At 34.7% G+C, this 62,808-nt stretch overlaps 1 protein-coding gene and 2 long non-coding RNA genes across 3 annotated transcripts; 2 read left to right on the top strand and 1 right to left on the bottom strand.

The window, feature by feature from the left end:
• Positions 1-31,845: 31,845 nt before the first annotated feature.
• On the bottom strand, positions 31,846-32,746 carry LOC113235504. Its single transcript, XR_003310873.1, has 3 exons — positions 32,605-32,746; positions 32,436-32,517; positions 31,846-32,256 (listed from the first exon to the last, which is right to left on the bottom strand). It is a non-coding gene; the product is annotated as an uncharacterized LOC113235504 (long non-coding RNA).
• A 12,963-nt stretch (positions 32,747-45,709) lies between these two features.
• Positions 45,710-54,926, top strand: LOC113235077. The gene is made up of 3 exons (XR_003310843.1): positions 45,710-45,795; positions 53,046-53,166; positions 54,874-54,926. It is a non-coding gene; the product is annotated as an uncharacterized LOC113235077 (long non-coding RNA).
• Positions 54,927-55,057: 131 nt separating this feature from the next.
• LOC113235367 lies at positions 55,058-57,315 on the top strand. The gene is made up of 2 exons (XM_026471047.1): positions 55,058-55,078; positions 56,671-57,315. The coding sequence occupies exons 1-2, from the start codon at positions 55,058-55,060 to the stop codon at positions 57,313-57,315; spliced, it is 666 nt and encodes a 221-aa protein (XP_026326832.1).
• The last annotated feature ends 5,493 nt before the right edge of the window (positions 57,316-62,808 follow it).

Raw genomic sequence — 62,808 nt, 5'->3', positions numbered from 1 at the left:
TTTTTGGATATCGTTACGAGCTAGTTTATAAGGAATAGATATAAGATGAAAGCGCTCGTAGCAATGACTCCCGCTCAATAATATAAGGGAGTAGGCAGAGGCTGAAAAACCGCCGTTCCAGCATAAGCTGAGCCTATGCCTTTTGTCTCAATTTACTGTTACTGTTTTGACTATTTTGTTTTTTAATTTGTTTGACTTCTTTGCTATGTATAAATTAAAAAAAAAATGTTATTCTGAGACAATAAATGATTTATTTATTTATTTTCGTCATAAGACATTGACGCATCATTTACGCGCGATCCTGTCCCCACATCGCATGGCGACTCTGGCAGGATTCGAATCTGGAATCTTCTGATTTTATCAATTACGCGCGATTGTAACATCACATCGCACATGAAAGTTGTAAGAATAATACGAACTACATGAAACAAATTATGTATATGTATGTCAAATTTTATCACTCTCCTATTTAAGCATAAAAAGTTATCGACTAATTTTATCGTACGTAGAATCTTTAAACCTCTCTCCCGAAAAGTTGTCATTTTGCAGATGTAGCATTATTACACCATGGATGCGAAATAAATTAAGACATTACAAAAAATGGAAACGGTTTTAGTGATGTTGTAAAAATCGTAACGGTATTATGCTCTGATATACATTAATTTATAACCTATAAACAATGAAATAACCTATAAACAACTGTAAATTAAGCACTGAAAAGTTAATCACTCAATAGACGAGGCAATTACTAAGGCGAGTGGCTATCGTCATACCACGAAGCCAGAGCTAGTATAAAAACGGTCGATCGTGTGATACTGGACGTTAATCGCCCGTTAGCGACGCATTATTCACGGGCACGCGTTGCATCGAATCCACCACCCTGTATCACCCCGAGCACTCTCTTACTATCACGTCACATATGCACCGACAAAACAAGATACGACTCTCATTTCAAACACGTTGCAAATAGAGCTCATATTAGTTTGTGTTTTAATTAAGTTGTGATAAAATTCTATGTTGTCAATCGTTTAACTAATCCATGCCAATATATCCTCTATTCGCGATGAATAAAATTAATTCGTTTTTAAATTCGCTCTTTACGACCATTCGGTTTTGCACATTTTGGAAGTATGAATCCTGGTGCATTGAAAAATTATGTGTATTTGAGTTTGAGTCGTATTAATTGGGTTTTTAAAGTATGGTTTGGATTGAATATTTTGGTTTGGGTATTTATTAATATGGATACAATATGGCGTAGCATTTATTATGCCAATTTGAACGGCCACAGTTGCATTCGACAAATAATTAATTGTAAACAGACCGAGTACCGATTTGCGTGTTGATATCGGGATTCAGGAGGTCGTGCGTGATCATAAATAGGCTGGTAGCATTTGATACTTCCTATTTGATACAATATTGATGCCTTGTCAATTAATCAGGGGTCTGTTGGCCGACTAATGTAATACAGCTATGATTATTGTTTTCCAGTTTATATACTTGTAAAGGTACTCTTAAGCACTTTTTTTTGTAAACAGTATTTTCACTAAGCAAAAGGATTGCAATAAATGCATGAAATTTACTATTCGAAGTTATTACGCATGACTATCTTGAATTATAAGTCGTGTTCCAATAAAAGTAAATATCTTGAGAAATATAAGTAACTAGCTACTATTTTATTTGATAACACAGAAAAGAAAAATAAAAGTTAGAAGGAATTCTTTATATCATCAGAATCATTAATACGTTTGTATTAATGGGGTAATAACCTAAAATTGATTTGTAATTTTCTTATATATATATATATATATATATATCTAATCCATGCCCGTATTGAAACACTGTAAGTGTAAAAGAGTATGTAGAGTGACGAAAAAAAATAAGACGCTGGTAACGTAACCTAACTGTCAACATACTTTTGGTAACAGTAGAGCTTCCTGTGAAAGAATTCATCCAAGAAGTACAAGTAGTAGCTACTTTACCTGTTTCTGCTGCTAAGCAGCAACGTGAGCAATACTACGTTTCTGTTTTGAAGGTTAAGGGTGCGGGTGAAATTACAGGCACATGGGACTTGTCAACTTATAATCCAGGTTACGGGCGCAGTGCCAGTGCCCTTCAGATCTTTATGTTTATATAGTTCTGAGTGGCACTGCAATTGTTACAGGTAGCCGTGTCGCTTACCCCCAGGTACACGACTTCTTCGTTCCGTCACATGGTATCATGAAAAAAAGATATAATTGAGGATAGGGGTATTGTCGAAATATTGTCTAGTCTGGAATTTAATTTTTGAGTTAAAACTTGAACGCAGAAACTCAAACCGTTGAATAGTTTGTCAGTTTAAAAAACGCAAGTGCGTGGACGTCTGATGGAGCAGAAGGATTCTGCTCGACCGAGCGTAAAGATACCGCGATAGTGCGCTCCACTAACTCGCCTCGATAGTATTCAGCCATTCGCTTACTCAGTACACGCACTGAATGTTGATAGAATTGATAGTTAATTTGCAGGAATTCTGACTATTGAATCACGCTGTTAGGTGTTGTAATCTTTCATTTGGTAAAGAGCCACAAGTGAGATAACCTGTATATCCGAGTTTATTCAAATTTTGCGATGATTTCTGAAGTCTTCGATAGCTTAACGTTTTATTTTTTTCTCAGTCTTGTGAACTAGATATTCTATCCTCGTGTAATAAAGCCTCAAGTTCATAAAAATAATACGAACTATATGAAACAAGTTATTTATATGTGAAATGTTATAACTCTTCTACTTAGGGACTCACCATATATGTTGACACTAAATTGCATTGAGTCAGATAGACCGTTATGTCCATGCAATAAGACCGAAAAATGTAGTTCATTTTCGTCTTTATCATATAGACATAAATTTTTTTTTATAATATTAAGTGACGGGACGAATAAGTCATGCGCCTGATGGTAAGCTACACACCTGTCCATAACAGTTATAGCGCCACTCAGAGCTTTAAATCGCAAAGATCTGAGGGGCAATGCCACTGCGCCCGTCACCCTGAGATATAAGTTGACAAGTCCCATGTGCCTGTAATTTCACCAGCACTCTCTTACCCTTTAAAACCGGAACACAGTAATGCTGCCATTACTGCTTCGCGGCAGAAATAGGTAAGGTAGCAGTGCTACCCTGGATGAACTCTTTCACAAGCAGCTCTACTGTTACTAGATTTTTCTGACCGGCTTAATACGATTCAATGTCGATAAGTGTGGAGACTGCCTTAAGCATTTTTTTTATAATATCAAGTGACGGGACAAACCAGTCGTGCACTTGATGGTGAGCTACACGCCTGTCCATAACAGTTGCAGTGCCACTCAGAGCTTTAAATTGCAAAGATCTGAGGGACACTGCCACTGCGCCCGTCACCCTGAGACGTAAGTTGACAAGTCCCATGTGCCAGTAATTTCACCTGCACCCTTACCCTTTCAAACCGGAACACAGTAATGCTGACATTACTGCTTGGCGGCAGAAATAGGTAAGGTGGCAGTACTTCCCTGGACTATAAATCCACTTCTGAAAAGTTGTAATTGTGCTGATATTGCAGTCTTATTAAGAAGCCCCATCAAGAAAGTTTTAGAGTATTCCCTATCTCAAACTCATTTTCATTACGTATTCGAAATTGGGCTTATCGACCTTTGTGAAGTCGCATCTGTCGCACAAACAAAACGCAAGGCGGGCTCTCGAATTAATGCTCGAAATGAATATTTATAAAGGTGTCAACTCATCAACTGTTAATCCGGCATTGTTACAGTTTTACGCTTCGTGACTGATGACGTCAAGACAATACCCTGTATACTTAAGATCCTTGTATACTGCTTCCTACTTATATCAGTTTAGCAATAATATTGGAAGTTGTCACTTAATACTTATAGCAATAGATTTTGATTTATTTGTAAGCCTTAGATGATAAAAATGGAAGTATAGTAAGTTGCTACTTCTCGAACCCTGTGAAATCAAAAGAAAAATGAGAAAAGACAACATCTTATTAACCACTTCTACAAATCATCACTTTTTCAATTACCATTTCTTTAAGCATGATTTAACCTTCACTAGGTACAGATTGGCAGATTAACTAGTAGCAAATTAATTTACTTCCATTTTTAATATGGGTTTCCGCAAAGTAACGCCTGAATCTATTAATTAGTCTTGGATGAATTATATCTATGGTTGATTTTGTTACATTAATAAAAAAGTTACATTAAAGTACCTATTATGTTACATTATAGTTAATGTCTATATTTCTTTCGTTGCTTGTAATAGCAGGTCAAAAAAAGGGATCTTTTAAGTTGTAAGAGAATACAAACTTAAAGATGTCGTAGATATTAAAATGTTACAATTTTATTTTCATACGAAAGTTTTTACGAGGAAAAAGAACGCTGGCATTTATCGTACTACATTACTACTTGAGTAAAAAAAACGACATTTTGACATACCGCCATAAATAATTATAGAGCAGTAGCCAAAGTTGCTGCCATTAGTATAAAATACCAGTGTAAACAAACCTCTCGGCGCAATACTCATGGAATTAAGGAACAAAAGGCTTAAGTGAGCGACGCCTCTCCCGTGTTCTAGCTATTCTGAAAGGCGTCGGCTCAACAGCTGTCGAGCGTCGTTTACAGATCAAATCTGTTCTTAGCAGAGAGATTTTGTTAATATTCTCAGTGTATACTTTATTGTACGCGTGTGTACATTTGCAAATACCATTTAAGGCGTTGCATGAAGATAGGCTAAATAATTCCAGTAACTATGAATCTGTAGTCATAGATTTTATCCAAAGATATTAAAAAACAACATATAATTTGAATATAGGGCTCATATGAATAAAATGGATAAAAATAATGGTAAAAATTGGATTGCCGCGACAGGGTGTCGGAAATGATTGCAGCGTAACAATAGTTATCTATCTGTCTACAAATTTAAGTTTATATTTAAGATACCTGTATCTCTTGTTGAAGATACTTATTATGTACGTCTACGTATGTAAACATTACATAGACAACATATCTTCATAATTCTCATAATATCTCAGAACTTTGAGAACTAGTTTATTAGTGAGTGTAATTAAGTCGTGTTCAGACAGTGGGCGATGTCTCCTTAACTGCAAATGTTGCCAGATTTACGGTGTCCATTCATAACGCTAGTGCTTTATCGCACCCACTGAGTTAGTTGACTATTAATTCAAACAATAATGTGTTTAATGGGATTACTGGAACTTGTTTGTAGAGAAGTAGTAAAATATATTTGAAAACCAAAACGGCTAGATTTTGGTTTTCAAAGATATTTTTTTACGTCATATCTGTGTCATATTTGATACATTGATTTGATTCGCTTTAATTTGATTTTAAAAATCAAAATCTATTTTTTAACCGACTTCAAAAAAAGGACGAGGTTCTCAATTCGACTGTTTTTTTAGTAAGTATTAATATGTTTATAATAAGTCTTGAGATTTGTGAACCGATTTTGATGATTCTTTTTTTGTTGAAAAGAGAGTACCTCAGTATATAGTGGTCCCATTTCTATTTGAAGAAAATGTTCCACCTCTAAGGGTGGGGAACGAGTAGATGAATCTGGTTTAGCGCACTTTCCGGTAACCGATTTCAATAAAGTTTGGCGAATAGATGTAATTTCACGAACTTTTGAGATCGGTGTTTTTACTATACGTACTCCTAATCTGGCGTATCTTTTTTTACTCAAATATAAACATATGCATAAAACTGAGCACAGGAACAATAATTACAGTTCAAAGTTACTAACCTACAAGTATTGATTGATAATAATTATAACAAAAACTAGGATGCGTAACTGGTAATGAATACCGGGTCGCATACTATAAACAAAAGAATAGCACCAGTAGTCATCATAGTCACCAATTTATCCGTACAGATGGATAAATTTGATTTCAAAATAAAAATATTGTTGATGTATGTTACCGCGGAGGTAGACGAAAATAGCTCTTCAATCTCTTGGAATAATGATATTTGAATTTCGAGCATGAATTTTGAACCATATGTTATACAACTCGACTAAAAGGTTCGAAAGAAAACGTTCTTAAAAAACTTAGCTTGACGTGTTCAGAATCATCTCCTATTTATTTTCCTCATAGAGGCAAAATGAAAAGTAGAGTTAAACCCATCAGTAAGTAATTTTCTTTATCTCATTATATTGTATACTGTGTGCATTCAGGATACTAGAAACCTTCCCTTCGGTCTGAAATTTGTATCGCGCCCTTGACGTAAATTTTATATTATGTTTCTTGGTGAAACTATATTAAGACATATATTTAAATGATTATTTTAAATTTGCAAAAGCAGCGGGCAAGAAACAGTCTAACTTCTTAATGATTGATCCTCTTTCGATGAGACAAAATAAATTAAATCAATGGATATTTTAATCTGTTCTCAGCTACGGAAAAAATGTTTGATTTGTATATTGATATGACTTTTGATTGATAATTAACTTTGATAGTTTTATGTTGGGCCTCAAAACTGTAAACAAATGAGCATTAAAAATAAAATTTAAATGCTTACTTTTAAAACTAAGCAAATGTTGATTATATTTGTATATTAATATTATATTAATTATAATATAATTTAACCCAAAAACGTGTTCGGAAACGCAAGCAAATTGGCTTCTGTTTTTTGGTATATTATTATTCTAACCTAACCTATTGAATAGAGGGCGGAACCAAGCAACCAAGATTTATTATGCGATCAATATCAAAGATATCAATTGTTAAAAGAAGAGACTAATGATAAAAACAGAGGATCAAATATTATTTTTGAATATCAAATATTAATTTAGTATGCTTAAACATAATGACAGTGTTGAATGCAATTCATTTATAATTTATCCGTACATCAACTAATATAGATGGAACAATTAATACTAACTGCCTCAGTGGCCGAACGGTTACCACGCCGGACTGCCACGCAGAGGTTCCAGGTTCGATTCCCGGGCCGGGAGAAACATTTATATGGCCTACATTTATTTCTCACGTGAGTTTGGGCGTAATTTGTGGTGGTATATGTGTATGTCCATGGCACCCGCCATACAGGGTTTCCCTAGTGCGGGGTTATGTTGAGTGTGTGCGTTTAGTTGTTCTTATTAATATATACATCATACATAAAAAATATTGTTTTTTAAAAAAAATCACATTTGCGATAGAGTTACATTTCAATAGATCAATAACATCTTTAAGGATCGAATAATATTATACCCTGTTTTAATCATAAACTTTAACAACTAAAGTCAAAAAGTCTTTAAATCTACAAAAATCAAAACGAGCTTTGCTCACGTCATTTAAGCTTTTTCGGTCCCTATATCTATAATCGCCTCAACGAACACATAAAAATGTACCCTAACAACAGACACAATTGTAAGTTAGCAGTCAAGGATTATCTTTCAAAACGCTATAATCACAAGGATATTGAGTGTATTCTACAAGTCATTCAGTAAATGCGCTCTACCCTTACCAAATACATAATATTTACCTTACAATCTGCACTACGACAAACATAATACTCAGTTTCGAAATAAATGTACACACACAGACACACACACTCACACACACAGACACACACTCTCACACACACACTCACACACACACTCACACTCACACACACACACACACACACACACACACACACACACACACACACACACACACACACACAGAGAGAGAGAGAGCGAGACACGCACACACGCACAAAGGCACACACGCACACACACACACACACTCACAAACAAACACAATCGCAAAAACACTTCACACGCATAAAGGCCAATCATGTTTATTTTCTTTTTTTATACTATCTTTATAAAATTATTTACTTTAGTTTTTGGTTATTATTATCATACCTTTATTTCTTACTTTAAGTTGTACTACAATAGGAAATCTCTTGTGATTGTGCTTATCGAGAAGAATGTGACTTCCAAGATGCAGTATCATACTAGATTGGAGGTCAGAGCATCACGATTTTGTGATACTTAATTTATTTCATAAATAAAGATAATTATTATTATTATTATTAACTAACATCCCGTACCAACTGAATAAATAAGTTTGTAGCAATACGAGTATACAACAAAATTACCGGCGGCATCACGCCTGAATCCGAAACCGTTACAAATAATGTTATTATACGGTAATAATTTAATTAACGGTAGGAAATGAAAAGCTTTGTTTAACTGAGGGAAATTAATGGCGGCGTGTTAAAACATCTAAACTAATATGCCTTAAGTTTTGTATGCTGTATGAAATAAACCATTATACAAAATATCTAAATAAAGATCTTCACTTTTTTAACAATGGCATTTGCGTTGTAGCCAAATAAAATTTTGTATCTTTTTCGCAATACCTTTGTCTTTCGTTCTCAATACAAATTATAAAAAAAACTAAAACAGTGCAAAAATTTTTTTTTTGATTGCATTGAAAGGCAGATTGAGAACAGAACATTGAGAACAGGACTCCCATTTGAATGTCTCGGGTAATATTTTGTGTACCGACAGGTATTCATTCATTAAAATAAATTCAAATAAATTGCTATTTATTGGTTACATTTGTAACGCTGCGCCGTTTTTGCTATGATTATTATGATCAACAATCAAATATTGTAGTAGTCCCGTTAGAGTCCAGTCATATCGAAGGAATTTTTCTTTGTGTTTATTCGATTTATGTATCAATAAAAATTGTGGAGTATTTTCACTAAAACCATGACAGTAAAATATTCAATAAAATAAATAAATAAGTATTCTATTTTTTTATAAGCTAGTTAAGTCCCACTGGCAGGGCAAAGGTCTCCTTGATTTCTGCCGCCCCGGGTCTACTTTAAATTTGCTGCCCCCTCTATTTTCACAATTACAATAATAGTTGATTCGGTCAGTCTTGCCTCGATTCTGTTTTTATGTTCGGCTGCCATCGCCATCTTCCTGTTGTTCAGGATATCATTTTTTCAAATAATGGAGTTTATTTTCTAATGTTAAGTAAAAAATAATAATTTTGACTAGTTTTGTCTTCGACTCGGTCGCGCCCGCCACCGCCCCTGTTGCTGTGCGCCCGGGGCCTGGGTCCCCTCTGCACCCCCTACGATACGCCACTGAGGCATCTCACCTTTTTTCTCATTGCGTTCTATTAAATATAAGATCATTATAGTACGCTCTTACAAACACCACATAACGATATTGTTAGATATCTTTGTCTTGGTAAACAAACAAAAATTAAGGTTGCAATTGAAAAAAGGTTAGGTATTCGCAGAATATAAAAAAAATATTGTTATAATCACTCCTCTTTTCTCATTGTAATCTATTGAATATAAGATAATTATAGTATGAACTTACAAACACCACAGAAAGATATTGTCAGGTATTTTTTGATGAACAAATAAAAATTAAGGTTGTGATTGAAAAAACTTTAAGTATTCGCAGAATATTAAAATTGAATTGTTATGATAAACAAGTAAAATTTTTGAAATCACTATAAAATTTCATTATTTAATATGTGTAGTTTGAAAATCAACAATATTAAACAGGGCTTTTCGATCACATTTTCGAATACTTTACCGGAAACGGAAGCAGACTGGACGTAACATTAATATTGCAGCAAAATGTATTACTCATTAAATTTAACTTATTTTTAAAAGCTGTTTACGGGCACTTGTTAAAATAAGATACGAATGAAAGTTTTTATTATATCTATTTGTTTTCGTTACCTTTATAGGTTACTGCAATAGAATAAGAAAATTTGCTCTCCCTCTGCAATTAAAGCCATTCTGTTCTCTGCAAATCTTCTTTTTTATCTAATAAGTCTGTAAGCCCACCCTTTTTTTATTTCATCAAAGTAACGTTTTCTCGATCGTCCTCGTCCACGCTTGCTATTCACTTTTATTACGATAGGTTTTTAATAAAATTGTCGTTTAAGACGATACTTCCTCGTCGATTTCGAATTCTTTTCGAAATGTTTATGCTTTGTTTCACTCTTGTAGATTCCATCTCACTGGTCATTTTCCCTATCCAGCTATATGTATTTTCACTTTTCAAGCTCTAAAAGTACGTCACTATTGCCTTACGTAGCGGGAATAAAGTGCAGCATTTAAACCCTAAGAGTAAAAAGTACGTAGTCTTTTAATTTACGTAGAGTGACCTAGATAAACTCAAACAGCCAGTACTTGTTCTAGTTTGTGCCAAAAGATAAACGTTCAATAAGTAAAACAATACAATTACAACAATTAAAATTAATCACAAAAACGAAAAAAAACATTATTTAACATTATTTTAATACATCAAAGTAAATAGATCTACAGTTTCACAGAGATCGCTGCGCTGCGGAAATTCAATAAAAAAAGTGCTTGAGTGTGGACCATTTACATTACGAAAATGTTACATTCTAAGACTATACTCGGTTTTAGCTCCGTGTCTTTTCCCCATAGACGGTGGCGCCATATTGTTTTCCCGTATTAGTGAGTTTGTGTATGGACGTTTTAGTGACGCGACGTAGCACTTATTTCTTTCGAAAGACGCTCATGATTGCCAAAGACAGCTAAAAGTGGCGTTTTGTTGCGTTTGTTGTATTTGTTTGATTGGAAAAAAAATACTGTAAATAATTTTGGTTTGTGATTTTGTTGTAGAGCGTAAACGACTGAAAATTTTTTTTTTCGCAATCGAAGTGAAAAATAAAGTTTTTACCTTTCACACTGGACTTAGGGTCTTTGAAATCAGGCAGTATAATAAACGTTTTAGCTATCTCTTAAAAACAATTCTGAGACAAACGGATGTCACAACCGGATGACGGGACCGGACGTTCTAGCAAAGAGACTGCTAGGAATTCCGGTAAGTAAGAGTGCTAATAACTTCGCTATCATAACTTTATTGCGAAATTGTTTGTATTTTTCCTTTTCATGGTAGTTTTTATTCACATTAAACATTGTTCCGATTAAGTCTGCTTTTTAGCAGTCGTGGAGAAATATTTGTGTAGCTTACATTTATTTCTCTTGGGTCTTTGGATGTAATTTGTTGTTGTCTATGTATGTATCTATGGAACTCTCAATACAGGGTTTACCTAGTGTGGTGTTATAAGTCTCTGCGTTATTATGCGTATACCTACGTCAGCCGCCAAGTAATGTGAGCATTAGTTCAGGTTTTGAAGGGTAAGGGTGCTGGTGAAGTTATAGGCGCATGGGACTTGTCAACTTGTGCCTCAAGGTGACGGGATTCACTCCACTCAGATCTTTGCAATTTAAAACTCTGAGTAGCACTGCAACTGTCATGGATAGGCGTGTAGCTTACCATCAGGCGTTCGACTTGTTCGTCCCGTCACGTCTCGTCACTTGACATTATTAAAAAAATAATAATTATAATTATAAGATGCCTCACCTAGGTGTTAACACAAATGCGTTGCTCCCGAAGAGGAGCAATACTTTAACACGATTAATTTTTAGGACTAAATCGTGAAACAATCAAATATTCACTCGAATAAAATAATATGGAAGATTGCTTCCTTCAGCAAAACGTTGGTAGCGCACTTTCCTGATGAACTACAACTATCTTAGTATCTTCTCTATCTTGTTTTTATTTTATATAAATCACACGAAATCAAATACTGTCGTAATTCAAAATTGTGGTATTGAGAGGACACGATTTAAAAATTAAAAAAATTCTGAATTTTGACACTTTGGTGTACATATTGATGTAAACATATATTCTCGTTTATAAATGGGTAATTAAGTATTATGTATGAATAAAAATAATCACATTATTCGCAATAAGATCGATTTAGTATTTTTCTTTTTAATCCTTAAATTGTGTTTTCTCAGTTTCCCAATTTTGAGTTACGACTTTATTGGGTTTCGTGTGCGAAAAAGTCAACATAGACACCCGAGACCTCAGAGATGGCGACACCATGAAAACGGGTGTGCAAGCTACTTGACCACGGAGGTCGTCGGTACAATACTTACCTATGTAAGTTTCGGTGTTTTTTATATAACTATTAATTTATTATACTTCTCCCTCTTCCTCTCTTGCACCCGTACCTTTGTTCTCATTGCCTTGAGTCGGCTGCCATAAACAATATATATAAGAACAGCTGATTTTATTTCGCGATTTATGAGGGGATCGTCGTAGTAAAAGCTTCGTATTAACGGTTGGAATCATCACACTTCGGATGTCATTCAGTTAAGGTAAACTCCACTGTAATATTCGGTTAAAATACGAATACAACATAATGATTATATATTGAGTTCTGAAGTTTCACTATTGCTACACGTTTTATATGAAACTATTATTTCCGGATCCGAATCACGCATATTTGTTTTTCCAAACAAACCAACTTTTTGGGTTCGTTACAGGTCGTTTGGCCACGGCTGTCTAATTTTAGTTAAATGTAAAATATAAATAGTTTAATTTACAGTATGGTTGTACAGTAGTATAGTATGGTTGTTACAATGCTATCAGCAAGTAAGATACTATATTAGTTTAAAACGTTTAATAAGTTTTTGTAAACAACCAAACACGACAGTACGTCAGAAAAAGAACCTTACGCCTTTACAAATAACTTGTAGCTCTAACAAAGTAGCAATAAACAATATTTCTTAGTCCACAAACGCCTGTGCCTCTTGAACACACATAAGAGCCTTTGAGGGCAAACTGTTGACATAGATCGATGCGAGTGTGCCGCAAGTCGCCGCCCACGCTCACCCGTCCCACCGGTGGGACTTCTAAGTGACGGATGGCGATCTTACTTGGCTTATTTGGTATTTTATTTATTTAGGTTAGAATGAAGATGCAGCTGTTGGTATTTGTAAAATAAAAAAATAACAAAGTTACGAATTAATACAAAGTTTCAATGTCATGATAAGCTAATTAAAAGTTAAGTAAGGCACAATTAAGTCAAAATATTTATTGCTTTCATATTTTTTGGACATGTATGTACATATCTTAAAATTTAAATAGTTAACTTATATAATTAATAAAATTTTGAAAATAGTTACGTGATAGTACTAATGATCAGCATTTTAAAAAGTGTGTCTTTCAATTTGAAATAACTTTTTTGTTTTTAGACGTATATCAGTAGTGATTAGTTTACTTGACCGATATAATCCTCAAGAAAGATTATGTTGCAGTATGTTTTATTAAAAGCTATTATAATTATTACTAAAAACCCAAACTAAAATTTCTCTAAATGTCCAGTAATTAAATGAACTAACCAGTAATCGATACTCACCAATAATGAACACTCACATAAGAAACGTATTGTTATTATAGAAAATTTTGTGCTAAATGTTATTAGAAATGAATTTAAAAAAAGATGTCGAACACCAGCACCAGCTTGTCGGTCACCAGCATCGCTTGTCGGTCACCAGCACCAGCTTTTTGGTCACTGGCGCTTGCTTAAGGCGGAGAGTCATTGGATCATTTTAGCGTTACGTGACATGTTACGATGTGAGCATTCGTGTAGTTACGAGAGTACGAGCTGAACGAGTGTTACGTTACGTTGTAATTTTAGGTCAGTACAGCTCCTATTTATATGTATATTTATCTCGTGAGTTTGAGTGTAATTTGTGGTTGTCTATGTGTGTGCTAGGGTTATCTTAGTGCGGGGTTATGAGTGTGTGCGTCATTATTATTATTAATTCAACTGCAAATGCGGAGCACGGCCTAGCGCTGAGTTCGAAGCGAGCAATGATACCGGTCAATCAGCTAATGCCGTAACGTAAAATGCTCTGCTTAGCTGAAACTAAATAAACGATTTTATTGTGATAAGTTTCGTTTTACATACGTTGCCTGACTATTTTATCCGTGTCCTGACCACTTTTTTTTTCAAATCGTCATAATTCGCATTTTTTTTTTACTGTCCCTCTTAACAATAGTTACCAACATCTTTACAAACATGCAAGGCTAATTTACGAAATAAAATAGGGAAAAATAATGGGCCAGAATTTTGGCAACATACTTCTATCGTGATTAAAACTACCCATTCATATTTCAGATTAAATATCTGAAGTACCGTATAAAACAAAAACACAACAGAATTAAATTCAGCTGTAAAATCTTTTTATAGTATAACAGGTCGTAGCGTAATAGATTAACTAAAAAGGACATCCGCACAATTTGCCTTTTACCGAGCAACATCAAAGTAATATACGTACTAACCGACACTGTAATAATTTGCGCGTTGCGTTGTAAGTTGACCTTTGACCGCTTCAATCGGATGTCGCGACTTTCATATGCATACACGCTGATTTAATTACAAACCGATCGCTATGGGCGTTGGGAGCCGTTTGATTGAATATTAACAGTTTTCAACCAATATTGGCTATTACATGTTTGTTGCAGTCGGCAATTAACATTTACATTAAAATACGAGTACATTTGAATCGTCTCGACTTCAAAACAGAGGAGGTTCTCAATTCTACTGTAATTTTTGCTTTATCCAAACTAATATTATAAATGCCAAAGTAACTGTCTGTCTGTTACATTTTCACGCCTAAACTAAACTAATGTTGATGAATTTTGGTATAGAGGTAGTTGTGACCGTTCATTCCTAGTAATCCATGTACTCAGTTCCACCTAGGAGAAGGACAGAGGCTACTTTTTGTCACAAAACTAAATCTTCAAGGGAAACAGGAGATAAAAGTTTGTATGTAAACCAATAAACAATTTTTTTAAATTTATTTATTTGTTTCTCCAGCAATGAGTACAATATACATTACAATAAGATATACACAACATATAAATACAATTGTCCCATTACTTAGCGCTCAGTTAGCGCCCAGTTACACGACCCGAAAGTTTTCGTGCTGCCGCCGCGCGGTAACCGCGGCTTTCACGTACTTTAACGGCGAATCTGAGGTCTATTTACTAGGTAACAACATTTAAATTCCTCGGAACAATACAACTGAATGGTCGCCGTGGGCTGGGTACGCTCATTTAAGTTAAAACGTAAAAGGTAAATAAATAGAGTGTATTTTGCAATAACCGTTCGGTCTCTGAACACTTATCGTGTCGAATAAACGCACCTCGCAAAGGTGGGTATCCATTAGATTCGCGCATCAACTCCGCGTATCTGCAACTGCTCCATTAGTGGATACGTTCGCAGGCAACGTTGCTTGCAACGATGCACGCTCCGCGGAGAGCGCTCGGCGCGTTGACGGTAGTTGCGCGAACACGAAGCGGAGCGCAGTGTGCACACGGGCGCGAGCAAAGCAACGTTGAAAGAAACAACAAAATTGAGGAGCAATTGCAGATGCGCGAAGCGGAGTCGATGTGCGAACGGATGGAGCACTTGGTTTTTTTAGAGTGATGCGCGTAACGTCTCCATTTTAGCGGTTACAGGTGCGCGGAGCAGAGTTGGTGCGCAAACCTAATGCATACTCACCTTTAGAAGAGAGCACCGCGTGCACAATATTTTTTTTGTTTTTTTTTTTTTTACATAATGTTACATTCTATAACAAATAGTTATTAAGAGAAAAAAGAATCTATAACTATTAGTGTAATACAATTTTTTTGAAGTAAATTCACATACATATTTGACAAATCCACTGAATTGAAATATCGCATACAAAGGTTATACATCCGAGAGAAAGGACTGTGCATCTGCAATCTGAGATTAGTACGATGTTTTAGAATGCAAAATAACTTCCTATCAAAATAACTTATGCTTTCTCTGTGGTTGAATTGGAGCGCAGAACTTTACACTTAACAAATGTGGACAATTAAAAACCCGGTGAGCAATTTCTTAATTAGTACAGTATTCGAAGTACTTATCCATGACACCAGTCGCGGGCACCAGCAAATTTTTTATAATTTACACATTAAGTTGAATGGTATTGATTACATTAAATTCGACATTAGAACATGTTATTATTTGTAAGAACAATCAAAATTTATAACATGTGATGGGGAAGTCTTCATATCAAGTACCAAATAATAACAATGCAGTAAATATCCAATACTGAATTAAAACGCATTAGTGTCGCGACGTAAGTTTACTTCGTAGTTATTAGTTTAGTAGTTCCGCCATAGATTTTCATTCGGCACCGCCGGGGGAGGTAATTAATAAGACTAATATGATTAGTAGTTGTTCGCCAAGTTGCCTGTCTCTATGTTTATGTTTGGATTTGCTTGAATTAGAGGTTTATTCTCGAGCGTTATTACTTAGATGTCAAATGTAGAATATTTTTAAATCGTATTTTGAAGGCTTTCTTTATAAATCAATAGAACTGCTACAAATTAATAATTAACAAATTCGACTTTATTTTAAAAGTAACCAATATATTTCGCAAAAACTGCGTATTACATATGAAGTATTGGCAAATAAAACATGCTACAAATATCTTATTCACTATCCACCCATTTAAACGTCCCACTGCTGGGTACGGGTCATCTCTCAGACGGGGATTTAGGCCATAGTCCGCCATCCTGACCCTATGCGGGTTGGGGACATTACACGTTTTCCGAGTGCTGTGAACTTTTGCGTCGTGCAGGTTTCATCACGATGTTTTTCTTTACCGAAAAGCTCATGGTAAATTTAAAATTAAATTTCGCGAATAAATTCTGAGAAGTTTAGAGGTAAGAATCTCAAACCAAAAATATTTTATTACAAGGGACCTAATAAGGGGAATTAATATATTAATTTAAAAATCAAACGGATGATAGATTCCAATTTGATCGTGAAAGTTCAATAAAAATTTTACCCTCTGTACACGGAACTCATTGGTTATACAACGTTCAATACTCGTTACTATACGAAGTAATTATTTAGGTATTAATTTTACCCCGTCTAAATATAGAAAGTATTTGTAGTAAGCATATCAATCTGCGAGAGACAGGTGCCAGCAGAGCCCAAGTGGCGTAAATAATTGATAAATTGCGCCCGCGCCGTCCCCGAAGTGACCCTGTCCTGGGACGACCCGAGTCGGAATTTACGATCGTTTAATTGTACCTTAATTTTCCAACTAGGTTCTGCTTTTGGGTTTCATAGTAAACTTTGGGAACCTTGATTTAGATGTGCCATTGTTTTGAATTTGCTTACAGCACGTTTGAAAAATATTTTCAGAGGTAAGTAACAATTTTATTTTGTGGCCTTAGACAATAAATAAATATTAAAAAGATTGTAAAAACATGTTTAGTATATAAAATTTACCCAGGTCTTGTAACAAGTATTTTATTTTGGTTCCACAGTTAAAGTATGAAAGAAAAAATACAAAATTAACTGATCGGCACCCGCTTGGGGTACGACTCCGTCGGAAAAAGAAACGACTTGAAGTCATTTTAGTCATAACACCGTAAAGTAGTAACGTAGTTGCAAAGAAATCATGCAAACTATATTTGAACCACAATAATCAAAAATGAAGGCGAAAAAAGAAATATAAGAGTGAACAGAAAAAATATGATTACGTGTGTGTAATTTCTAAATATCGTTGGACCAAAGTGGTTTGTAAAATGAAGAATTCCTATTTTAAATACAGTTAGTTCAGACTGAAATTATTTCGAGAATAATCATCAAAGTACGTGTTGTGTGTAGAATTGTTTTTCGTTTGAAGCCTACGACGGGACTTACCTCGAAAGCAGAACGAAGTAAGAAACTCTGTAACCTTCCACGAGTTGTTATTCTTGAGGACGTAATATAAGGATTCTGTCACATGAATTGAAGTTCGATTGCATCGGAACTTCAAAATAGCAATTTCGATGCAGTTGTCATGACTATATTGCGGCTGCCAACTGCAATCCGAAATTTAAAGTAAATTTTAAATCATTTTGAAATTCAAGTGTCAGTTTTGTCAGTGCGTAGAGTCCGCACGCCGTCAGCGACAGATGCGGGGTACAGTCGAGCGCAAAATCGAACCCCGTCAGCTAAAGCGATTCGTACGAAATTCCACAGATTGTTTTATTGGATGTGGCAGATATTATATACTTTAACATTTAAATTAGTAGGTACCTATCTATATTGGGAAAAATATAAATGTTTAAAAAACATAGTTTTATGTTATACACATTAAAAAAAACATTTCATAAATGTACTGTAGTGCTAAAGTAGCTATATTAATTTATTTACACTTATCTATCAGAAGCACACTGGGCCACGTTTGTAAGCGACCCAACAGCACGCTTCTGTGGGCCAAAGATTCTATCAACGTCAGCGACATTTCTCTAAGCAAAATCGCTTAGAGAAATATAAATCATAAAGCTATGGAAGTAACTAAAATAAATCAATATAACGGTTAACATGACGTTCAAAAGTTTTCGTATTTTGAAAGAAAAAAATTGCTTATTATATTCATTATTCACGTTACTACGTGAATAACACAATATACTTATTGTGTTATTTATGTCTCTATAGTATTATAGAGTTGAGCGGTTGCTACAATTTAGGGGACTCCATTGCAATTTCGTATTTCGAGTTATACTTAAAATTGAAATTGTATCTAGGAAACCCTATTAAAAATCATTTATTCGAACGTTCACGTATATTACAAACTACCTTATCATTAGTTTCCACCTCGATTCCGGAATGAAGTTGAACCCTTTATTCGACGCTTTGTGTTTGTATAGTTAAATTAAGTTGAAAATTTATTCCGTATCACTTCTGTACTGTCCCTCTGTGTCAATGTCGAATTTATAATTCCGAGGGCCAAAACTAATATGAAATTAATGTGTTTATGATGATAATATAGCTTGGAGGTTATGGGATTCCATTACTTTCTTGTTTTAAGTTGGTTTTTCGATGTGATAGGCAATGATGTAACTATGACTGCCTCCGTGGCCGAACTGTTACCATATTGGGTTGCCATGCGATTCCGGGTTCGATTCCCGGGCCGGGAGAAATATTTGTATGGCCTATATTTAATTCTCTCTAGAGTTTGGGTGTAATTTGTAACTGTCTATGTGTGTATCCATGGCACCCGATCTCCGGCATAGAGTCTCTCTAGTGCGGGGCGATGAGTGTGTGTATCATGATTACTATTATTATTATTTAGTAGCAGTAGAGCTACATGTGAAAGAGTTCGTCCAGGGAAGTAATGTCACCTTACCTATTTCTGTCGCCATTACAGGCAAATGGGGCTTAGCAACTTGTCTAAAAAAAAAAAGATGATGATGCGCGTGGCAGTGCCCGTCAGATCTTTGTGATTTAAAGCCCTTGGTGTCAATGCAACTATTATGGACAGTCCCACATCTTTCTGTATAAGTTTAGTTATAGTGACCCACCCTATCAACATCTTGGTTATACGGGAAGGGCATTATGACCTGTGCAAACAAGCCCGCACAGGAACCTACTCAGTCAGGTCAGGTCAGATCCCAGATTAGACCGTTTGCACAGATTTCATCCGGTTCTCAAAATGCTCGTGTCTTGGAAGAGCTACCCCGGGTGCACGTACAGCACCCTCCATTTTCTATATAGGTACAGGGCCTGTAGGCACGCTCACTCCCCGTTGCACATTGCGCAATTAACGGTTGCCACCGCTAAGCCGTCCACTGTAAAGTTTACTACCAAATCTCCTCTGGGTCCACTACAGATGTCCGTGATGGCGTATCACTAATGGAGGGCGTGGTCCCGATACTGCCGTGCCCTGGTCTTACTGGGGAGCCCGTAGTCCACGTAGAACAGGCGTGTCGTTTACTAACAGGCGTACGACTTGTTAGTCCTGTCACTTGGTATCATAAAAAGAGTAAATGTCTTTAAAGCGTGTGCCGGTGGCGTAAGACAGACATTTGATTTGAACAAGGTAAGCCAATGTAGGCATTACGCAGCCAATTCTGGTCAAGTAATGGTGTGATGCATCATTCGTCACTGGTACCTTTTAATTCTCTCGGAACGTACGCGACTGTGTCAATTGGAACATATACAAAAAACTCGTCTATGTTTACATAGAACACTACTCCAGGGACAATCTGTAAACAAGTGCAGCTAATTAAAATCGTTCTACCGCGATGACGTCAATCATGGAATAAATTTCCCTCCGATTTCCACCGCTCTGCGAAGTGTACACTGCAACTGAAGTCGAATTAATATTCGCGAGGCGAAACCGTCACGGGCAGGGTTCACGCATGCCTTGCCTTGGCTGCCCACTCATTAGGAACAGTTTTGGTTTCATGTTGAAAACGCAAATTTGTCATAAAATTATTACAACACAGTTCTTGTTTGGTTTTTAGCTAATGTGTTGTAATGGAAACATTAATTTGTATTTGAAAATAACTATTTAAGTCCTTAGCAAGTGGTAGGTATATATTATAAAAAGTAATCTCCTTGTTGTCATCTCGATGGCAAACAGTATAATGCTTGCCGTTGTGGTGAAAGGGTTTGACAATCGGCGTAAGGTACTCTCCGATTGATGCCCAGGGTGCGTCAGGCATACAGGAAAGTCTAATGTATGTGTAAAGTGCAAATTTTGTGGAAAAAAATAAAGATTATTATTATTTTGGATGTCCATTTCAGACTCTCGTCTGTTCCACGGCCAAAAAGAGTAGTGTTGAATTTTTAAATAGGAGAAGCAAAATTCCTCGATAATTATTATTTTTATTAAAGGAATCGTACATCGTTTGGAGAAGCGTCTTTCGTGCGCTTCATAAAAGTTAATAATCGTTTCTTTGTACTTCGTATTTCGTTCTGTGTTCATTCAAGATTATGACGGTGGATAAATAGTTCCGTAATAAAGGAAAAATTACATCATTCTAGAAAAGAAAACAGAAAGTATTTCATTAATTCGTTATTTTCTTTTACATTTTCGAATATCTAAGTACTACAGTTGGAATTCTGAGGGAGAAACTTTTGCTCCATTGTGGGACACTAAATTAATTACTTACCTACTTTATTTTTGATCTTTATACTTTGATACTAATTTCTCCAACATAGTATTAGTGAATGTGATGAGTGACCATGGTGACGCTTACTTTATGTCTTTTACAGAAATAATGTGAAATAGTTTTAAATAGGCTTCCAATTTTGTACATGTACAATTGTTAAGTTTGAGGAGAAATAAAGAATTAAATATAAAAAAAAAGATTTTTTTTATAATACTAAGTGACTGGATGAACAAGTCGTGTGTCTGGTGGTAAGCGACACGCCTGTCCATAACAATTACAGTAAATCCACTATTTTAAGGTTGGAATCCAGTGTGAATTCCTGTACATATTGTCATTGGAAAGGCGAAATTACTAACCTCCAAAAGGTAAAACTGGCGCTTTAGTAACTTTCACCTCACCAGTGACGATGTGTTATCTAATTAAGTATATGTACTCATATACGTGTTTTTATGTTTTTTATAATACTAAGTGACGGGACGAATTAGTCGTGTGTCTGGTGGTAAGCGACAGGCCTGTCTATAAAAGTTGCAGCGCCACTCCGAGCTTGAAATCACAAAGATCTGAGGGGCACTGCCACTGCGCCCGACACCCTAAAACAAAAGTTGACAAGTCCCATGTGCCTGTAATTTCACCATGATCTATGCCAGGCAAATTCAAAAATCTTTAAGAATATGATTTGACTGACTTTTCCCAACTTAAAGTTTTGTTTATGAAAAGAAAAATAGTTTCATCAGTATTGTTGTTGTTTTTTTTAATCCCTTTATGTTACCTATAAGTTTTAAGCTGCTTATAAGCTGGGCTATACTTGTTAATTTACAAAATGTAAACAAAGTGTGATTTTACAATTCTTGGTCATCAATTGTCAAAACGATAGCATAAATTAGAGTCGGCCCAGGGGTCCGAGATTAATGTTGGTATTAATCGAGTGACCGCTGCAGAGCTTGCGTTTGGTGTATGCCCATTTTCCTTTTGGTTTTTTCAATTTTTGTTTCTGACCTCAAATCGGGTCAAATGTTAAATGAAGTTATTAATACTTCTGATCAAGCAAAAAGAATTCCTATGCCTTGGAAACACATTTAGAAAAATTCATTCGATCCGGCAGGATTCGAACCGGTAAAAAGTCTTTAAAAATCAAAAATAAAGATTTGCAAGAAACACAGAAAATTCGTAAGGTCTGGTTCGTTCCATGGTTTGATTGGTAGAGGGTGAGGGTGCTGGTTCGAATCCAACCGGATCGAACGAATTTTGCACTTTGGCACTGCCATTGCGCCCGTCACCTTGAGACATAAGTTAACAAGTACCATGTGCTTGTAATTTCACCAGCACCCTTACCCTTCAAAATCGGCACACATTAATGCTGACATTACTGCTTGGCGGCAGAAATAGGTAAGATGGCAGTACTTTCCTGGACGAAGTCTTTCACAAGGAGCTCTGCTGCTATTAATTAACCTATTACAAACTAGTGGAGTATTATCACAAAAAATTAATATGGCTGTAAAACATCGTGACATTCAATAAACTTGAAAAACCAATCTATATTTCTACGATCTCTTTAGTCCAACGGCTTGCACTGTGGGCTTGAAGGCCCGGGATTCAATTCCCGTTAGGGCCAACTTGGGAACAACACTTGGGGACAAGTTGGGAACTAAATCTTTCTATATTGGTTCTGGTATTATGATTTTTCGAAAAAAAATGGTCGATAACTTTTTTTGCTTATATAGGAGAGTTATAAAATTTGTTTCAAGTAGTTCCTATCATTTTTCTAAGTTTCATTATTAAGTACTTTTGACATATAACCACATGTAGCTTTAAACTATTATCGCTGTTGCTTACGTTTATATTTATTTAATGAAGAGTAAAGAATGAGCCGCGTAGGTGACCGCCAATTAAACTAACCGGTGGCGAGGCAATACCGCTGCCACCTGCAAGTAACGAGCTCGTCTTACAGCGGTCACTGATGCTCGCTGTGGCCATTTCCCTCTCCACGAGGTACACGTTTCATCGTTATTTTAAAACAACGCTCATTTCCAGTACTACCTTCTTACATAGTATAGTGAAGTATCTTATGAATATGAATTGGCGTAGTTGCGATTTTAAAAAGTGTTGAATAAGCAACGAATTAACTGTGACTGTAATTTTGAGTATTAACAAAATTCGTATATACATGCCATTTTAACAAAGTATTTGTGTCTCCTACATATAATAAAGCTTTGTGATGCAGTACCATAAACTCTCGAGATAACTCTAACATGTAATTGCGCCATCACAACTTAACACTCTGTTTGTATAGCTGCCCCAAGTAATCTTACTCTCTCATCTTGTCCCATTCCACCACACCAACAATGACATTTAACGTAATTTAATTTCCTCAAACCCTATTTTATCGCTGGATTATTTGATCAAAGGGCTAATCGAGTCCACATACCTACAATTTAGCTAAAGATAAACTTGCGACATGCGGGCGGTTGTGCGTGTTTAGCTAATGACCGAGTATGGGGGCTATTGGGGAGGAAAGTGGGTGGGGGAGGCGGGATGGGTGGGCAGGTCCAGCGATATCATTAGCCACAGATGCCGTTGCCTGGTACCCGGTATAAATACATTAAGTGCGCCGTCAAACTGTTAAAGCCCGCTCCAAACAAACAGGTCTGCGGAGATTTCCCGCTTTGATATTTTGCTTTTGCCAACGTCACGTCGTTGGCGGTTGAAAATTTGTAAATAATTAATTAACCAGCAGCTTGAATAAAACGGTGTTAATTATTTGACTATATCGTGAAGCTTTACAATAAAAACTAATTTTCAGCAATTAATAAAGCGGATGGATAATTTTATGAAAGGTCGTTACATTTCGTGATCTGGTCAAGAAAATTGTTCACAAAGAATCGCCGTCACATACATAATCCTCATCGACACTTAAACCAAACATCAGATTCAATAGACAATGAAAAACAGCGGCCACTTCATACAATATGGCGTCATAAAATTCTATAAAGCCAATAAAATTCGTGCTCCGCGTTGGAACGTCCACATAAAAGAACTAAGTACATAAACATATCATAAGGGATGTCGAGTTATACTCACAAAGAGAGTTTTTAAGGGATAAGCGGTGGTTTCGGCAGATGGATATTTTATACAGCGAGCCGAGGTAACGGGGGCTTAGCTACGTAGAGCTACGTTCGTAAAACGTCTACGGAACGTAGCAGTTATCGCTACGACTTGTTTGGTATTCAGTGCTGGAATGATGTTTTTCACAATTCTGTGTGTATTCGTCCAAGATAATGACGGTGGATAACGTTATGTCATTATACTAGAATAGAAAACAGAGATCACTTCATTAAATGTAAAAATTTCGAATTAATTTATTTTACTTTGAAATTTACAATAATTTGATATAAAATAATGTCCGTCAACTTTTATAGATTTTTTGCATATTGTGCAATCGTCATTTGAACACCATCAGAATGTAGGCAATATTATATTGCTGTGATATATTACGATCTAAACTTAAACGTACATTGCGGATTAATGTTATGGCTTGAGCCTGTACCGCTCACCCAAAAAACAATGTACTGCTTCGCATGAACAATTGGCGAGAGCTGTGAAGCTACACCACACTGACCTTGTTTAAAAGGCATTCAGAACAAAAGATGGTATAAACAATACAAAATCGAATGATTATATTTTTTCTCTTAGTTTTACGGACAACCGCACTTAAACTTGAAACTTAAATTAAATTCTATGCTATTTACGGTTCAAAGGCCTAAAGGTAAACATTTAGTCTTCTAAATGTATAAGGAACAAATTTTGTTCACATAACATAAATAACAGTTTTGTATTATAATTAGGTATCATGCAAATTAAATAAGATAGCAATAATGTATGAAGAACGGTTGAAGAGAGGTAGACGGGTCGAACCCGTGCGGTATGCACGATTTTGTTTAGTACCAATAGTTGACGCCAACTGCATATCGAAGAAGGTTCTAAACTCGCAATGGGCCAGCGTGACGGAGTTAGAAGAGACCAGTGTATAATGGATTGACGATTATGACGAAGGTATGAAATATTGATACGAAGATCGAACAAACTACAAATACAAAAAAAGTATTTTCACAGTATAAGTCACAACATCATAATATTCAATAAAATAGAATTGAAGGTATGAATTGTTAATAAAAAACTTAAAATTAAGTTTAAATTGGCTGCATTTATTTTCACCTCATTTCTTTTTATTTTGATATATTCATGTTGGAAATAAAACCTAGAAAATAGTTTTCCACAAAAATTCTTTTCAAAATCAATACCATGTCGTCGGTCGCAGTGACGGTTCCAATCTCGTCCTCGCTTGTCAATATCATTGTCAGTTTATCATGAATGACGCAATTTTGCAATTTTGACCGAAAAAGTTTTAACATTCCTTTCAGTATTTCATTTTCTATGTTGTATTGCAAATCATCGCTTTACCTTACCTATTTAATGTTAGATAATTAAAAGGTTATTATGACAAAAACATTGTATTTTTTTGTCCTGTATTGTATTGTAAACATGTCCTAAAACCAAGTGAAATGCTATTCATTAATATTAGATATATCAGCATAAAGCTTTCATAGGTAATATTTATTTATTGAAAATCACGATGTTTAAAAATACTCCTCTAGTTTATTATTATGGATACAAACACGATGGTGAAATTACAGGTACCTGGAACTTGTCAGCTTATGTGTCATGGTGACAAGCGCAGTGGCAGTCCGATGTTTGCGTTTTAAAGTTCTGAGTGGCACCGCAACAGTTATGGACAGGCGTGCCGCTTACTACCTGGCCCACGACTTGTTAGTCCCGTCACTTGATAACATAAAAACAACAACACATAGAAAAGTTTGTTCTGGACTCCAACTAGTATTGCCATGATGGGAGTACCTTTCTTAACCAACTGAGCTACATACTCGTACTCTTGTTTCAAGTCCAGTCAGCTCGTAGGAATTTGTTTAGTGTTGTTCGATCTTTGTATGAATAACATTACTTAGAAGTAATTTTATCTTTTCATATATAGCGTTCTTAGTGATTAAAGTGACGTAATAATTTGTCCTCGTCAAAATTATATCCATTAATGTCGTAAAGAACGACGCACTTTTTCCTTTCGCTATATTTCAGATGTATTCACAAGCCACAGCGTTCATCTCAACATTCATACATCATCAATTCCACATTCATTCTTTTTATATTAAGGGAAACTTTAGCCATTCCTTGCAACGATAACATTCGCAAGGTATAAACCATGATAAAGAGTTGATAACACTGTTTATTTACGAGCATCTTTATTGCTCCGTAAATCGGTACCTGTGATTTATCAGATCATCACTCGTGGTTAACTTTGAGCAATGTTCGCACTGTTATTACTGTGTTATAAACTTGGTATTATGGTGTTTTTTTTTAAATATACTTATGTGTAATACATTCTTGAACTGATTTAGAGCAAAGCTAAAAAATTGGATTACGATAACAATGTTCATATGAAATACTCATTTAATTGGAAACATAACTGCCTCCGTGGCCGAACGGTTACCATGCTGGACTGCCACGCAGAAGTCCCGGGTATGGCCCACATTTATTTCTCTCGTGAGTTTGGCTGTAATTTGTGGTTGCCTATGTGTGTGTCCATGGCACCCGTGCTACAGGGTTTCCTAGTGCGGGGCTATGAGTGTGTGCATTATTATTATTAATATTATTAATTTGAAAACAGAATTACTTCAATCGTCTTTTGATTTCGATTATACGTTCTTGTATATGTGACCAGTCATAACACAGTAAATGTCAAATTTAATACATTGCCTATCAGAAAAGTGTATTTGTCAGTACATTTGTGACAGTCCTATATTAATTAGCAACTGCTCTCGCTAAATTCTATAACTGTTTAAGAACAGTGCTTTATACAAGATTTTTATTATGTAATTACTTTGTTTCGAAAAGAAGACATACTGCGCTATATGAACCTATGTACCTTAACTACCTCACTGCTGTGTATGAGTACAGTATCAAGACCAATAACCAAGGAGTCGCCGTGCAACAGATTGTATCATAGTAATTAACATGTAGTTAAAAATTTGTTTGGATACAGTCGATATGACTACACTATAATTGCATCGAGATGACGAGACTGATTCACAATTGTCGGTTACTAGTACAGTTGTCATCGCGATGCAAGTGCGCCGACTGCGTTGAGCCAGTTTACGACTGCATTTCAATTTCTGTTTTGCAATGGCAATTTGAATGCAGCTTTTGTGACCACACCAAGTGTGAAAAAAATGTAAAAAAATGATAGAAAGTGATGAGAAGACTGAACAAAAAAATACAAATTACATTAACATAATATTGAGAAACAAAATAGCGAAAAATAAATATTCTTACGTGTGTGTGTGTTTTACATATTTTCCAACACATTTCCTCCAAACAATAACCGCGGTTGACTTAAAACACAATTACCATACCCTTGGGATGCCACTCACCCTTTTATAAAGAGGCATCGGTCGCTAAATTGAAATGGATCGGATTCGAGAGTCCATCCATCACGCTCTTTGCGCCACATCTAATGGTTTTTTAATAATTCGGACTTTGTAGGACTGTGTGGGTATTGCGGACGGTAATAGCAATTCACATTTCATTAAACATTCTGATATTTTCGTGTAACTATGCAAATTAGTAGTGCAAGATTTTTTTATACAAAATACTAATAGAGTTCGCGTACTATTTATTTAAACATCTATCGATCTATATTTATTAATTGTTGGATATCATAATGTTTTTATTACCGTGATATTCATCTATTTTTTGTGAAAATACTCCACTAGTTTGTATTTCATATTTATGAGGTTATTTTATATAGTTATTATCATAGATACAAATATAGAACAAACACAAAGAAAAATTCCTTTGATCCGACTGGAGTCGAACCAACGACTTCATATATGTATATATATATAGAGAGAGCTTCAAATCTTTGGAATTAATATATTCATCAAAAATTCACCTAATAAAGTAAATACTATTATATACTTAATAAACAATATGAAAAAGGACGAAAAGTACCATTATTAGAAAAAATGATCGAGAGCCGATTGTTCCGATTTTGACAGACAATTGGCAGTTCTCGGTCTAGATAATTGAATAATCGAATGAAGCCCAGACGACGCAGTTGAGTGGAAAAATGTCATTTCAGATGTGAATTGATGATAAAATGGGAAAGAGAAATAATTTTTATTACATGTTAAAAGATCAAAAAATTAGGCTTTCTTTGACATGCATAAATTTCAAACAAAACAACAAAAACATAATAATACTAAATTCAATTAAAATTAAAAAAATAAGTACTACAGTATAAGTATTCTATCCTTTTTATTCAATAAACGAAATAAAAAATAACTGTGTGTAAAGGTTTACAGATCTGAATTTAATTATTAATTCATTGATTGAATACAATGAAAAATTTCTTCGATATGTTAGGATGATAGATTAGATTATAGGATAGGAGGATAGGTTGCCCTAGATTGGCAAAACAGATTCAGGTATCAGTTAGATCTTTGTATTAATTATATAACAAACTAGTGGAGTAATTTTAGAGTTAGTAAAACAACATTTTATTCGTTAAAATCAATATTACAAATCTGAATTTAATTTAATAAAAATAAATTAAATAAAAGCAATTCCAATCAAAACTGAACAGACAAATAAATAACCAAAAACAATGTAAACACCGAACTATTTAAACACAAAAGCGTGTTTTGTAAAACAATTTAACAAAAGCATAAATCTGTTGTGTCATAAGCGAGAAGTAAGACAATAAAGGAACGAAGACAGGAATGCGAAAGGGGAGAACAAAACAACCGCTGACCGCTATAAACAACGACAACTATGTGGCCACCTTTATATTTCATGCAAATCGCAAGTAAACTGTTTGCGGAATAATCGTATTGCGTGATAAACGGTTATAGCTGACTTTGGACGGCCATTGTTTGCTTAGACGTTAGGCTTCGCTGGACATCTTATAAACGACTTTTAAGTCTGACAAAATCCCAACTTACATTGTAAGTATGTAAAAAGGTTACTTTAGTAGATAATGTGACTACATAATTTAATAATATTATTGTTACGACAGTCGTGGTAGCCTCAAGGTCAAAACCTACCGCTACTCAAGCAGATGGTTTGAACCCAAACTTGCACTTTTGTATTTTTAAGAAATTTTGTTTGAAATTTACCCAGAGGTTTTCTTTCCGGTGAAGGAAAACGTGTATACTGTATATATATGTACTTTCTAGGAAATTTTATTAAATAATTTTGTGTACAGGAAACGATAATAACGTAGAGCTTTAATTGGAACTGACGAAATCAAATTTCAAACATTGGAGATAAAGATAAGATAAGATAAAGATAAGGTTTACAGGCATAAAATGTCGTGGTAGACTAATGTTTTTACTCTGATTGTGGTTTCGAATCCGGGCTTGCATCTCTGAGTTTCGGAATTTAATGGCGAAATTAAATTTGAAATTCACTATGAGCTTTTCGGTGAAGTAAAATATCGTGTGGAAACCTGCAAACATCTTCAAAGCAATTTGAAATTTTGAAGTTTGATTTGTGTCAAATTCCCGATCTGCGCGTGGGAACTATAGTCCAATTCCTCTCATTGTGAAAGGAGGCCTATGCCCAGCAGTGGGTGTATACATAGACTATAATTATTATGTTCTTATTGGTACGATACATTACTATACATTGTAAGCTTGATTGATACAAGAGATATAAACAAGTCGTCATAGGTCTCGTTTCAACAACTCCGCGATTCTCATTAGAATGAAAGGGAAAACTTATAATTTCACATAATATTTGCCACAAACTTCGCCTCCCCGTATTTATTTAGCGTGTGGGTGTCTAGTTCCGAACAACCTACATTTTATGTAATATAAATAATATTAATGTTTATTTTACTTTTTTGTACAAAATACATTTAATTTATTTCTGAAATATATTTTCGTTACAAATTGTATTATTCACAAGAAGAAAAATTCACTTACACGCATAATAACGACATAAACGTAAAAAACGCGTTATCTAAAAACGCGTCGTCTATTCTGCCATAAATGTTACAAATAACCGTCGAATGACGTGTCATTAAATAATACGGTCGAGATAAGTACAGATTAATGTGGTTTTTATATCGCAGAATCGATACGGCATTTCAAACAACCCCCGGGCATTACAACCGCGAAACGGAGCGATGTATGCGATCACAAATTATGATATAGCGAAGCGTTATCGCAAAAAAATTAAAATCGTTTTACTTGCTTAGCGCGCCGAATTTGCTTAAAAATATTTGTAAAGAAAAAGTCAAATCAAGTGAAGAGATTTTATTTTATATGACAACAAAAACAATATGTCCTTATATGATATTTAATCTTCTTCTTATAGTACCGCTGGCATACAATAAATAGCTTCCCATCGTGGTGAAAGGATTTGCGCAGAGTCCGCCAGACGTACAGAAAAGGAATAGTACGTCCCGTCGTGCATGGAGACTTATGCTGGCGTTTTTTGACTTTAAATAAAATAGTCCATAATAAGTATTGTTAGTTTGCAATCATGATCTGGGAGCCTACCACAACCTCTTAAAACAATATTACTTTAACGTTACATTGACTTTTCGTACCATGACGCGCTTAAAGTAAGCTTATTGTTATGTCAAAACTATGATGTTTTATTGGCAGCTTTGTGACTATTCATTCACTCAGTCGTACTATGACGTGACTTTAACATTAAAGTAATATTATCTTGCTCTTTTGTGAAATTTAGCAAACTTAAAATACACGGATGCAATGGAAACAATATTATCTTCAGTTTTATTGTCTTAATATTGATTTGTAATGATTAAAAGTTAAGTTGAACCTATTTATTTACATATATCTCTGGAGAGATATTTTGTTTATTTTTTATTTAAAAGCACATAGGAAATAATTTTTCGTTAAATAAAAATACGCAATGTTTATTTCGGTAAATTTTAACAACGCCATCTATATGCTCCTTGGCGAAACTAACAGTTGACACTAGACTACAGTTCCGAATTCACAACGTGACTATCAAGACTCAGCTTGTTTTATTTATTTATCTTCATGAAAAAGCGTAGTAATTATTGAAAACAACGTAATTTTAATAGATTTTTTTATTACATAGGTACTTTTCTTTTCTTAACAGTCAAAATTGTCTGAATGTAAATAACGTTAAGAACTTAAACATACTACGATAAGACCATTGGGAACAACAAAAAAGAAAGAGATGGCATTATACAGTTCACATAGCGTTATCTCTTTCCTATTTTAGTAAGGATCATTCGTTCTTTCAATCACTTTTGCAATAATACATTACTTGGTTGACAGGTTCGTCATGGTACGAATATGAGTAATATTATAATAAGCTTACTTTAAGCTTACATTGAAATAAAATTGTTTTTGGAAAGGTTATGGTAGGCCCCCAGGTCGTATTTTGCATACTGCAGTGTATACTATATTGTATCATACTCAAATAAATATGATTATTGAAATGTACCACTTTTGCAAACTGTTACATAGAGCTTGTCATACCTTTTCACAATAAATTCAAATATTATGCTTATAGTTGTTATTGTCGAGAAATTTGAATTACAGATGACATTTTACTTTTATATCGGTGTTCCTAATTCATATTTCTTAATGCTATAGCCTGTCGTAATTCTAAGCCTGCTTGTAATCTGCCATCTGTTGTCATCTTTTGGTATTATTGTGGTCATAGCCAATACCGCCAAAACAGCTATTCCTCGATGATGTTTGGCGGTTTTGGCGGGAAGAAATTTATATAAATAAGCGCCATTGACTTACAATTATATGGACGTCGGGTCCGCGCTAAAAAGTGTCCGCACTTGTAAGGCGCTAAAATCGTATACAGAGCGCCAAACTCCGCTTTAGTCTTCATTTGTTCTACTGACAGCGCGATACTGCGATGACATTACAATTTAAATTTCGAATAGGTTGACTTGGGACATTTTTTTCGTGGTTTTTGTATTAGACCCGTCGTCCATTTATTTGTAAGTCAATGATAAGCGCGGAATCTTTTGTATCGGTTCTTTTTCCTTTGTACTCTGACTGGAGAAATAAACCATCACAAGCGAATAACGTTTTTAGTAATAATATGCCAGAAAACACACCAATTATCTGGTCGCAAACTAGAGAATTCCTTGCACTTAGACCAGACTAATTTCGAAAAGTCCGTTTCTGAATTTTTATCTATCGATAATTGAACACGGAACTTACCTAGCGCCATCATATTATAGCTCAAATCGTTAGGCCACCGAGGTCGTTTATGAAAATCAAATTCGTTCGCTACGGGTATTATCGGGTGGTTGGTATATTTTGTAATTTTTCTCATCAGAGCGAGCGTAAGCTGGAAGTAGAGTACAATTAATTAATATATTTGTGTTTATAATTTAATAACACGTATTAACGTGGAACGAACAAAGGTAATAATTTGGTAAATACGCTTTATGTAGAAAAAACAAAAACTACCCATATAACCCAGAATTGAACCACTCTTGAAAATTTTATTTTCCATATTAGTCTTACCTGGCAGCGAATCCAAAACTTTCTCGTCCAGTGTCCACAGTGCAAACCGTTGGGCCACCGAAATCGTTATTTACCGTTATATCTACAATTGACGTTTAAATAATTCCCTAAGTATCGTAATATTTTAAGTGACACTCATATTTCAAAGCTATGAAAAAGTTTGCCCTACCGTACATAATATTGGAAGGGCAAGCATCTGCGCAGAAATCACCCGGTCACTAGAATATTGTTTTCACTATATTAGAAACGTGATCGCAATTTTCAAGAGCGAAAAAATTCTATTTCAACTCTACTTCACTGACGTTGGGCATATTTGATTATACGTGGAATGTGTATTCCCTTTTACAGTGTTATAAAGTGAACGATATTGCAGTATTTTACGATTCGATTTACATGCGATATTGAAAAATTCAGTTTGATTAAAATTTTAGTGCTATCGGTTGGAAAATAGACTACATATCAAGATCGATTCCTATCAGTTGTGGAATTTGAACTTTAAATAAAACAAACGAAAACTGTTTGTAAAATTCAATGGATTCATTTTTAGGTGCGAAACAACACAAAGGTTGGTCAGTATTTTGTGTCATCGCCAAAAATTCCAATACTCGCATAAATATTTATGTAATTAATTGAATTAATACTCAATACTTTATTGTTTTTCCATAGTGTTAACAGGCTGTTACAAAATATAATACAACACTTATTATTGAGAAATTTATTATTGACACTGACACAAAGATGTAACAAACGATGAAGACAAATTCATGGGAGCCACGTTCACAGTCAGACCGAAGGAATGCTCCACAAACTAGTGGAGCATTTTCACAAATAGATGAAGATCATGATAGTAAAAACATTATGATAATCAATAAAGATAAATATTGTTATTGAATTTCAGTTTTTAATTAATAATTCGTCTGATTACAAAGTATTAAATGTCTATAATTATATGATGACGCAAACCACAAGTAAAGCCTGTCCAGTTCATATTGCGAGCTTAAACTATTAGTAACTTGATCCGGGGAAACTGCTCTCGGCTGATAGACGGCATTTAGAGCTAATTCCGGTTAGCCATTATAGGCAGTTCGGTTTGATACTGGCTGTCTGAATTGGGAATCGAACTTTGAGGGTCAAGTCGCCGTCGTATGTGTGTTGGTTGAGAGGCTGTGTGTGTTTACGACAGTAAAACGTATCTTTGGTGTAATAACCTCATGAGACCCTGCAAACTATAATGGAAAAACTACTAAATTAAACGCTCCAATCAATATACATTAAAATGTTCTAAATATAAAATATAATTTGTGTCAAAGGGCTACAAGACGTCGTAGAAATTTTTCAAAGGCATATAATGTAATCACATAGTGATTCATGATTTTTGTACAAATAAACACATTCAATAATGATACAAGTACAAATAAATATAGCCACACATCATTGCCAAGACAATGAAATTAAACTGAGGGTTGCTTGTTATCTCAGTTAATTTCCTCAGTCAGTCATAGCGAGTGTAGTTCGTGACGTCACGCCGGATGAAGTCCAAATGTCTTCGAAATTACACGTCGTTACGTAAGTTACACAAATGTTTTCATTGTTATTGTTTTTTTTTATATATTTAGAAACGTGACTAATAAGAACCCATTAAGCGACAAGTTTGCAAAAGTTAATAACATTTTTTATGAACAATGATGTATGTAAATTATTTATTTCATGGGTTGTTTCATGTGAAATAGTCAAAATAACCCATTGAAGAAGCCCAGTGCTTATCTAAATAAGCACTGGGCTTCTTTAAAAGGTGCTAAAATACAAAAAAAAAAGGGATTTGAAAGATTTTATTATGTTATATGATATTATATACCCATTTAATTTAATAAACCTAAATATTGTTCATTAAAAGCCTCGTGTAATTCTTTTGTTTCATGTATCAAATTTAGGTTTGAATTTAATACTATCGGTCGGAACCACACAAATTATAGTCGATTATATTGTTAGTCAAACTGAAATCAATAGTGATCGTGTTTATTCAACGTTTACAACTTGTTGTGTTTTAGTTTCACCGCGCAAGTTTACTTTAACAACGGTTTAGTAAGTTATTTGGTTTGTAGTTGTAAGTTATGCATCGATCAATGATTTGTTAGTACCTATATACAATAATTCCATTTATCAAATTGTTATTTTCCGGATTTAAAATCGTGTATTTTTGTTAGAAAAAAGAAATATATACTATTTCGACGATATCGGACTCTCTACAGGCCGTCGGAAGAAAATAGTTTAATCTTCAATGTGTAGCTACCGTGAAAACGTAAAGACTCGAAATTCCATTTGTATTTTTAAATTTCCATTTTAAAATGTTGCTACATTTGAAATGTTTTGTATTAAAAATTGTATAGTAATTTGTTTTTAAGTTACTCAAGTATATATTTTAAGACCTTTTAGAAGTGTACCATCATTTTTATTAATAGTTAATAATAATTTTAAAAATAACTGCGTGTATTACCAATTTTGATTTTTAATACGAGTTTATTCCTGTATTTAAAACGAAAATAATCAAGATTCGTAAAGTCTATGTAATAAGCTTAATAAAGGCACTAAGTATAATACAAGTGTCCCAGCAAACCTTTGTCTAGCCACAGAAACAAGCTACGGAAGTCGTTGGCGGTTCCGTTCCCCCTCTCCCTTCAGGAAACCCTGCACCTTTCTCAGACCGATGAAAGAAATTCTTTCCTAACTTCGTCGACTACATTTAGTCGCCGGTCGAAAACTTTGTCGGGCAAATGAAAGATTTCCGATTTATGTCTCGAACAAAATAATCTTGTGGTGAAATAGTAAAGTTGTTGTATACATTTCCCCCGATTTTGTACGATGTCAAGTTGCGGTATTCAATTTAGAAATTATAAAAGTAAGTAAAACCTATCTTGCCAACCCTTTGTAACCGACTTCAAAAAAGGAGGAGGTTCTCAATTCGACTGTATGTTTTTTTTGTATGTATGTTACGCGATAACTCCGGCATTTGTGAACCGACTTTGATGATTCTTTATTGTTGGAAAGAAGGTACCTCAGAAATGGTCTGAATGGTCAGAATGGTCATTTAAATATAAAGAAAATATTCCATTTCTAAGGGTAGCAAACTAGGGGATGAATGACTTTTGAGGTCGGTTTTTTAGTACTCTGAAAGACAAAGACTTGGTATCCTGATAATAAAATATGTGTCTTCTTAACTACAAAATTCTTATATATCTTTAAAAGAATGTAAATGACAAAAAAACTTTAAGGAACTTGAAACTGAAAACAGTTTAAATATGTATAGTCTCTAATTCCACAATAAAACCAGAGCTATCTCTCACAGACGTAGCTCGAGTCCCGTGCTTAGTTGCAAACTAAACCGTGATTTAATTTTAAAGCCCTCGGCGTTCAGTGGCCTCTTAATAAATCTGCTACTTAGACGTCCGGGGTTCGACTCCCGGCGGGCTCCACCGACTCCGTTTCAAATTAACTTGTTAGCCTTTACTGACCACAGGATATTAGAACTTCAGTTGACGAAAAGTTAGTATAGGAGAAACTTTAGGAGAAATAGCTCCTAGCATGGGGATCAATTCTATTGATATTTTCAATGTAGTAAGAGATTTGGGGATATTTCTTGGACTATAATTTCGATGGATGTAATTTAAAATTGACTCATGTCATTGTCTTATGATATGACAATGATATTTTCAATTCAATGGAACATTACTTTCATAATTATGAAACCATTTTCATTGCCACGCTTTTGTAGCGCATCAGGCACGTTCGCGGGGGCGCATATTGACAGCTTTAAAGCGATAATACGCAAGAGAACTATCTCCTTGATGCGTCCCGTCCGTGACAGTTCCAACAGCCTCGTACGGTTGTTCTGGGAGTACCATACTTGCGACACGTGGAAGCACTGGAATCAAGTTCATATGGGTTCCAGAGGCCCGATTGTTAATATAATGTAAATGTTTCAATTTAATTTAATTTCTACTTCGATGTGATTGATAATTTGATTTCTTTTATTTCATTGATTTTCGTGGATTTGATTCAATTGTATGTTATAATCATTTTCATTACTAACATAGGATATAAGTATATTTGTAACTAACATTTATGGACATGGTCTGAAATAAATAAACAATTTGAATTGAATTTAATTTAATAATTAGTGTTTCAGTCAAATTTAACAGCAAATAAAGAGTATGAGAATACCTATGTACTAACCTGCAATTGTAGGTTACAAAAAGCATTCATAGACAACAAATCCCTTTACCAAATATATAATTTATATTTACGAACGAATTTTCCTCGTATAAATTTTTTATTAAATACCTTTATTGTGAATTTGATTTTTTTATACATTTGCTTGTTATCTTCATAACGGACCGACCTTTTTGTTACGCTCTGTATAGTTGAAACTGTGGTAACCGTTTCAAATTATGAAAGGATATATAGTAACGTATAGTAACGTATTATGTAATATTTTATACATTTGTTATAATTATTATTTCAAAGATCGGACACTAAGAAAAAATGTCTTCGATCCGGCTTGATTCGAACCAGCATCTTCCAGCAAATCGTGTCAGGCGCTATGCTAATTAAGCCACGGAACGAACTGACGGTTCTTACGAATTTTTCTTTGTTCTTGTTGCAGATCTTTGTTTTTGGTTTTTAAAGATTTTTTTGCCGTATTTGCCGTAAACTAGGGGAATAATTAAAAAAAAAAAACAATATCATGGTGGTCAAATATGGCGACATTCAGTAAACTTATAAATGTTTGATATATTCGTATCTGTTATTGATATATCTTTTGTACAAGATTTGTTTCAAGAAAAGTTGCACTGAAACCACGTTCAGGCAATCAGTCATTCGGCGTGCATGGTCGCCGCTTCACAGCTTGCTTCGCTAGTGCATCAGTGAATCGTAAACTAGCAAGTATACTGATATTCAAAACTAATCTCGTACTATATGAAAATACGTGTGAATATTGTGTTTACATCTGAACTTACATATAGGACAATGTTGGTACTGTCGTTGTTTCCAATTTTCATAATATAAGTGCTTTACTTACTTACTTTGGGATCAGAGCAGCGTGTCATGATGTCTAATGTTTGGTACTGTAATACTATATAAATTACGTTTGATTTAATTTAAATTCAGAATTCAAAATAATATTTACCTATTTTTCACCGACTTCAAGACGAGGAGGTTCTGAATTGGACTGTTTTTTGCTCGTATGTTACGCGATAACTCCGGTATTTGGGAACCGATTTTGATGATTTTTTTTTTGTTGGGAAGGGGGTACCTCAATATTGGTCTCATTGAAATTTAAAGAAAACTTTACACCTCTAAGACTGGCAAACTAGGGGATGAATCCGATTCGAGTACTCTATATTGAGATTACAAATGATTTGCTTGTCACTACACATTTATCTATTCGTTCGACTGTATATTTTTGTAAAATTTAATTTCAAATTTTTCAGTAAAACAGCTAGTTGCATATTGCGTCAGAATTCAATTCAGTGTTATATTTACGCAAAATATTTTAGTTTTAAAGAACAACACGACAAAACAGAGAAACTGTTGTTAATGTTGTTAGTTCACTATTTTCCCAGGAGATCGGAAAGTTCTAAACTGACCCACGAACTTGGCCCGTAAATACCGAAGCCGCTCAAACTATCAAAAACTTAAGGACTGCCCTCTCGTGGCCAACCCTTGTTTAAAGCAACTGGCCACTGGACTCCCTAATGTCTATTAATTAATGTGTTTTCCATGTTTGTAATGTGAGCTTCGAATAATAAATCATACAAATACTTGATGTACAAATATTCAATACTAAATGTAGTTTGCAAATCGTATGTAGCGTAAATTGAAATATATTTTTTGGTAAATTAGAAATAAGGTAGTTAAATAATAACTTTGTGATTATAGTTCAGAATAGAGTGGCTTATATTAATATTAGACGTAAGCTTTTAACACGCGACCCGTTAAAAGCGAAAAATGTTGGTTTGTAGTAATATATATGGCAATCGCGAAACCTTGGAACTTGATCAATATTACAGCTAAATTGGTAAGATCGGTGGTCCTAGTGTGGCAAAAGACGCTGGTTCGTGTCCAGTGAGATCGAAGGATGTTTGTTTGTGTTGTTCGATCTCTGTATCAATAATTGATAAATATTACCATTTTTCTAATAAAAGTTACGTACCAAAATATCCAAGTGTTGATGTTTATAAAAGTTGTTTTCTTAATTGCACCTAGCGGTCACTGAGCTCAGGTAATGTAACGTCGATATCGTTAGTACCTTGCGTCTATAGATCAAAACCATGAGTAGTGGCTAGACTAACGCTACAGTTAACGTCAAACCTAATTTCTAACTCCAAACTTAGCTTAAGTTAGTTTACGTTACTAGGAGTATAAGCTCCATCAAATTCTTAACCTGTCAAGGTGGAACTTAGTTTAGATTTCAACTATGTAGGGGCAATATTTGAAGCCTGAAGTACCAGGGTAACAGATTGCACGGAGCAGTTCCAAATTCAATTAATCATAGTTTGGATTAGTTCGCTTTGACAACCTTCGGCCAGACGTGATTGTTTTGCCTAATCGCAGTTCTGTTCGATTTCAATATCAATTAAATTCTATAAACTATCTTTTGAAATTTAAATATATATTATATAGCTATAGTAGGGTCGGTGCCCTCACTTAGGTATCCATTATTTGTACTAAGTGCTATACAAATAGTGGATACCTAAGTGACGGCACTGACTGTACATGTTTTCGTTGTAGAATGGATATTTTTTAATTTTACTTTATCAATTAAAACTAGTAACGTCATGATTTCATGTAGCTTTTTTTTATAATATCAAGTGACGGAATGAACAAGTAGTGCGCCTGATGGTAGGCTATACGTCTGTCCATAACAGTTCCAGTGCCACTCAGAGTTTTAAATCGCAAAGATCTGAGGGGCACTGGCACTTCGCCCGTCACCCTGAGACATAAGGTCTGTATTTATTTCTCTCGTCGTCGTTTTCATGTGTGTCTCCATGGCACCCTCGATACTGGCTTTGCCTAGAGCGGGGCTATAAGTGCGCGTTATTATTATTATCATAACTATGGTTGGATGCTGATTGACATTATTTGAGGTGTTAAATGGACGTTATCTTTTAGAAAGTGATACAATAACTAGTAATAAAAACCGCATTCTAAGTAATTTTACATGCGTCATCACAAAATTGCTTTGTTATATATACGTATATTATCTTCGCGTCTAACAATACAAACGTGTACTGTCCCCATGTGATGTCGTTTAGAGTACCGATCACGTGTGCCAATGTCGACCTAATGATTGTTTGTTTAGGCGTGCTCGTCGACTGTTGACATTAGCTAAAATCGACGCTCTGATTTCAATTTGTTGTATGATTTGTGTTGTTGATTAGCCTTATGTAACTTGATGCTTGAATTTTCAATCCTGAAGTGGTGTTTTAACTTTTATTTTATTAAGTTATAATAATTAAGCAATTAAGTATTTCAAAACCAAAACAATAATTTATAAAGAGACTGGTTCATATATTAAGACCGGAAGAATAAAATTACTTTTGTATCTTGAAATGTTGAAAAATTTGTTCATGTTTTAGTAAAAGAAGATCGTAAATACTACACAACATGTAGACAGGTAGCATCAGTAATCCTTTATGTTATATTAACTCCTGTTTTTATTACCCTACTGCTGCCTATGTTTATATGTCTGTGTTTTTTGAGTTACTTTTTCACGCTGTACAACCTAAAGGATTTGATAGATTTTGACATGTGAGGTGTCGTTACATTCGTCTTGATTGTCGGAGTGTCTAGGCTATTTAAAAAAATCTAAATAGTGAGGGGCAATATCCAGCTAAAATATTTTTGCAGTCGAGTTTTTGTTTATTTAAATAATTTTAGACTTGTTAGTACCAGACGTTTGATCTCGTTCTAATTTAAAAAATTCAGCCATTATCTTGTAAAATGTAACAATGTATTGTAGTGATTACGTAACGCAAAACAGACGCTACGATATCGTGTTACGAAAACCAACCCATATTTGAGCTGGCTTGGTAATAATATCTATAACGAAGACAAAGAGTTAATTGTGAACGATTTAAAATATATAGATAAGATGTCTAATTTCTGTATACAATATTTGCACTGTCTACCGAATATATGTATGGAAAACCAGTAACGTTTCTCGCATTTTTTTTAAAGTTTAATATAATCATTATATACCAGCTAATATATATATTGTAATCTTTATTATAACACTTTAGTCAATATACAGACCGGCTTTTAATAATATTAAAATTAATTCACATTACAAATAAAGGGCATAGATTAACATCTCCTAAAATAATATCTTTATACGTTTAAAATTATTTCGTTACTCTTAATAGCCAAATAAAATATTATTTTAATAAAAAATATTTTACCTGTCTGTTCTGTTTAGGTAGAGTCACGTATTAGTACAGACACGAAGAAAACTGAAGTATTATTAATAATAAATCGAAGTAATGAAAATTTTAACCATTTTAAGAACTTTTTTGGCTGCTTCTAAGACACAATTAAATCTTAAATAAATAGACACTCATTACAGAATCTATTTGAAATTTTAATTTGGCTCACATGAACGTCGTCTAACTAAACAGTTCAACTCAAACAAACAGACTTGACATTTATTTCGATAAATTAAGAAGTCAAAATGTTACTAAGTTAGAAAAATCATACTATTTGTACTCCATATTTATTTTATTTTATTTTTATTTAATGGAAGTTACCAACGGCTATCTTATAGAATAAACACTTAAATATTGATGGCGGCCATATATAGACCATAATCAATAGACAGACGTAAAGGTCAAACTAATGATCCTTAAATTTTAACTATATGACTATATGTTCAGGTTCATTAATTGCGAATACGTCTTTGTATACTTGAAAGTGTATTATTAAAATTTGTCCCAAATAGGCTTTTCGTTGTTGACTGTTCATCCACCATACGCGGTCACTGAGTCAGCGAATGACCGCCGGTAACAAATTTAGTCGGCTGCCGCAAACGCTTGTTGTTTTAGGCCGTAGACAAACAAAGTGCAGCGTGACCGGTGCTAATACCGTGTTTGTTTTTGATATTTATGGTACAACCAACTCATACTGTGCTCACACGGTGGAATAATTAGCCCGTTAGAAAACACATGACGTCTAGTCTATTTATTACTGTGTATTTTGTTTGCGGCTGTACTAAGGACAAGTGTAAATATTTTAGCTTCACCTAAACAACAATAATAATAATAGTTGCTTATGTGTAGTCCCACTGCTGGGCGTAGTCTTCCTCTTAAGGCACAGGCCTGGGTTGTAGCTTCCATGCGGATCTAATATGCATTGGGAACTTCACACACAACATTAAATTACTTTGCAGATGTCATGCTAAATTTCAAATAACTACACAATAACAAAAAATTTCGCACATAAATTCCGAAAACTCAGAAGTTTTGCCCGGATTTGAACCCACGATCATGTGCTTCAGAGGTAGTAGGTCAAAAACTATTAGGCTACCATTGCTTTAGTTTGACATATTAGTCAAAATAACATTGCAAAACCAATTTCAATTAAAAATTTTGACTTTTTAATTTCCTAGCTCACCGGTGCTAGAAGTAAAGCTAACATACGGTATCATTATTTTTTCGTTTTGTCCTTTAAAACATTTTTAGTAGCAGTAGAGCTCCTTTTGAAAGAGTTCGTCCAGGGAAGTACTGCCACCTTAGCTATTTCTGAAGCCAAGCAGTAACGTGATCATTAATTACTGCGTTCCGATGACCGGAATTGGCAGTACCCCTTTTTAATCTTTGCGATTAATAGTTCTAAGTGGCACTGCAACTGTTATGGATAGGCGTGTCGCTTATTACCAGGCGCACGACTTATTCGTCCCGTCACTTAGTATTATAAAAAAAAATCTTTCTTAGTAATTTCTATGTACAAATAACCGTACACACCGTTTCAATACCAGTTCTTAAATCTTCATACCAGCCATGCGAAAATATACCTACACTTAATTAACTTACAGTCGATTAACGGGCGCCTTCAGCCATATCGACTTTCATGTGAGCGGCGAGTCGATTAAACGACATAATGAGATTACCTTGACCGGCCAAGTGGTAAGCAACTGACCGAAGTAGCTTGATATCTGACACCGATATTGCAATAAGGGCTACCATTATTACACTCACCAAATAATCCTTAATTATACAAAAAATTTGAAAAAGACGACGGGTTATGAAAAACATTTAAAGAGATTTTTAATTACAAATAGCTATATTATAATATATCAGAATTTTTCAAAGCAAAACATATCTGAAACTTTGTTATAGACAAGTACTTTACTTTATGGTTATCTATTGTATGTTACTATTTGTTAATATTTTAAAATGATAGAATTAGAATATATAGAAAAATTTTAATAATAACATTAATAATTGAACTAATTATCGTAAAATTTGTATTAGTAATTTCAATTTGTTTTAATTCTGACTTAATTATATATCATTGCTATTCTTAATGTTAATCCAAACTTGTGGGTGTTTTGAATAAGCTCTGTAAGCCCACGCGTACTATTGAATAAATAAATAAATATAATTAAAAAAAGCATTATATGATTAGATCTAAATATAGTTAATGGTCAAATTATAATTCATTTTAAGATAAAAATGTATGAATGATGTACAATAGTGAAAAGTTCTTCATTGACCCGACCAGGATTGAACCCGGGATCTCAGAAATGGCGATACCATGAAAACCAGTGTGCAAGCAGAACCACGAAGTTCGTTAAAGTAAAATCATCAAAATAAAAGTAAGTAAAGTATTTTGCACTGTTATTGAGGTTCATGTAAGCGGTGTATCGATTAAATGATATAACGAGATTATTCTAAGCGTCGCGTCGGTTAAATGATAGATGTCTGACTGCTAATGCTATATAGTTAATGGTAATATTGAAATAATAAACGTAAACGTTGAACTTCGTAAACGTAAACGTAAAATTTCTGGGAACTTAAATTGTTGTAGTAATCAATATTGATTTTCTGTATATTATAATCATTAGTTTAACATTAATAATTTCAGTACAAAGTACTAAAAAACCGACCTCAAAAGTCATTGATTCTCCAGTTTGTCACTCTTAAAGGTGGCAAACTGAAGGCAAATACCTTCATCCTCCAGTTTGCCATCCTTAGAGGTGGCAAACTAGGGGATGAAGGTATTTGCTTCAAATTTAAATGGGACCACTACTGAGGTACACTATTTTCAACAAAAGTTTTTCTTCACTCAGTCAAAAGCCGGAAAACCCCAATATAAAAGATCTGTAACAAATATAGAGAAATTTGTAAGGTCTGCTGACGTGATCTGTAACTCAGTTGGTAGAGCGGTGGCCCTAATTTGGCATAGAGACGCAGATTCAAGTCCTGTCAAATCGAAATAGTTTTTCTTTGTATTCGATCTTTGTATTAGTAATTAATGTTGAAAATTAATTATAATAATCTCAGTGCAGAGTCCTAAAAATCGACCTCATAAGTTATTCATCCCCCAGTTGTCACCTTTAGAGGTGGAATATTTTTAATATCAATATAAAATTTAAATGGGACCATTACTGGGGTACCCTCTTTCTTGCAAAAAAGAATCATGCAAATCGGTTCACAAACCGGAGTTATCGCGTAACATACATACAAACAAAAACATACAGTGAATTAAGAACGTCCTCCTTTTTTGAAGTCGGTTAAAATAAAAATGTGTTAGATGTGAAGTGTAGTTGTATTGTTTTGCGTGTGATGTGATACAACAATTCTTTATTTTATGCTACATACTTAGTATTTGAACACAGTACATTGTAGTATAATAAATATCAACGTGGTGCTGAGACACACTCCACCATTTTGTTAAGGTACACAGCTCTTTTATTTCCCTCCACTAGTGTCTCTTACTACATAAAATGTAGTACACATTTATTTATTCATCTATTGAGACAAACTAATTATTTATTACTATGTTTTTTCTTTTCTTTTGCCTTTCTACTAGTTTTAATTACATTTAGGTACGTACTGAAATCAAGTGAATGCTGTATGGTGTGGATCTATTTTGAGGGTTGGTTATAATAAGAGCCTATATCGTCTTTATTTATCTGCATGAACTTTCTGACAATTCGGCATATATATTTTTTTACTAAGTGACGGGACGAACAAGTCGTGCTCCTGGTGGTAAGTGACACGCCTGTCTATAACTGTAGCAGTGCCATTCAGAGTGTCAGCCGTTTGTATTTTAAATTATAGCTTTTTGTAAGGTGATGTAGGGGATTTCTTTAAGATCTAATAATTTGAGGCTATGGAGAAGCTCATTTAAAATAACGCCTTTTGTGGAAATGATTTATATATTTATATTTTTTCAATTTGCTGATATTTTTTTTTCTTGTCGCCAAATTCTGGTTACTTCATTTTGAATTCTGTGTATTTACAATTTTTTCACTTATTATCTTCTGCATGCATTGACCTACCAACTGCATGTTATGTTATTATAATTATTAAGTGAAAATATAATGTTTCAGCGATTACAAAATCTTAGTTTATGCGCGTCGAAATATGAACATTTTCGAACGATGCACGGGTGGAGGCTGGACATTGCGAAACGCAGGAAAACTTACAACCGTTACCCGTAATATCAAATTTGCAACGAGAAACTGGTGAGTAATTAGTTCCCTACTACGAATACCCTCCCTCAGATCTAATAAAAGACGAAACGTGTTGAACGATATGCTGCCTTTACTAGTAGTTAAAACTAGCCAAAATAATTTTTAAAAAAAGTAGTAATAATCTTAATAATGTGAAGACGCCAATTATAAAGATTTAAACTGGGAATTTCCCCGTATTATGAGACACAGAGCAACGAAATTCACACTGAGGTACTACCCAAAACACTCAGCTAGAGTTATTTAGAAAAGCTCATTTCTCAAATCGGTTCTACCGGGAATCTACCGTGGGACCTTTTATGCAGCGCCTGTAGCTCAAATCGTTGGGCCATCGAGGTCATCTATGAAAGTAAAATTAGTTGGCTACGGGTATTCTAAATATATTATATTAGTGCTTATCTACTTTGTATTTCTTCTCATCAAAGCTTACACTTTTATATTACTGTAAAATTATTTTATTTTATTTTCATTATTTTTGGAAAACTTACAGCTAGGTAACAAGAATAGAATAAAGTATAATACACGCCTGACTTGCCAGTGCATGTATGCTGAGGGCTAATTAAAAGTTTCCACAGATAATTATTTAAAGTGATAGAAACAAACTACAAAGTAAGTTGTCGACTTAAAGAACATAATAAATAAAAATAAGGAAATTAAAAACGTTAAACAGTTATAGTAGCTACATATTTGAAGAAAAAACATATTTTAGTTTACTTGTACTGGTGTTGAACAAGTCCACCTCACCATATCCATTAACTAAGGAGTTAAATGAGCGAGACGCTCTATTTAAAAGTGCATTATGTCTATAATTTGTCTTAACCCTAGGAACGTAAAGTGTGATAGGATTTCTCAGTGCAACCTTGCTTGTGCACAGTCCTATTTGCTCAAGGAGTTCAGGGCAATCGACAGTGCCGTTTGCTATGTTAAATCATAATAATATAATTATAATTTATTATATATTAATAATAAAGTGTATTAATATGTCATGACTAAAGAAATGAATTAATTATTAATCAAAATGAAATAGTTTACTAAATGTTAATATAGAACAAACAAAAAAAAAATGGAAATTTCTTTCTTTAACTCTTCTAGTCAAAAGGTAGAAAATTGGAAATAGAGGGCTGTATCTTAATCTATTGTGCCCAGGAGGCCGCCAACGTTTCCTTTTAACATATTGTTTGTAGCCAGTAGTAGCTGCAAGGTTGAGTGAGTGAGATTTTTTTTTAGAGATTTCTCAATATCAAACACAAAGATTTGTAACAAACGTATATAGAAATTACTAAGGTTTACTGACGATCTGTAACTTAGTTGGTATAACGGTTGCCCTGCACTGGCGTTACAGACGCAGGTTCGAGATCTGTCAGATCGCAGGAATTTTTCTTTGCGTTCCATCTTTGTATTAATAACGATAACAAATTAGTGGATTATATTGCCTAAACTTTTGTTTAGTTTTTATTATGAATTATTCCTAATTCTATTTTAATAATGGACACAGGCCCTCAAAATGTTGCAGTCACTCCACAGGGTGTTACATGTCAAGTACCAATAGCATAAGAACACCTGTTATATATATATAAGAATATGAATATGAATATGAATATGAATATGAAAAAATAAATTAAAATCATGGTATTTAATAAAATCAATAGTATATATGTATAGGTAGACCATTTTGTCGTACCCGGTCCATTTTAAGCAATTGTAAGTTAGGGTGGTATTTATGCAAGGATCAATTTGCATCCATCGGCATCACCAATTATTTTAATGCACACCCATTAGCCATTCGTCTCAGCAGATGTAATCAAGCAAGGGTTTAATGACCCCTCTAATTGGTTCTAAGGTTTGGGACCATTGTCTTACATATTCATAGAGGCTTCCTTGGCCAGGTAGTATCTCTAATTTATTCAAAGAGGTCCACAGTTGTGCAAATTGCTTAGAGAATATCGGTCATGTTTATGTCAGATTTGAGGCAAAATTATTGCAGATCGGCTCTCTAAAGGTAACTGTGTGTATATTACGTTACAGCAACCTGATTGCTAACTGCCTTGAATATTAATCATAACGGAGTCGCAAATGAATTAATTTATCGATTCACAGCATTGATCGTAAGATCTGTAATAATAGGGTCGGTAATATGGTTGAATATGATTATATTAGGCTAATTTTGCAAAATAATAAATTACACAAGTTACATACTTACTTAAGTAGATATTTAGCTTGAACAAACACTGTAGCGTATAGTCACTTAAAGTGTACAGTCAAATACATGAGATACCTGACCGCCTAACATGCTCAAACCGACCATTTGGTTCTGAGAGCCTTCTTACGTATTAAGCAAAGAAAAAATTAAAGCAATTTCAACTTTATTGCGTAAGCAATACAGTGGAGTGTTGCTTGAAGATGATGAACATATCTTTAAAACCAATACTAAATTTCGTCATTTAATTTCCAAGTAAATTGGTCGAGCGGCTTGTTGTATCGACTGCCAGTTGCAATACCCGTGATTCGATTCCAGGAGCACTGTTTTGTTTTAACGTTATATTTTTAACAGCATTGTTTCACTTTTTAATGTTAACGTTGAGAAATCACAATATTTGTTCACTAGGAATTGCCTAAAGTGGGTGGGTAGATATTATTAATAAAGTGTAGGGTGGGTATGGATAGATTAACAAATCACGAAATCGCTCTGCAGTTTGCACACGATTGTGTCTTCTGTGATTACGCATTGTTCCATGTTTCGTTCCTATTTGCCTGTTCAGTTTATACTTTCAAGGTTTTAGTGACTTTCAAAGTTTTCTTTCTTGTTTTAATATGCCGCACTTAATGGAATTATTAAAATTAGAAATTATTGTTCTGTATGAACAAGACTTAAGACATTCTTTACACCTATCTAGATGTTAAAAACAAAAAAAGACAATGTTATATATATTCATAGCTAAACAATATTTTATTTTCAATGTGACTCGAACCATGCTTACCTCAATTTGCTAAGCAATCCTTATATTTGATCATCATCATCATCATCAACCCATTTATAAGTCCCACTGCTGGGCACGGGTCTCCTCTCAGGCGAGGGTTTAGGCCATAGTCCGCTACGCTGGCCCAGTGTGTGTTACGGATTTCACACGTTTTCTGTGAATCTTCTTCGACGTGCAGGTTTTTTCACGATGTTTTCCTTCATCTAAACTAAATTTATATAAATTGAATTAAATTACAATTTTTGTAAATTAAATTACAAAAATTAATAAAAATTAAATTTTGCACGTAAATTCCAAAAAAACTCAGAGGTGCAAACACGGATTCGAACTTCCTCTGCTTGAAGGCAGCAGGCCAAACCATTTTCCTACCACGGCTACGATGTCTCTACTCGGCATATATATTACTTTTCGACATGAGGACGACTGTTGGCCAGTTTGAATACCAACAAATTCAACGTTATCTCGAAATTAAAACATTCCTATAAAGATAATCTATGTTATACAAGTAGGTCTTCCTTCTAGCTCACATATTATATATCATAACGACATTTTACCGAAAATCCTCACATATTATCTTAAGACTGCTTCAAAGTAGAGTAAGTATGTATAATTTATGCACAATGTTTAGAGAGTTTTCACATCTTCGCATCTTTAATAATGAATGTGATTAGTAAGACGTTAGGACTCCGTCAGACCCTCTTTCGTTCGTTGCTCGTGAGCTTGTACATATTTACAGTAATTAGAGCGTTATTAAATATTCACACATGCTCTCTTCTTTGTACTGTACTAAATTTACGTCAAATTTATTTTTGTAAATGTAGTTAATATATAGTGCAAAACTAACAAGTAATCTTTGAAAAATATATGAAAACGTATGTTACAATATTAGTACCTAAGTATACTCGCTGTCAGTAAATTAGAATCGCTTCTTCAAAATAACTGTGATATTAAAGCTAACATGTGAGATTAACGAGTTAACAAATTTAAAAAAATATTTTATTATGTATAGAACTTTATTTCATTATCATCATCATATACAGCTTGACTTCACCCACTGGGTATAGGACTCCAAGTTTCTGTGCCAGTCCCCACGACCTCGTGCTAATCTCAGTCAGCTTCCATCCAACGGTCATCTTTTTAATGATTGATCGTCTTTCTCTGAGACATAAAATAAATTAAATCAATCAACATTTTAATCTATTCCGAGCTACGCAAAAAATGTTTGATAGCATAAATTAACTTTGATAATTTTATGTTGGGCCTTAAAAGTAAGATAAATGAGCATTAAAAATAAAAATGAAATACTTATGTATTTATATAGTTTTTATATAATATTTATATAGTTTTAAAAGCTAAGTAAATGTTGATTATATTTGTATACTAATATTATAATATAATTATATTATATAATTATATATATATAATTATAATATAATTTCATCTGAAAACATGTTCGGAATCGCAAGCAAATTGCACTCGCCGGCCGCTGCCGCGAAACGTTTGTTTCTCTCGATCGACTCGTGCTGCTTTTTCATATACCTAACCTAACCTAATATATATATAACCTAACCTGTTGAATGGAGGGCGAACCAAGATTTATGAGGAGATCAATATCAAAAGGTATACTGGTTATACAAGTCATTCATCGTTAAAGAAAAGACCAATAATGCAAAAGAGTATTATTTTTGGATACCAAATATTAATTTAGTGTATTAATAACGCACACACTCAACATAGCCGCGCACGAGGGAAACCCTGTGTCGCGGGTGCCATGGACACGCACATAGACATCCACAAATTACAGCCAAGCTCACGAGAGAACGTAGGCCATACAAATATTTCTCCTGGCCCGGGAATTGAACCTGGGACCTCCGCGTGGCAGTCCGACATGGCAACCGTTCGGCCACGGAGGCAGTTAATATGTATGTTATGTTTAATAATAATAGTGTTACCTTGAATGGAGTTCATTTATAATTTATCCGTAGATTAACTAATATAGACGGAATAATTTGTATTTGTATACATAATTCTATATATATATATATATATATCTTATATCTTATATTTATGTTTGATATATATATGAAACATAAAAAAAATCGTATATTTTAAAAAGTGCACTTGTACTATAGATCAATTATTTCTTTGAAGATCAATAGTTATTTGTTATGCAAAGCTGCAAAAATTGTTGTTTGACGCAAGTGTTTGTATTACTGAAACCTGAGCAAGCGAAGGATGCTAAGATTGAACCACGAGAGAAGCGAGTGGCTCAAAAATACAAACCTGAGCGTAGCGAGGGTTTCAAGACACGAGACGTAAAACAACTTTGGTGCCGAGCGAAAGACACAACTTTCCACCTCACTATAGCGAGGAAAATGGTAGATGAAAGAAAAACGATTGAGTATAAAACATCAGTTTTTAGTAATCGGAAGAAAAATGTTATCTTCGGGTGCGTTCTGAATTTGCACGTCATCATTTTTTTATTCTTGCTTGTACTTATAATTTTGAGTGATTATTTAAATTATTTTGGTTCATTTACGAATTAAAATGTTTTAATAAACAAAATTAGTTATCGTTGTCAATTTAACGTCAACGGATTTATATTTCATAAATAAGTAGAACGTACTACAAATCGCGTAGTTGAATGTGTCATTATGTTTTTTTTTTCATCGAAAGATAAAGTTAGGTGCACCACAGTTCATCGTCAATCTCAAAAACCTTTTCCACGCACTATCGTTTAAAAGCTTTTGCGCGCATATGTCTAATGAGAAAGGAAGTGTTTCCGAGCTAGTGAGGTGAAAATAATATTATCCTGCTTAAAATGAATTAGTACAGAAAGAGAAATAAATCTGTCTTCAACTGTATATACCATTCCAACTAATACACAGGATTTTTTTAAACTCATACAGAGGACTTTAATCTATGAAATGCTCCAAACAATCATTTTTCAGCGTGCTTAATACCTACGTATTTTCTCCAATTATTTATCTATACTCGTAGTAGAGACGTATTATACTGATATTCGAGTATGTAGACAAGTAATCGATTAGCAGGTAGTTGTTTCTGCAATCATTCAGCTGTACATCACGGTGTCTTGATGGGCGTCGAATATAATTGTCTAAGTGGGTTCTCACTTAGCCCTCGGCGAAGGGTTAGCCATTTGCGAAGGGTTGTTGTTTCATTCGAAATCTCCTTAGCACAAAGATAACAGAGTTTCCTAAGGTTAGCTTATTATGGAATTCAGGCTATTCTTAACTGCCTCCGTAGCCGAACGGTTACCATGCCACTGACTGCCACGCAGAGGTCCCAGGTTCGATTCCCGGACCGGGAGAAATAGTTGTATGGCCTACAATTATTTCTCTCGTGAGTTTGGGTGTAATTTGCGGTTGTTTCTGTGTGTGTGCATGGCGCCCGCGACACAGGGTTTCCCTAGTGCGGGGCTATGTTGAGTGTGTGCGTTATTAAATTATTATTATTAAATTAAATATTCTGTGTACAATAACACTGATAGAAGTGGTTTATAGCTTATGACATAGTATGTCAATGTCAATTTTACGAAATGTTAGTAACTAATTTGTTTTAAATAAATAAAGAACATTAACAAAAACAAAAATGGTTCCTCATACAAAAAGTACAGGTGTAACGAAAAGTTGTTGAAGGAGCCAAATTTATTTGTTATCATGTGTATTTTAATCATTCAGGTAAGCTGAACCTTTTGATACACCTTGCATGTATGAATATTGAAACACCGTTTTAGGGTCCTTAAATGATATTGCATGGTATGTATTTATATAATTTCAGCAGCAGTAGAGCTCCTTGTGAAAGAGTTCGTCCAAGGAAATATTGCCACTGTACCTATTTCTACTGCTAAGTAGTAATGTGAACGTAGCGGAGTTCCGGGCTTAGAATGGTAACGGGTGCTTAACGTAACTTGATATCATAAAAATATACATATATAATAGTTTAAAATGTACCAAATAGTCGCAATAAGCATACACGCGTACGTACGCGCACAAGTACGCGTACACGTACACGCACTCGCGCGCAGGCATGCACACTATAAAGCGGTTTTTGTATTTTTTGAGCCTTAGTTCAATGAATACAAATTACAATACAAAAAAACAGGATCTTTCACCCTGAAACTAATATAGTTTGTAGTACTGAATTTCATTTTGGCATAATATAATCTCAGTACAGAGTACTAAAAAAACCGACCTCAAAAGAACGTGGAATTACATATAATTACCAAGTTTTATTGAAATCGGTTACCGGAAAGTGGGCAAACTCGGATTCATCCCCTAGTTCGCCACTAAACGGGACTTAACACAGGAGATAATAAAAATCGGTTCTCACTACTTGAAGTATATTGAGAGAGTAAAACGCCTTGAATTGGAGAATAGCAAAATCAACCATTAAAACAATTGCTCCTTATAATAAAATTTAGGCGCTATTTACTAAAATGAATCTTCATGCGTGAACAACCACCCTTGGATATAAATGGGACCATTATGGAGGTATCCTCTTTCCAACAAAAAAATAATCATCAAAATCGGTTCACAAATACCGGAGTTATCGCGTAACATACATAGAAAAAAAAAACATACAGTCGAATTGAGAACCTCATCCTTGTTTGAAAGTCGGTTAAAAATTTACTATTACGCAAAACCCCTATGTAATGAAAAAAGAAAATACCAAAATTTTTTGATCTGTCTGTGATTCTGTTCCATTGCGTCTATTTCTTGACGAATTTGTCCCGAATTTTACGTATGTTATATGATTCGCTACAAATATAATACATACGTACGTTGATAAAACCATTTGAAATTACCATTATACAAAAAGAAATGTACAAATATTAATCACTTGCGTATTTGTTTACAGAATTCCATCACCACTATATACCGATGTAGAAAAAGGTGTTGTTATGACTATGTCTCACGCCATCTTGTGATGTATGGCTGTCCAGCCGATGGATGAATAGATTCAAACTGACAGATGGCGGGTTCGTGTTCTTTTGTTTAGCTGATGATGCCACTTGTTGCAAAAAACTTTACCGGAGTTATTTCATAGAAAAAGACTCTGATTTTGCTTTCAGACTTGTTTAGCGGTCATTAAGCAATAAATTAATTCCACTTTAATTAAGTCAAATACAAATTCCAATATCCCTATTTAGAAATCTCAAACCTTTGAGTATAGAAATCTCCACAGACAGTAACCAAGCAGAATGGCACGCTTTGTGCCAACTTAGACTAGTCTGAACTGAAGAGCCCTCGGCGTGGAATGTCGTAACTTAGGCAACCGAAACTCGCAAATTCGATTTGTTTGTCTACCTTACATAGCATTTACCAACTTAATTCTGCAATCAATCTCAACGCAGTCATCCAACGCTATGGGTTCAGCTCGAATGAAAGAACTTTCGTTATGAATTTTTATCAACAGCAAATATAACTTAGCATATAGAATAACGAATTGTTTATTAATTTCATGTCAATTTCAAAATTGGCCCAATTGGATATTGACAACGTGCATGTGTTTTGGACAGACGTCAGATAAAATTTTTGAGTTGTATGACCAATATTCTTTATTTACACGCGTGTGTTTCGAAATTCGAATGCGTCGGCTATAATTATAATACAAACCCGCAAAGCCAGAGCCTGTAATTAACATGACCGCAAAAATCATTTCACCAATTTCGCAATATCAAATTCCTAACGAAATAACTCTATTATTTTGGCAACAAAACCGCAAACGTTCATTGGCACAAAACGTTTCTATTACGTACCACTTGAAACTTTTCCTTTGACTTGCCTTTCGAATGTAAACAATCGTATTGTTGTGAAGTTTCGTCTCGACTCAAAGTTGAGTTGCGCAAATGTCGGCTTCACTCAAAAACCGAATCAGAGTAATGCTACGCCCTCAACGCGCGTGGTACAATCTAGTTGGTCTTGAGATATACTTGCATTTTTGAAATATTATTAGTAATATGCAATGGTCGGAAAAAGGTGTTCGAGATGTATCAATATGGCTACAAGGAGCGACATAGAGTTGTTAAAACCACCAAATATAATAAATATATTATATAATTAACACCAATAATCAATATATTAATAATTACTTTTTTTGAATTCCGGATTTCTGGAAATGGTTTTACTGCATCGTAGGACAAAACTGCTGACCTAGGAAGTCAATTTACAATATTAGTCGTCTTGACTTCTACAAATATTGTAATTTAGTGACATAAATCATTAAAATTGTAAAAAATATTTATTATTAAATACAGATTATAGTTTTTTCTTCACAGTAAAGTTTGCCGTCCAAATACACCAGTATTTGACTGGTGAATAGACTCGTGTCTTGTTGGCAGAATCATCGATTGTATCGATGGAGCTATAACACTTTAAAAAAGAAAAGACAAGTTAACGCCTACTTTTTATCATGAAATATTTTACTATAATAATAGCAAGTTTTGTCTTCAGTGTCAGTAAGAAAATAGAAAGTCAAATCTTTATCACACCTTAAAGAAAATATTTCAAGTTTTTGGTATTTAAATAAAGTAGTATTGTTTTGATGACTATACCGTGGCATTTTAAAAGGAGAAAAAGATCCCAATACGTGGACGAAAAGTAATATGGTTTTCAACTAATGAGTGTAGGATGAATCAACTCCACTCGACTCTGAGAGCCGCAATTAATTCCTGATTGATTCACAGAGCTAGTTGGAACTCACCCCCTCCCCTTGCCTACCCTCTATCACCCTCACGTGAGCGTCAGACAAAGATACGAAGTTAACGTCAGCTAAGGTTTGTTGTACCTACAAAATTTATATGAAACTTTGCTTTAGAAGTGTAAGTGCTGGTTTTAGATGACGAATTTAAAATGCTGATTGAATGTAACATGGATTACATAATGTTGTTCGTGATACAACACTCCCGTCATATTTTTAATAAAAATTATGAGATTGATTTTTTTTATTGGATTAATACTTCATTATTTTTTTGTGAAATTACTCTACTAGTTTGTTATAATTATTAAAGATCGAACATTTAGAACTAACTACTTTAAAGAACTAGAACTAAAAAGTCTTAGATAGCCAAATACAAAGATCCGGTAACAAACACATATAAAAATTCGTAAGGTCCGTTCCGTAGTTCGTTCCGTGGCTTAGTTGGCATAGCGTCTGACACGGCTTCCTAGGAGACGTCGGTTCGAATCCGGTCGAATCGAGGGAGTTTTTTCTAAGTGTATTATATTAATAATTATGAGATTGTCAAGTTTTAATTTATTTGTTTATTTGTTTTCAGAAACCATGTTTTATTAGAGGATTGAAAGTCTTTATCGTTTTTCAATTTGTACCTTTTCGGACAAACTTATATGTCTATGTAATATATCCTTAGTATAATCATACCACTAGTGAACATACGTTAAAAGTATTTTTATCACATGAGACAAGTCATTATGATCTCAGTACAGAGTACTAAAAAAACTGACCTCAAAAGTACGTGAAATTACTTATAATTACCAAGTTTTATTGAAATCGGTTACCGGAAAGTGCGCAACCACGGACTCATCCCCTAGTTCGCCACTGTACGGGACTTGACACAGGAGATAATAAAAATCGATTCTCACTACTCAAAGTATATTGAGAGAGAAAAACACCTTGAATTGGAGAATAGCAAAATAAACCATTAAAATAATTGCTCCTTATAATAAAATTTAGGCGTTATTTATAAAAATGAATCTTCATGCGTGAACAGCCACCCTTAGAGGTGGATGGTTTTCTTCAAAATTAAATGGGACCACTATGGAGGTACCCTCTTTCCAACAAAAAAAGAACCATGAAAATCGGTTCACAAATACCGGAGTTACATACATACAAAAAAACATACAGTCAAATTGAGAACCTCCTCCTTTTTTTGAAGTCGGTTAAAAATAATAAGAACTACATGAAAACGCAACTATATTAATTTAAGCATAAAAAAGTTAACAATTTCGTTCGTAGAACTTTTTTTTTATAATACCAAGCGACGGGACGAACAAGTCGTGCGCCTGGTGGTAAGCGACAGGCCACTCCATAACAGTTGCTGTGCCATTCGGAGCTTTAAATCACAAAGATCTGAGGGGTTACTGCCACTGCGCCCGTCACCCTGAGACATAAGTTGACAAGTCCCATGTGCATGTAATTTCACCAGCACCCTTGCCATACTTGGCGGCCGAAATAGGTACATCCCTAGATGAACTCTTTCACATGGAGCTCTACTGCTACTAAACTTACCTACTCCAAGTTTTTACAATGACCTTAATCCACCAAGACTGCGATTTGTGTACAAGAAAATATCTGTTTTTTTTTATAATATCAAGTGACGGTACGAACAAGTCGTGCGCCTGATGGTAAGCTACACGCCTGTTCATAACAGTTACAGAGCCACTACCACTACCACTGCGCCCGTCACCCTGAAACATAAGTTGACAAGTCCCATGTGCCTATAATTTCACCAACTGATGTTCAGGAGCTTCGTAAGTCAGTGGAGTTCATCAGCGGAGCACATGATGACCTAAAACTCTCCATTGATACATTGATCAAGGATAATGCTCATCTAAAAGGCGCAAACCAGCTATTGCAAACCACGGTTCACGATCTGGAAGGAAGATTAAATAGCCTGGAACAGCACTTAAGAGAGAATAATTTAGAATTGCATGGTGTCCCTGAATTTCGTTCGGAGAATTTGTCTACCGTATTGCATCAATGTGCGCAATTTACTGGGCACAAATTAAATGATGGAGACGTAGTTAGCTGTGTGAGAGTTGCAAAACTTAATAAGGACAGCAAACTGCCTAAGACTATTGTGGCTAAATTTAAGAGTGTCCGGAGTCGTGACGAATTCTATTCAGCTGTGTACCGCTACAACAAAGACAACCCTAATGACAAACTGAATACGAATCATTTGGGCGTAGCGGGTGAGAAAAAGCCTATTTATGTCTGTGAGCACTTGTCCCCATTCTATAAAACCCTTCATGCAGCTGCGAGGAAAAAAGCAAAGGAGACTGGGTACAAGTTCGTATGGGTACGCAATGGACGCATTTTCGTTAGAAAGGACCCCAACTCTTCGTACATCCACATCAAGAACCAGGAAAGTCTTGCACTTATTCGTTAAGGTGGGATTGTTTAAAGTTTTTACGCATTGTACCAGGTTCATTGAATTGTAATTAATGAAATGGCTATCTCTGTCTATTACCAAAATGTGCGAGGATTAAAAACCAAAACGAATGATAATTACAATTCATTTCTATTTAGTAATTTTGATATAGTGTGTATGGCGGAAACGTGGCTAAATAATAGTATTATTTCTTCGGAGCTGTTTGATGACAGATACTGTGTGGTGCGCAGAGACAGATGTAATAGATTTTTTAAACGCTTCAATAAACAGGATGGAGGGGGGATATTGATGGCGATCTCTAAAAATCTTAATTTTATCAATAGGACAGATTGGCAGTCTGATCTGGTGGAGGATTTATGGATACAAATAACGAATAGTAAAAAAGAATTAACTATTAATATATGCGTTGTTTATTTACCGGATTATTTACCTATAGAACTTTATCAAGATTTTGTAACTAATTGTAAACGAATACTACATTCCTATCCATACGATAAAACAATTATTCTTGGTGATTTCAATTTGGGGGAGGTTGTGTGGTCTAATGATAAGAGTCACATAATAAAGCATAATTGCGACAAATCGAAAGCCCTTTCCGACTTATTTCAGTTTGTAGACGTGACACAACTTAACACTATATTAAATCATAACCAAAGACTTCTTGACTTAGCAATCACAAATAGCCCGGAACTCTTCTCACTTATCAGCACCCCAGCCCTAAGCCGTCTGGATGCACATCATCCTTCCTTTGAGGTAACATTCGTTGTTCAGGCATCTTTATTAGACATTAACAGATCAGTATGTAACAGACTTTGCTTCTATAAAACTGACATAGAAGGTTGTATGAGTGAATTAGCGATGGTTGACTGGGATCATTTGGCATCTATTCATAACTGTGACGACTTTCTGCACGTGTTCTATAATATTGTGCATGAGACTATTGAAAAATACACACCTAGGATCAGGACTAAATCAACAAGATATCCGGTTTGGTTTTCAAGGGATTTGATTGTGTTAATTAAAAACAAGCAAAAGTACCACAATCGCTTCAAGCGGTACGGCAACCCCCGCGATTACGATACATTTTCAATGTTAAGGTTGAGGGTAAAAGCCGTACTGGAGCAATGTCTAAGAGTCTACATTGAGCGTATTGAGAGTGATCTGTCTGTGAACATCAAGGCGTTCTGGCGTTACACTAGAGGTAAGAGAGTAACTAACAGCTACCCCAAGCTGATGCGATACAATGATCGTAGAGCAGAGAATGGTAGTGACATTGTAAATCTTTTTGCCGATTACTTCTCGTCTGTGTATGGGGCCCAAAATAATGTCACATATACCCCTGAATTTCCACACTGTAACTTGTCAATATTCAACATTACTCTATCTTCTGATATTGTCCTGAAACAGCTCAAGCATGTCGATTTGTCTAAGGGTCCCGGTCCTGATGGTATTCCACCAGTTTTTATTTGTCTCTGCGCTTCAGTTCTTGTCAAACCGCTAACAATCATCTATAATATGTCCTTGTCGAGTGGTGTGTTTCCCTCATTGTGGAAGATTGCAAAGATTACACCGGTTCATAAGTCTGGCGACAGAGCCGATGTTACTAATTACAGGCCCATTTGTATATTGAGTTGGTTTGCTAAAATATTTGAAAGTCTAGTGTACACTCACCTCTATAGCCACTTCAAGCATTTACTAAGTCCAAATCAGCACGGATTCATTTCTGGTCGCTCGACATGTTCAAATTTACTTTCTTACGTAACTTACCTTTGTGACGCATTTAATGATAAGTGCCAGGTTGACGCTATTTACTTAGATTTCTCTAAAGCTTTTGACCGTGTCAATCATATGGTACTACTGTCAAAGTTGGATCATCTTGGTGTTCACGGAAGTCTCCATCGCTGGATCTCATCGTACCTTATGAATCGCTCTCAACTAGTAGCCCTCAGTGGATTTGAGTCTGTTCCGTTTCTTGCACTGTCTGGTGTGCCTCAAGGATCAAATCTCGGCCCTCTATTATTCTTAACTTTCGTTAATGATCTTTTGGGTTTGATTCGATGTGAATGTTTGGCATACGCAGACGACGTTAAGATTTTTCACCGTATTTACGATATGAATGATTGTTTGACTCTGCAGTCCAATCTTGACACAATTGAAAATTGGTGTAATCATAACTACATGGCCCTTAATGCGAAGAAATGCCAAGTTATCACTTTCACCAAAAACAAGAAGCCATTAAATTATGCTTACGGTGTTGGCGGTGGTGTGTTGGATCGTGTGAACGTTGTGCGCGACTTGGGCGTCATGTTTGATTCGGTTCTTTCTTTTAGACCCCATTACGACCATATATGTAATAATGCAAATCGTTTATTATCTTTTCTCCTACGTAATACTAAGCCATTTCGTAATGCCACCTCTTTAATAATATTGTACAATGCCTTGGTTAGAAGTATCCTGGAATACTGCTCGCCTATCTGGTACCCTATGTATGATATCCATGTTGATAGAATAGAGTCTATACAACGTAGATTTGCAAGATGTCTCAGTTCAAAATACGGACTTCGGCGTAAGCTGCCCAATTACTCTGAACGATTGTGTAGGTTTAAGATGATGAGTCTTGAAGATCGCAGACGGGTCTCCGACTTATGCACTCTGCACAGAATTGTAAACTCTACCATGGATTCTCAGCTGATTGAACATCTAAAATTTAGGGTGCCAACTCGGTCTGTGCGTATTCCACAGTTGTTTAGCTTGCCACCTATGAGGAACAACGTTTCACAAAATGGGCCGTTATATAGAATATGTCGATTATACAATGACTTATGTTCCCGCCATGACATATTTTCAAATAGTATTATGTCATTCAAAGCTGCAATGTATTCAAGTTGTAACAGAAATTAGTGTTTATGTTCATTTGGCACTGCTTTTAATATTTGTTGAAATAGTATTTGTTTGAAATATAAATATAAATACATAAATATAACTATATAAATAAATATATATTGTATGTATATTATACCTATGAATATTATACCTGTTTGTTAAAAATATAAATATTTAGGAAAGTTGTGTATAACTATTATTGGATATTAGATTTAAAGTGTTATGTGTTTTTTCTTGTTAATAAGTATTGTTTGTGATCTAATGTCTGTTGTTGTACCAAATAAAATAAAATAAAATAAAATAAAATAAACTAACTAATTTTGTATTAGGTTCTTGCTTTTGCACATTTGTGTGAACGGTTTAAATGGAAAACCGCCTTAACATACCACTACATTCGTCGTAGCAAGGCAGCATTGGAGAAGAGTGACGTGATAGCGGTACAACTGCTAAGATATTCCGAGACGTTGCGGTTGCGAGCGTTCGCGGCCGATGCTCTATTATGTAGGAACTACCCGTTTTGTTCTCGCCCCGAGCTCCGAACCCCTCATGAGTTCTCTACTTGATTGTTGACGAAAATATACTCCATCAATTCCAGAACATTCGTAGCGACTCTATGTCGAATATTGATATACCTATTGTTTCTCTTGGGCACGGTGTATACATACATACCTACGTGAGTTTTCTCTTTGTACGTATATTTGTAGTAAGCAGTGATAGGACCTATTTGTGCATGGAATAAAAGAATGTGTACTGTGTATGTGTATTTGTTTTTGTTAACATATGTGTGTGTGTCAAGTGATAACCCTTATTTTCAGAAGTCTATGTACATATATTGAGTATAAATTGGAATGAAAATTATTATAAGCCTGCTGCCTTCGAGGCAACATATGGATAAGTAAAGAATTTAAATGCTCAGATTACACGTGAGTCGGAATTAACCCTTCATTTTAACGCGTTTAGCACCGGCTGCGAACTTCCGAATATTTTATACCAACGTAAGTACGTTAGATCAACTTCGTTACTTCCTGTCGGCCTTTAATGAGATTCTGTTTTAAAAGGATTTTACTGGTGTTGAATTATTTTTGTGTCTAAATATTTGATTTTGCTGTTTTGTTGATTCGCTATACATGGAGATGTCTTACAAGTCCAATGTATCCGTTTGTGAAAACGATTCTTACTTACATCATTCAATGCGCTGTCAAAATGACTTCCCTCATTACATGACCTTGCCAGGCTGGAAATATTTGAACAGGCTGTAGGCCCTAGTTGGTCGCTGCAACTACAATTACGTCAGGTTTTTTTTTATTATATCTAGTGACAGTACGAACAAGTCGTACGGTTGATGGTAAGCTACACGCTTGTCCATTACAGTTGCAGTGTCACTCAGAGCTTTAAATCGCAAATATCTGAGGGGTACTACCACTGCGCCCGTCACCCTGAGACATAAGTTGACAAGTTCCATGTGCCTTACCCTTCAAAACTGGAACGCAGTAATGCTCACATTTCTGCTTGGCGGCGGAAATAAGGAAGGTGGCGTAAGTCCTAAGACGAACTCTTTCACAAGGAGCTCTACTGCTACTACTACGAACATATACAACATTATTAAGATTTCAGATTATATACAAGAACATTTGAGGTACTTTTAAAAGTCATGCTTTAAGTGCCTAATTAGAATAAAATTTATGAATTTTGTTTCTTATTCATGAAACATAATCCATTGGGCGATAGAAAATTAGAACGAGGTAATTTTTGAAAAAAACTTAAAGTCTTCGCGATACTTTAACAACACCCAAACAACAAAAAGCTTTACATTACGGAATTCGCATAATACAGGTGCTTGAAAAACTCGAGTTTTGTGTAAATGAGCGCTGGGTAGACACGCATATGGCAGAGGAAGCGACGGGCATAAATCTCGCGACCGTGGCGCCACGACCGGAAGAGGAAGTACCGTGGTCGTTTACCGCATTGTGCTATCGGTCGGCGGGCCGCACGGACGTCTCTTTGTATACGCCACTTTATGGTTGCTCGTTTTAGAAGATATGCTATCATGAATGCTTTGTTGAACTACCTTTGGCGTGAAATCGTCTAACGTTGACATTCGGTATATTAAATCCGATTCAAGAGTTTCACACACGTTTTGAATTTATTTTACGTACAATATTTTGCCGTCAACTGAAAACGTATATGCATTTGAATATTTGAGATTAAATCTATTAATTTCCAATATTATGCACTCAAGTTAATATATTTATTTCAGTATTCTCTTTCCTCGTTGCTTCTACTTTTACTGCAATCACATCGTTATAGGTACAATAATTTTGTTATTGAAGGCAAATATGGATTTAAATATTAATTTACATACACGTAACGATATGTGAACGGATGTAGCGATACTTCAGAGCAGTTAATATCGGAGAAAAAATAAAAATCAAACCGTTGATGATAAATATCCACAAAAGTCTCAAAATTTTTAAAAGTAAGTAGATTACTAGTCGTAGGAAGTGAAAATCGTCGTGATTCATAGTCAAAATCTTTATTTACCCCATTGAATGGCATGCGTAATTTTATAGTAATTATTTATTCAGGAAAGGAAACTATTTTTCCGGA

This window comes from Hyposmocoma kahamanoa, unplaced genomic scaffold (genome assembly GCF_003589595.1).
Source record: "Hyposmocoma kahamanoa isolate Upper Pololo Valley unplaced genomic scaffold, ASM358959v1 87, whole genome shotgun sequence".
In the NCBI taxonomy this organism is placed as follows: domain Eukaryota; kingdom Metazoa; phylum Arthropoda; class Insecta; order Lepidoptera; family Cosmopterigidae; genus Hyposmocoma; species Hyposmocoma kahamanoa.
This window is presented reverse-complemented; position numbering and strand designations above follow the sequence as displayed.

Excerpts from the sequence above, each read along its gene's own strand:
- LOC113235367 (XM_026471047.1), top strand. The coding sequence starts at position 55,058 with ATGGATTACATAATGTTGTTC. Across the intron at positions 55,079-56,670 it reads TGGATTACATAATGTTGTTC|GAGCTTCGTAAGTCAGTGGA; the intron begins GTGATACAACAC and ends ACTGATGTTCAG.